The following is a 72,089-nucleotide window of genomic DNA, read 5'->3' as shown; positions in this document are numbered from 1 at the left end:
ACTGGGAAGAAGCTGTTGGAAATCTGTGGAAAATCTGTGGAAAATATGAAATAAGTTCCTCTCTTCACTTTGATCCCTTATATCAGTTTACGGGGATGCTGAGCTTGCCCTGCTGCCGGTCAGCCACCCTCTCAGACCAAGTCCTGTGCTTGGCATAGGGGACATGTTGTGGTGGGGCATCCAAGTTCATCAAGAAGTTGGCTCCATGATGCACAAAAGGCAACACTGAAACAAGAAAGTGCCCTGACACAGGTGGGTGGTGTGGCAGAGGCAAGATCTTCCCACATTTCCCCCTTCTCCCCTTTACACTCCAGTGCCTCACCAAAGTCTTTCTTGCATTTGTTTTTGCTGGGAAATAGCAAACACAAAAAACAAAACACAAAAGAGAAGATCTAAAGCAAAACATTTCATTTTCTATTTCATATTGTTATTTAATTTTCATCTTCTGACAAATAAAATTTTCTGTTGGCTTTCCTGATGGAGATTGGAAACAGGTGTTTTTAGTTTATTTAAGCATTTAGCATGGGGATTTCTCTTTAAAATCCACCCAGAAGAGGTCTGTGGAGATTGGATGATGCACAGCTGAAAAGCTGATGTGGATCCCCCATACACCTCCCTTGTACGAGGGAGGCTGGGTAAGTTATTGTCAGCTTTGAGGATTAAATATGTGACTAAAATGAGTAAAACTGTGAATTGTTAGGAAAAGCTTGGCGAAAAGTTGAGGAAGCTACTTAGAGCAGGATTTCCAAGTTGGGTCCAGCAACAGAAACTCTTGAGGGAGCTTTATGCACAGTGTTTTAGCACAGCGCCTTTTTTTTTTTTTTTTCCTTCTTCTTCTTCTTCTTCTTCTTCTTCTTCTTCTTCTTCTTCTCTACTCCTCTCAGCCAAAACTGAGCTTTAAAGAGGTGATGTGTTGGGTATTTGAAAGTATATGTATTTGTGAGTGATCCAAAAGGAAATTGTTTGTCTTATCCATTCCTACTTCTATAAGCTGCAAATACAATTACTGAAGTCTTTGTAAGCAGTACTCACCTGTGCCTTTGCTGTTCAAATTCAAGCAGTTTTCATCAGTGTAAGAGGCCAGCTCTGTTTTCTGTGCTGGAAATCAACTTCCTCTGGAATAGAGAAACAAAAATGTAGGTAAAACTACAAAATATTGACAACAGGTGTGGATGGAATTTTTGTAAAGGATTTTTATAGCTTTTCAGTGTTGTTGTTGCTGGTTTTCAGATTGTGATTATAGAAGGGGACGGGTGAATGTAGACACAAAACCCCCAAGATGTACATGTGTTGAAAAACAAAACTGAAAAAAGGCAGCACTTAGCTGTGCAATTTTTATACACTACTGGGAGGACTTTTTATTGTTGTTGTTGGCAAATGGCTGCTGAGAAGGTAGAGAACCACAAATGTGAGGAAAGAAACAGTTAAAAAAGCCTTGTTGGAGACTGACCTGGGTCTGTGTGGTTTTCCCAGGCCTGGGAGGCCACTGTCCTGTCCTGCTCTGTGCTGGTGTTTGTGGTTTAGTTCCTATTTTTTGTTGGCTTTTGGGACAGCTCTGTTTCTTCCAAGTTGCCCTGTCAGGAAGATTCTTCTTTCCTCCTGACTGAGGGAATAATTTAGTTTGTCTCTCATGGACGAGTCTGTCTGTGAGAGGCTGAGCTTAGAGTCTCGATTCGGGCCAGAAATGCCTCATGGTGAGAAATGTGCTATATCTTCTAGTGAAATAGCGGTCATTTACACCGAAGACCTTTTCAGTAAGAACTGCGACCGTTTCTTTCGATGGGAAATCCGCGTTTGAGGAAGGCCTTTATTTTTTTTCACCACACGGAGAGCCGTGTGGTAATGGTGGGCATTAGTGACCTGCTGCTGCGTGCCTGGGGCCCGCCAGGCCGAATGACCCCCCTCGCGCCTCCTTCCTGCAGTATTTACCACTGAAACAAATGCAGATTTGATTTTGCTTTGTGTGTTTTGGGTTGTTTTTGTGTTGTTTTGTTTGTTTCAACCCGAGGCGCAGAGGTCAGTCCCGCCGTCCCGCCCCGGCCTCGGGCGCCCCCTGGCGGCCCGCGCGGCGCAGGGCCCGGCGCTGCGGGGACCCCCGGCCCCGTGCGGGGTTTGCACTCCAGAGGGAGCAGGTGGCAGCCGGCGCGGGTGAAGATCACGTTGTGGGTAAGCCAGACCTCGCTCCTTTAAAATCATTCGTGAGTTGTGTGTGTGTGAGGAAATAACGTGGCGGGGGAGCCGTCGGTGGTGTTGCCCGCGGTGGCCCTGCAGCGGTGTGTGAATGAGGCTTTCCCAGGGCGCGGCTCCGTGGCCTGTGAGGTAAATTTGAAGCAATTTGAAGCTGGCCGATGCTCAGGCCTGTGTCTGCAGTGCAGCCTTCGAGGCCGGCTCATGGGGGTTTGTTTTCCCCTGGCTGAGCCCAAGGGCAGCAGGGGATGGCCGTTTGCAGCCAGCAGGGCCAGCCAGCCAGGGATCCCGGTCCGGGAGCAGCAGCAGGGCTGATGTGCTGTGTTAAACACCGTATTGCACACTGTGAGCAGGTAATCTCAGCCTGTGTGGCAGAAAACTGCCTCTCAACTGGAAATGGAGGGGAAGGGAAGACGCACCATTAAATATGCAGCCTTTGCGGGTATCTGATGCCCTTGGGCTTGCAAAAGCTAAGGATGCGCCCGGTTGATGCTGGAACCAGGCACAAGAGATCATCCCAAGGCCTGTGTGCCAGGTGGGTACTGGCTGCTGATGAAGCTGGCTCTGGCTCTGCTGCTGTCTGGGCAGTGAGCAGCTCTAATTTGGTGTTTGTAAGTTGCTTGTTGTTACTCCACTGGATAGCAAGCAGGAGCAGAGCAACAACAAGGCTAGCAAGGGTGCTGGAGATGTAAAACTACTCCACAAAAAAGAAACACTGTATCAAGCACTTATTTTGTCGTGTTGTGTTTTTTTGTTGCTGTTTTGTTTGTTTGTTTTGTTTTACATGCAAATGTTTGTGTATGTGAGGGGCAGCATTACTTTGTTTGCTGTTACAAAAGTGCAGCCATCACAAAGGTCAAGCCTGGAGTTCACCACGTCAGTGTCCTATCAATGAAGCCAGCCTTCATCAGAGCTCAGGTCTGCTTTGGAGTCCTGCAGTGAAATCCTGTCACACTGCTGTCAGCAGGAGTGATGCTATTGACTTTGGCAAGTCGAGGGCTCAGTTGCTGGTGTCAGTCTCCTGGCAGGCTTTGCTTACGCTTTTTCACTTTTTTTCCTATAATCTGTTGCTGGAGACTGAGGAAGGTCATACACAGGTAAAATTAGGGCTCAGGACTGCAAGCAAGCTTCTGCCTGCTGTCCTTGTGACCTTTCATGCTGAAATAATGTCAGTTGAGGCAGTGTCCTATAGAAGCAAAGATTTCTAAATACTAGTGTGTACTGTAACTCCTTTGCAGTGTATGACTGTGAAATAGGACTTCAGGTTTGTACCAAGATAGCAAAAGAAAAGCCCTGACTCTTCATTCTTAGAAATCTTAAAATTTTATTTTAGGGCTGTCTCAAATGTAGCTTTGAGTTCACTTTGTGGTTGGAAATAAAAGAGGTGCTTCTGCAGGTGCATCAGTTTAATGATAACAAACAGTGGTGTAGCACTAGATGTCAGTAGTGCTTCACCAGTTTCTGTGTTGGACCTTACAGGCTTTGCTGCTGGGTTTTGGCACATGGATAAGCTCTCCTTATTCTGTATTTTCCAGAATAAACACATACAAATATGCTGTCCTTCAAAAATAGATTTTTCTCTTACTTTGCTGTCCTTGGTGAATAACCATCTTTAGGTCACTGATTTCCAAAAATGGCATGTTTTCTGACATTTCAGTAGATGATGCATAGGCTTTTTTGTTCTTAGTGGTCAATCTATAAAAGCTGCACCTGGACTTATAGCTTGGTAAATATCACTCATGTTGCAGTTGCTCATTAAAATCCAGGTGTAAAAGTTTCAAAAGCACTCCTTATTTGTAAAAGGACAGCCTAGCTCTAAAAGCTCTGGTTTAGCTGCATGCCTTTATTAAACTCAAAGCATCTGGCTGATAGTGGTCTAGTTTAATGAAGTTTCCTTTATCACACTTCAGAAAAGCAGACATAGAATGGCCGTAGCATAATTGGCTGAAGGACTCTAATTTGTCTTCTTAACATGCTATAAAGCAGAAGACACACTTTCATGGTGATTCTAGGCTGTTTCCTGGTTCATAATACTTAATAAAAAATACTACAGCTAATGTTGTGATAGGAGACAGACAGTACAGCTACTTCTCACTTCTCCTTCCTGAGAAATATTAAATATGTTAGCATAATATTTCTGAGACCAAATCTGTGTTATTGGAAGAGTTTCTGGAGGTTGTAGTTATTTCTCAAGGGTACACTGTTGTAAAAATCCAGCCTGTATCAAATAATTATGCTATTTGGCTTCAGAACGAAGATAAAAATGTAAGTATGTCTGATGTTGACTCCTGTTTTCTTCCTTCAAAGTTACTGTAGCCTCTTGGGGCAGGTGCTGCCCTTGTATGATTAGACGCTGGGCAACATATGGGGCTCAGATCTCAGGTGTGTGTCTTGGTCACATCACTTACACAGTGTGGGGAGGAGAGATGTAAACTTAGGAAAAAAGGAAGCTGCTTATGGAGGGAATTTGCTAGGCCATCAAATATGCCGGAGGAATCTCAATCACAGAATGAAACTTTGAAAAGTGCTAATTTTCCCAAGATACCAAGAGCAGCAATCTTTCCAATAACCAGTGATCCTCATGCATGTGTGGGATTTAATGAGGTAGAAGGACATTCCTCCTAATACAAGATCTGGGAATATAACATGAAATAGCTGGCAGGTTTGGGGCAAACAAAGTATGTCTTTTACGCAAAGTTCAGTGAAACTGGAGAATGCTGAACGCTGATACAAAGTCAGTCTGTCTTCTTGGAGGTTAGACAAGGCAACTTTTGATATTGCTGGGTGCAATTCTTATGAACCTGGACAAGTAAGTATATTTAGGAGAGGGAGCTGTTACCCAGAGTCACTTTCCTGTCCTGATCTGAGAACAATTGTGACCACTAGTCTGCAAAAGGTGTGGGTTTACACTGGGGGAGCAATAGCTGGAGTGATGTGCTCTGTTAATACCCAGCAGCAAAGGTGGGCACTCTGAATCGTTGCATGAGGAGAAATGTGTTGTCACTTTGAAAGACAGCTGTGTTTGTTGGATGGGAACACTTGTGCAATCTCATTGTCCACTAGGCAGTGAACATCGCTGTCCAGCCCCTGCAAACTACTGCCAAAGACTAACCAAAACTAAAGAAAACAGTTGGAAAAGCCTGTCCAAATATGAACCCGTGAAAGGGAGTGTCCACTTTTTAATATAATCTGGTGTCGCACTATTTAAGGCACTCTCATGAAATTGTGTTCTGTGGCTCTGCTTGGTGGCATCAGCTGAACCGAGTTTTGCAACTAAAGGACAGGGGAAAAAAAAAAAACTTTAAAAACTCCATAGGTACTCTGTGTACACAGACTTTCTCTAAAACAAGTACTATTTGCTTTTGCTGTGTGGTTACTTCCAGTACTGGGCATTGGGGTCAGGTGTTACTGTTCAAACTAAGGCTTCCTAGCTTTGCTTTACTTCTAGGGAAATGAAGATAGGTAAAGGTGACTGGCTCTGTCTTTCACAAAAATAAATAGTAGCGCTTCTTTTTAAGAACAGTAGAAAGTGTTGTGAAATAATAATGTGGATGATATTGGTGTCAAAACCTTATGAAGACAGACAAGTGTTGCAGATATGAAGGTGTTATCATATACTTGAATTAATCTGTACAAGCAGTTTTGTAATTGAGTCTGCAAAATTATATTTTACAGTGAGATAGTGTTAGCTGTATGCATTGCTGACATAAGTATCTGGTTACTTGATGTTAACAAAATAGATTCTATGAATGTAGCTATGTAAATAAGGGTTTGATGTACTTGAAAGTGACTTCAGGGAAATTATTAACTTATTCTCATTTTTTTCCCCTAATCTCTTCCTGTATTAAACAGCAAACCTGAATTGAAGCAGCCAGAGAGCTGAATTTTTAAAATAGGAAATGAAGGTAGCAGTCCTGTGCAATTTCTTAAATTCTTCCCTGAAAGCTCAGCTTCATGTTGTCCTCCAAAACAGGATTATGAATCTTAAAGGATTAAATTATCTCATTTAAAATTTCTTAATGGTTTGTGATTAGTCCTACTGTACTTCTTTTTCAACTTTTGTATTTCAGAAAAATAAATAACTGCAAAGGTGTAAGAATCTTTTCAGATCCATGATCTGAACTTAACCTTGTGATGGGCAGGTCTGGCCACTGTGGACACATCAAGGTCTAGGCAGGTGCAGTAAGTACCAGTGAGGTCCTCCCGGTGTTGGCACGCCTTTGAGATACTGTCTCACTTGTTGCTCTGGTGGATCACTTATCACTGCTAAATGGTGCTTTTTTGCCATATTGGGGAAATAAGATGTGTTGTAGTGATAAATAGTTGTCAAGAGTGAAACAGGAGAAAGCTTGTCGAGAAACTCTTGTGTTGGTGCTGGAACCTGGAATGAGTCTGACTCCAGCTTTTTGTATGATTTCTAAGAACATAGGGCTGGTGAAATTAACTGTTAACTGTCTGTGTTTGAGCTTGGCTGATTTCCAAGGTCATTCTTAGGGTCCACTGGCATTTCTGGGAACAGCTCCCTTGTCTGTACCCCATTCCTTCTGCTTTGTTATATATCAGCTTGTCCTCTCCTTGCAGAGTTTCTGGTGGGTTTTCCCATAGCCGCACCAGAAATAAGAGCATGTCCTCAACTAATGGGACCTTCCTCTAGCACTGCTTGGGACTGTTCTCAAGAAGGGCTGCAGAAAAGCTCCATCATTTCTGCTCATACAAGAGGCTGCAGGATCAACATCCCTGGAATCAAAAGACTAAGCATAGTGTCAAAATGTGCCTCCTCAAACCAGGAGGAGTTTTGTTGGTAAGGGGCTGAGAATTTCAGGGACTTTCTCCTGTAACTGGTCTCAGGTAGGACTGTTCATAAATGCTGGTTCTCAAATCTATAGAAATTCATAAGGTATCTGAAGCCGTCTATTAGCCTTCAAACAGTATTTACAAATTTTATTGTGAATATCCATTCTGTTAGCTCTCTCATAAAGTATTCCAATTCTTAATATGGAATTAAATAAACTGTGGAGTTGAAGTAAAATTGCTGAAATAGAAACAAAATAGATGTAAATCCTCCTGAAGGAGAATCATCTAGCAGTAGTGACAGAGGCAAGAGGTCATTGTCCTCATAGGAAGAAATTGTGTGGTAGGGGAGGAGGAGATTTCTGTACCATGAGAATTGTGCTTGTTTTGAAGTGAAGGGCAGGAAAAGGTTAGTAATACACAAATTGTGGCAGAATGGAATGTAGAAACAAATAAGTAAATTCCCTGAGTAGGACACATGCAGTCCAGAGAGGCCTTTGATTCACGAGGCACAGGAGTGCTATGCTGACAAAGGCACTTGTGTGTGACTCGGGAGAGATGGCTTTGTCCCTGGTTTTGCTGTTGACCTCACACCTCTGTGGGGTTTTTATGTTGTTTGGTGGGTTTTTTTGTTTGGTTTGTTGTGTGTTTTGTTTTTTTTTTTTCCCCTCCTTTCATCCTCTACTTTGTGTACTTAGACTGTGTTTCTTTGTATCGGGGCCAGCTGTAGAATGTGTCTTCATTTGAAACCTTGGCTTGGCCCTGCAGACACCTTTGTCATAGAAATACTCTGTAAAATGTGTGGGGAAGCTGTAGAGGATGAGGTGGAGGCGACACTCTTTGGTGCCTTTTTTGATAAACTGATAGCAGTGTTCTGCATATAGAGAATTATTTTTTTGAAAAGCAACCTGCTATGCAGCAGGGAAATTGAGGACAGCAGCAGTAGAGATTTGGAAGAAGCTTGATGGTGTGATGTCCAGCAAGTGGTGTGAACCAGCCTGAGTGTTCCTGCAGTAAGGACTAACCAGGTATTAGCAAGGAGAGTTTTGGTGCTAGGCTAATAGAGAAGTTTAGTGTTATGGATATTAAACTCAGTTCTGCTGCAGCATCCTGCAGATGAATGTAGATGTAGAAAAACTCACTCACAAAAGCTGCTGTTTTTAAGAGTTTTAGATCTGTTAATTAACAGATATGAGTGAAGAAGATAGGAGTGTTTGTTATATTCAAGCCTACCTCTTCATAGTGATGTACTGACATAACTAAACCTGGAGACTTTTGTGTTATAGACAAGAGAAAACTAGCTACCTCATCAGAAGTGTTTTTGAAAAGACATGTTTTAAAAGCTGGTTTGTTGTAACTTAAAAAGCAGAAAATACCTATGGGTAGGGAGCAAAGCAAGTTCATATGCTGTTGTGAAAAGAAAATTGAAACCAGAATTCCTTGAAGCAGAGACTTTTAACTTGAAAATAATGCTGGTTTTGGAACAGGACTGGGAGAATGGGACCAGCAGTGTTGGCATCTCCTGAAGGCAGATGTGGTGAGGTGGTGTGATCCTGGTGGTGAAGTGGGCCAGATGGAGCTTCCTTACCTGGGGACTGCTACATGCAGAGAATGTGTCTTTAGCTAGGACTGTGTGACTTGGGCATGTCAGTGATTCCCCAGTCTCTGTGCAATTCAGATTATACTGAGGCCCAAGTGGTATGGCTTTGCCACCAGCTTGGAAGAGAGAAAACAGTCCCAGAAAAACTAAAGCAGCTTCTTGTACTAAACCAGAAGATGCTTACCCAGCAGCAAGCTGTTATCTGCTGTATGTTACCAGCCCTTTCCTGCTGTGGGAGCCTGAGATTTAAAAGCAATTTTACTGCTGGGGTCTTTCTGTTCAGCAGAAAAGGCTCTCTATAAAGCACAGAGCAACCTTTCTGACAGCTACTGTAGGAAATATCACTAGGAAATGTAGCCTGAGAGTTTGAGTACTCTGGGATTTTTTTGGTAACAGTGTTATTTCCAGAACAAAGCTACTAATTTTGGCTCTTGACTCTGCTCATATTCATTAGGCAGATTTTGTGCCTTGAAATGTGTGCCATTGAATAAGAGAAGGATAAGAGAGGTCAGTGGGGAAAACCTGAGAACACTGAAAAAAAGGTAAAACTGATAAAACAGAGCAGAGAGGTAGTGATGAGGTAAGGAAATCCCACTGTGAAGTCCCTTACAAAGGGTGTGAAGGGGGAGTTGGTGGGGGGAAATGTAACCCGGCCTGGGAGGAAGGAACAGAAGACATTTGGAGCTCTGTGAGCAGGAGAGAACACCAGCTTTGTCCCTCCACACCCCCGCCCCTGCACCTTCCACCCCCAACAATTTTTCTAATCACTTCTTGTGCAAATTTCCTCATTTCTAACAGATGTGAAAGGACTGTGCTGGAGCTGTCAGGGCACCTGGGGCTGATTAGCAGAAAAATGCAGCTCTGTGTCTGCCATTCCAGGCTTCACCTACTGATTTTGAGTCACTCTGTATGGCAGAGTGTGCCAAGGAAAGGCCATGCACAATATTCTTTTGTGGGGTTGCTTTTTTAACTTGTAGTCCTTTTGCTTTTTTTAATCTGCATGGAAATGTGGGCAGCAATCTGTAAGAAAATCATAACCCAAAGCACTCAAACCATTTTAAGACTTGTGTATCGAACTTCTCAACAAGGCTATGTCTTCACTGCCTGAATCAAGCTGGTTTTCATTTTAGTGCTGGGCGGTTGACTTTTAAGCCATTAGTGTGAACATGGAAGTCACTGGTATTGCTCTGCAGCCCCATGGAAAATTGTTGAAAGCTCTCTGAAAGGGTATTTTGGATACATTCAGAAGTGTTTGTGTCTTGATGTTTGTAACAAGTTAACTGTTTCTAAAGGATGTGCATGTTGGTCACCTAAATATACTATAATCCTGTTGAGTTGTTGGGTGAGTCATTGAGATCTTCTGAGGCTTGAAATTCAGTGAAGCGGTTTTGCAGTGGCAGAAGGATAGGATAGGTGCTTAATGCAAAAATGCTGCTCTTGAGCCTCTTCCTGTGGCCCTCTGGGTCTCTTTCTGGAGGAAACAGTGTTTGGGATGAGCTGGGCTATGGGTTTTTAGTGCAGACTATATTTGTATGTTACTGCTTTGAAACAAAGTGCTCACTGACAGCTTGTGTGAGGTTAAGGAGCTGCAGCCAAAGCCAAGTGTCTCTGGAAATGTCTCTACCTGGCACAGGAGAGTGTGGCCTTGCAATGGCCACTATAGCTCTACCTCATATTCATTCATTGCAGTACTGCTAACAGGAAATAATATTTCTCATAATTTTACCGATAACAAGTAAGCATTCAGTCTTTGAAAATAAAAATCTACAAGTCTTGAGGGACTCCCTAGAAGATTTTTTGGTCCAAAAAATATGAAATCCCCAACTGGCACATATTGCACATGGGATGTTGTGAAAGGGTAATGAGAGTTCAGTGGTGCAACCTGGGATCGCTCCGTTGTTCATGAATAGTGATCTCAAGGCATATTTACACCAGGTAGCTTCACAGCATTATCTAATTAAGTACAAACTGAAAGGTATTAGAGTGTGACTGTCTAGAAAATGTTTATCAGAAGCTTCTGCCTTCAGTAAAGCTTTTCCCAACCTATCATGCTGGTAGACTAGGTATCTATTTCCCTTGGTTAACAAAGCCAGTGAAATTGGTATTCTAACTCTTTCTGAGTGAGCCATTACACATATATACTGCAGCTCTTGGTAGTAACGTGGGATCCTCTTTGCACATAAAGTGCAGAGAGATGATTCACTCCAAAATTATGGAGTGGTCCTTTAGAGAGAAGCAATATTGGAGTTCACTCTAACCAGTGTTTATTATAAATCTGAGTCTCTCAACAGCAGTAATGAAGTACTGGAAGCGCTTTCTGAATAGTATTGTGTGAGCTGTATGTCTTGATGGAAGATGTTATATCACATCTGAATCCCAACACTTGGGATAGTTAGTCAGTTTGTGCAGTTGCCTGAATGAATATCTGCTTCCAAATCTATGAGCACAATGGAGTCTTCCCTTTGACACAGGCCCGTGCTCACTAGTGAAGATGATGGCAGTAAGTCGAAGGGTGGTTCTTTTTTTTTGTGGTGAGTTAAAGCTTGTCAAATATATAAATGTATCTCACTGGGACTATTTGCTATAAAAGTGCACGTGTACTTCAGATGCTTTCATTTTTCACCAAGATTTGTATTGCCATAGGAGCTGTTTCGGTACTGAAAATGCCGAAACCCCACAGGTAAATCCTAGTGATTTTCTGTGTTGCAGTTGCTGGATATATAAACTATCAGAATATCTGTTCCACAAACTGCCCCAGCAGAAGTCCTGGCGAAAACATGTTGGAATGAAATAAATACGGTGAATATGCATTTCAGAGGAATAGCATCTCAGGACTGCATCATCTACTACCCTTACCACGTAAAAAGGATGAGAAGGTGGCAGATTCACCCTGTGCCCTTATGTGTAAAGGAAGGATGTTATAGAGCAAGATTTTTCTTCTTTGAATACCACAGGGCAGATAAATTTCTTCTCAGGTACCTTTGTACTATGCATGAGCATACCCAGGAATCAAATTACTTTTGGGGGCATGGGACACCTCTGGGTGCATGGATCCCCTGAACTACTTGTGATCCTGTGAATAACAACTCCAGATTTCTCCTGATGCTGAGGAAAAAGTGATGATGGCAGCCTGGTGTGCTCAGCCTTTGTCTGCCTCTGGGGACTGTGACAACCTTGAAGTGCACCCCCCAGCCTTAGCAGAACAAAGGACCTTGTTATGCCTTGAACGTCTGTTTTTTGTTACTTTGGGAGGAAAAGGTAGATGACACCTCATCTTATCTTTCCCAAAGTTTTATGGCCATGGAGGTAGACACCTTGTAAGATAAGGGCAATTAACAGAGTTGCTGTAAAAGGTCTCATGGCCTAATTGGGATGATAGAAATGAACCATCTGTTGGACAGCCAACTACCAGAAGAAACCACGAACCAACAGCTACCCCTGATGGGTAAGACAACTCACTTCTGGTCGGTACCGTGAACTTTCCCCTAGTTTGAAGACCCCGGACCCATTTCCAGAAGAGTCTTCCTAATTAGCATGAAGAGCGAGCAGAGGGAGGAGACAAACCACCTTCTCCTATCTCACATGTAAATGAACTGGACTATAAAACAACTTCGTGTATGATACAGGTTGGCGGCGTGTAAATCTTCAACGCTTCCCCCCCTCCAGAGGTCGTCATGGGACCAATGTACCTGTGGAGTGGTGATCTCTCTGTGTCTGTGTGTCTCTCTCTCTCTGTGTCTGTGTGTCTCTCTCTCTCTGTGTCTGTGTGTCTCTCTCTCTCTGTGTCTGTGTGTCTCTCTCTCTCTGTGTCTGTGTGTCTCTCTCTCTCTGTCTCTGTGTGGCGTGGTCTCTGTGTGGTGTGGTCTCTCTCCCTTTCGTTTTCTGATATCTTAGTTTTCCTTATCTCCCTCTCTCTCTTTTTCTTGAACATATAAAAGTAATACCATTGTAAGTTCTGCTGCCAAAGTCTTGTTAAGTTTTGCATTACAGTTACTAATTGTTGCCAATCCACCGTTTTTAGAAGGGCTTTTGCTGTCAATGTATTGATAAGTTTTGTGTTACTATAACATACTTTTGCGAAGTCACTAATTGCTGTAATTTGTATACCACGATGTGCTTTTAGTAAATTCATAATTGGACCCCCGGAGTGATTGTCTGTCATTCACTTTGCATTGCCACGCAGAATTACCTGGAGTTAACTCACACCTGATCTCATCTGTTGAAGTCAGGGTGCGTGTCACGTTCAGAGTTAACTCATCTCTCATCCCATCTGTTGGGACAGGACAGGGACCTGTTGGGTTTGAAGGTTTCAGGTCCTGGGAGTTTTGCAGTGTGGGTCTTGTCTTTGGTGTCATTTGGTTCTTAAAGCAGATAGTAGTTGATGTGAAGTGGCTGCTGTTAAGGCTGCTGTGGCTTTACATGTTTAAAGGAAAGATTGCTTGTTGGGAGAAAAAGAATTACATGTCAGTACATTGCAGACAATCTTATATTGTTCCCTATATTGTTATGATATCAGAGAATTTGTTGTTGTATTTGTTGTTCTCACAGAACTTCTAGCTGAAAGAAGAATAACTATAATGAAGTATTTAATGGTAGGAATCAATCCAATATTTGGATATATACAAGAAGCTAGGTAACTTTTTAAGGAAAAATACTGCAGTAATATTGAATAATCTGGAGTACAGCTCCTCTAACAACTTGATAGAGAGTTCAAAGAACTACTCAAAAAAAAAAAAAAAAAAAGAAAAAAGGACTATGAGAACAGCAGTGGATAGGAATAATGTTATTCTGAAAGGTCAGCTTTTGATAAATGCAGCTCCATAAGCAACATGCCTGTGCCTGCTCTTATCCTGATCTTGAGTGGGTTTTATTCCCCATACCGTGGGCATATTTGAGCACTTTTCTTTGTGTTAGTGTTTCACTATTTACATATGTCCTAAAGTCACTGAGTTTGGGTGAAAGTTGGGGAGTCTCCCTCCAATGTGTTGAGGCCGGGAGTAGGTGAAGAAACTGTCACTGCATGCAGTAGGAGACATACTTTGTACTAGAAAGCATCATTTTTATACTAATAGAAGGATTTGTGGTTCTGTGCAAATGTAGGCAACCTCAGAATAACTTGTGTCAGCAGAATTTGGTTTGAATTGTTCTTTGCCTCGCGAAGAACTGCAAAAAAAAAAAAAAATCAAGATGATAAAAGAACTGTTGAAGACTTTTTCTGCTATGAGTGTTTTAAGTCATTTTGTTGCTAGGAAGCCATACCAGGGTAAGTGCAGTGCTTGAAATGTGCTACTGTAAATGGCTATCCCCCCAGACTGACCACAGGGATTTTAAAATTTTTTTTAAATTTCTTTGGAATTCAGCTAAATATCAATGGTAGGATTTTACGGACAAAGCAATTTGTTTATTTCCCTTTTTCTCCTCTGCCCTGTAATAACGAGCAGGCATTGATTATCCTGCTATAAAGATGAAGTGGACAGAGCATTTTATGCTTTCACCTTTTATGCTGCTAAAGCAAAAAAAAAGATGAAAGTCCAGGTTAGTTACTTAGAGATGCTGGTATTCATGCTGATAACACTTCGAGAGATAGCAGCCTTAATTGCTCATCTGTCAACTAAGCCTTGGCTCTGTGTGGAAACACCAAGGAAAATGAAATTAGCTTCATGAACCGCTCCTTGGACAGCACAGTGCACGCTCACAAGAGCCACGCGGCAGCTTTGCGTTTTTGCAGCTGAGGATAAGGCTGCAAGGAGCTGGTAGCCAACACGCTCCCACCACCTCCTCTCCTGGGCACTGGCACTCAGCTCTCCAAAAGGAAGCCATGGCCAACTCTGAAAGGAGGCTTGTGTTCACAGCTGTGCTGTGCAGCTGGGGACCCACCGCAGTGCCACTGGAGGAGCAGCTGAGATCCCAAAGCTGGCAAGTTATCTTATGTGAGGCATCTGTCTATGGAAAAGACCTCAAAGAAAATGCTTCTCACATCATGTTTTGGGAAAGATCTCTAATCTCTGAGCCAGGAATGACAGAAAAGTACTTCCTAGCTGGAGGCTCGGTATCGCTGTTTGTCAAGTAACCTGAATTTTGGGGTGTCCTCATGCATGCTCATCTGATTTTATTCGCTCTTTGCTTACACATACTTTCAGGATAGAGCACTGGTTATTTCTGCTTTAATATGTGTCTACTCTCAAAAAAATAGCAGGAAACTCTAGAATGCAAATGCTGCATGTTGTCACAGCACAACAAATTGTGATGATAAAATGTGTTTTGAAGCAGTCAGTGTGAATTGCCTGTTAACACTGCGATGGGGACCCATTATAAACCTGTTGGAAGTGCAGACTTCTGCTGCTATTTTTGGCACAATCACATTTGCAGATATTCTGGTGGGATTGTGCCTGGCCCTTGGTGTTTGTGCCAAAGACTGAATTTCAAAAGTATGTTCTCTTGAAATGCAAGATTTTACCCTCCTATCATTGTGCTGGTAGACTATAGCAGGTGCACAGTTATGTGCAAATACTCTGTTTTAATGCAAGGACATTGAAGTGCTCCTTATATTAAGTGTAACTGGAAAATGGACATAGGCTGTCTTCTGTACTTGCATTAGAAACTTTACCACATTGTTACAGATGCTTTGTCTGGGGGCTGGAATTTGTCTGTGTTGCTACAATTGTACTAACACCCAAACTTTTTATTTCCAGATTGCTGAAAATCCTTCAATGCTACTCATCCATTCCAGCCTGCAACAAAAAGCATCTGATTTCCTAAGGTTGCAAGGCTAGTAACTGTTGGCTGCTTCTTGTTTTCTAAAATTCATGTTTTGTTATTCACTTTCGGAGCTGCTGTTTCGGCTTGTTTCCCCCTCTGAAAACAGGAGATGTGGGTCCTGTGCAGCTGTGTGCCCCTGAAGTTTCAGACCTTCTTTAAAATGGGCCAAAGCAGAAATTAGATTGGAAGAATTTGTTAGAGCTCATTCAAGTGGGGGAGCAGCCTGAGTGAGCACCAAGTAGGCTATTCTGTGAGCTAACCCAGGGCTGCTGTTAGAAAGTGGTGGCCCTTGGACTGAAGCTACCGCACATCTCGGACAATTTGCTCTTTTCAAGTGGAATAGGCATCATACTGCATGCAGAGCTGCTGCAAGAAGGGAGCTGGGTGCTTCCACTCGCTTCAGAGGGGTTTTGGCACTCCTGCAGTTTGGGGCTTTGGTGCTTCTAAGTGTGTTTTGAGGGATTCACTCTTTCCTGATGTGTACTGTGGTCTTTGCCACGGGAGCACTTGTGCCCTTCTCCAGTGCAGTGGTTTGGTGCCGGCAGCTAACGGTGCACATTTTTATATTTGAAATACACCCTGAAAAGGCCGTTACCGAGCCACAGGGTTGTGTTGGCTTCATGCTGCTCAGAAGCCACAGATGTATGTGCCGTGCACACTTATGTCATTAGCATACACAGTCTAGTTATAAATGTCTTGAAACACTATTTCCTGCATATCTGCCTTAAAACAAGCAAAAAAACCCCACAAACCACCAAAAACTCTCCTGCCACACAGAGCAGGCTAATGAAAATGTCTTTCAAACTAAAAATGAGAATATATAAATACCAATCAGTATTGAGCTAGCCAGATTCAGATTTTGTATTCTTAGAGTGCTGTATGTAAACAGTGTGAAACTGTAAGAATATTAAAACAGCGGGCGATACCTGGCAACATTTATTGTCACAGAATAAAATGACATAAAGTCTCTTTGAGATCAGGTCTTTAAAGCAGAGATGACTCTACAGATGAGCCTTCAAAAAGGCCCTGAGCTGCCCAACAAACCACTCTTTTTTTTTTTTTTCTTTTTTTTTTTTTAATGCCTCTCTGCTCTGTATCATAGAAATCCCATTCTTTTCCTAAAATAGCCTGTACCTTTGCACTTCATTCATTTGAGTGCATGTCACTTAGCAATGTTATCACTGCAGTTTTCTGTAATCTTGGAGCAATGCTGCCGTTTGCTAGGCTTGTCTATAGTGCAGTGCCTATACCCAGTTGCACTTAATTTCACTGACCACTAACTTTTGCTTAACCTAACACTCAAACTCTATTCTTTGAGATTAAAAGAAGGATGGGGAGGGGAGGAGGGTGGTGGAAAAGGGATTCAAGAGCCAAATGACTTATGGAGGCTGGAATAGGAATAATTGATCATTTTCCTCTCGTTCTTGATGTTTAGCATCAAAGACTAAATATTTATGTGGTTCTGAGGTATTAGTAGTGAGAGCTTTCATTTGTAGGATAGTCTCTTGCAGGACTTGCTGACACCTGATCGCCTCATAAATTTAGAATCCTGTTCTTAGAGCTGACTTGGTGTTAGAAACTCTTTCTCTTGCTTGAGTGCCAAAGGACCAAATTTGGGGCTGGAACACTGTTACACACCTCAGCTCAGTGGATTTTTATCTTCAGTGACTATATTTTCATGCATGTTATTTAAAAGGATGCTTGTGTGACTGGCTTTTCAGGTGGGGGCAGCAGAGAGTCCCACTCCTATCTCCTTCCAGTGGTGACTGTAGGAGAAGGGCTCTCAGATTCAGTGTCAGGGGTTTTCCCCCACCCTGGGCTTTCTCTGCCCTGTTGGTATGTGGACAGGGATTCCCAGCCTCTCTCTTCCCTGATTTCCCTGTGTTTCCACTTGCACAGCCTATCACAGGCACACAGACAATCCAAAATGCTACGTGTATGACTATGATAATTTAATACTCTCATCCATACTGTTGCTTACCTCAGTATCTGCAAATTGTGGCTGAGTTGACCAAACAATTTCAGGTGGAAAATGGCTGTTGTGATGGGATTAAGTTGCCTTGGTTACAGCAGCTGAAGGTCTCTCTGTTCCTTAGTAAAAAAAAATCCCTGTTTGCAGACTTCTTACTCCCCTGACAGTCCCTTGGTGGATGAGCCCTAGAAGTCCATCCTTGAATTATGCTGATGCCTTTTGCATATGCAGCACACACCCTGTTCCACGTGGATGTGTGCACACATGCTCCTGTGTACATGCAAGGCTCTGTTGAACAAGAAGTACTTGTGGACCCAAATCTCCGGAAAACTGCTCCTCACTTGTCTGTGTGGTGTTTCATTTTATTGTCCTATGGTCAAATTAGATGTGTTGATGCAGCTCTGGCTTGCTGTGTTATGCTACTTGTAGGTTCCGCTCAGTACATTGGGGAGCTCTGCATACTGAGGAGCATGAGGCCATGTCTCCTAATTAAGGTAGTTAGGAGTAGTCAACATAGCTCCACCAAGGGGAAGTTGTGCTTGACCAACCTCATCGCCTTTTATGAAGACATAACAAGGTGAATGGATGATGGCAGAGTGGTGGATGTCGTCTACCTTGTCTTCAGTAAAGCGTTTGACACAGTCTCCCATAGCATCCTCACAGCTAAACTGAGGGAGTGTGGACCGGACGATCAGGTAGTGAGGTGGACTGCGAACTGGCTGAAGGGAAGAAGCCAGAGAGTTGTGGTCAATGGGGCAGAGTCCAGTCGGAGGCCTGTATTATTAGTTGGAGTGCCTACAGCACTGGGGCCTGTATTATTCAATATATTCATCAATGATTTGGATGAGGGAATAGAGTGACTGTCAGCAAGTTTGCTGGTGACACCAGACTGGGAGGAGTGGCTGACACTGGAAGCTGTGCTGCCATCCAGAGACCTGGACAGGCTGGAGAGTTGGGTGGTGAAAAATTTAATGAAATAGAACAAGGGAAAGTGTAGAGTCTTGCAACTGGGCAGGAACAACCCCAGGTTCCAGTATAAATTGGGGAATCACCTATTAGAGAGCAGCGTAGGGGAAAGGGACCTGGAGGTCCTGGGGACAGCAGGATGACCATGAGCCAGCGCTGGGCCCTTGTGGCCAGGAAGCCAATGGTACCTGGGGTGGATTAGAAGGGGGTGGTCAGTAGGTCAGAGAGGTTCTCCTGCCCCTCTACTCTGCCCTGGGGAGACCACACCTGGAATATTGTGTCCAGTTGTGGCCCCTCAGTTCCAGCAGGACAGGGAACTGCTGGAGAGAGTCCAGCGCAGCCACCAAGATGCTGAAGGGAGTGGAGCATCTCCCGTGTGAGGAAAGACTGAGGGAGCTGGGGCTCTGGAGCTTGGAGGAGACTGAGGGGTGACCTTATTAATGTTTACAAATATATAAAGGGTGAGTGTCAGGAGCCAGGCTCTCCTTGGTGACAACCAATGATAGGACAAGAGGTAATGGGTTCAAACTGGAACACAAGAGGTTCCACTTAAATTTGAGAAGAAACTTCTTCTCAGTAAGGGTGACAGAACACTGGACCAGGCTGCCCAGGGAGGTTGTGGAGTCTCCTTCTCTGGAGACATTCAAAATCCACCTGGACATGTTCCTGTGCAACCTCACCCAGGCGTTCCTGCTCCAGCAGGGGGATTGGACTAGATGATCTTTTGAGGTCCCTTCCAATCCCAAACATACTGTGATACTTTGAATTCAGCTTCGACTTCTGGATACTGGTTCTCAACCTTTCTTTGTTAGATTACGGTTTCGTGTAGAAACCAGTATCATCTTAAGCAAGTCCGTGTGCTGTAATCAGGTGACTTGTTTCTTGCTACCTTGTAACTTGTTTGTGACAGCTGAAGCTTTTCAGCCCTGTAGTTATCTCAGCTTTGATACGTTTGCAACTGCTGTTATATTGTTGCTGTTGTAGGAGAAGCTTTCACTAGAAGGTGTCTAATGTTATTCCCCCTTCTACCCTCATTTTGTCATGTTTCCTTTCTTTGGTGTTTGTAGTTGGTGTATTTGTGCGTGTCTGTGTAGGGAAGAAACAGAAAACTCATTTGAAATCTGTAGCTGTTTTCTGATTGGAGTCGATCAAAAATAGATTTCAGTGCAGCTCTCTGCAAAGCCAGCTAAATGAGTAACCTAGCAACTTTACCCTTGAATATATTTTCATTCACTGAGATACATCAGGGAAGACATTTGTTATGTGTTGGCCAAGTATCCCAAATGATCAGGTTCTTATCTGGCTCCCTGGCTTTTACCACAACAGAAATAAAGAACAGAAATATTGCTATGGAGGGGCCCAGGGATGGGAGATGGGGCATCTGTGTGGCACTAGGTGGTGCTCTGTATCTACATGGGCATCGCAGAGTGCTTATGAGCTCTTGCTCATTCCTTTGACAGTGTTGAAAGCTTTTTAGTCTGTATCAGATTTAGTCATGATCAGGTAGGACAGAGTTTGTTACTCTGGAAAATATTGGTAGAACTCCAGTTTTAATACCCAAATGAGACCACTCAAAGTATATCCTGTTATCTGTGAATCTTAAAGTACCTTTTTGAATATTAACTGATTTCACTGCGTGAGAGTAAAGTTAGGTGAGCAATACGTCCACTTTATAGCTTATTAAATTAAAGCACAGTTAGACTTATTGACTGCTGGAAGTCATGTAGTGAGGCAGTGACAGGGCTGGGAATAAAATCCAGGAGTGCTGGCTTGCAGTTCACTCTTCTGTTAGTGATTCATTAGACAACAGTTTTTGTAAATAAAACTGGGACTGGGAGGCTAAAAATAAAATTGAAGGAAAATAATTGTTTTATTATAAATGACAAAGGTGTTAGCCTGGATGTGAAAATGCAAATGTCACACATGCCTTAGTATAAAAGGCTTTAGTGGCTATAACTGTATAGTCTCTAGTATAGCCATTGTGATCTGCAGAGACCTATTGAGGCTGCTTGCAGCTGGCATCACCCGTAGATGGGAAATCCCTAAATTTCTTTCCCTCAAGGAGGAAATTTCTCTTCCTATTGCTTTTACTTTCCCTGTTTGACTGGCATGGAACAAAGCTTATCCTCAACTTATGTGCTCAAGTTACTCTCCCCACTCTCCTCTTGCCTTTTGGGGATTTCCCTGATTTCTGCCACTGAGGACTGGCGGTCACAGCCCTTTCCCTGGGCAGGTGAGATCCGGCTCAGATAGGAGCAGTGCTTTGTTGTGAATATATGGTGCCTAGGAAACAATGGTCTATCAGACAGCTAAATTAAGTGTTGGAGGTTGTTGCTTGCCCTGTGTTAAACAGAGCAAGCTGTGAGAGACAATGGAGGGTTTCCAGGTGTGCCCTGGTGCTATCAGTGTTGGATGGCTGTGCCACCTTCTGTGGTCTCTGAAGGAGCCAGAGCTCGCCCTTGTGCTGCAGAAGTGTTCCCAGATTTGATCTGTCAGAAGAATAAGGATGCCATATCTCTGGAAAAGCAGCTGGTGGTAGGTATCAAGTTAATCCCACTGGAAAAAATGGCCAATAGTTTGGAAATCTTGTGGGGAGGGTTGGTTTGATGGTGTCAGTCTTCCCAGGTACTTGTGGTTTGCTGGTTTTGGGACAAGATACAGGAGTTAGCAGATGCTATTGCAAGTGCACCTTTGGGAAGGAGGCTGGTTACCATCTGCATCTGTGCAGTGGAAACACAACCTTTCTTTGCTCTTGGTCTCTGTGCCAGTGACTGCGCTGGACACAATGAATAATTTGTATGTCATTCCCCAAGGTGAAACCTGAATTAGCAGTCTGTATTTGGCATAAACTACATATTTTTGAATTTTAACTATATGCTTTTGAATGTGAATGTGTGATGCTAACCAAATATTCTCTGTTTTGGGGCTAATGTGCATTGAAACAGTGTCACCAGTGCAGTTGCCTGAAGCCATTAGGAGCTGGAGCAAACCTTGCTGCTATTCTGCAGGGGTGTCTCAGAGTGGTTATTTTTGCCAAACCCTCTGAAATGTGGCTACATCCAGACCCGCTGCTTTCCAGCCGTCTGAGCACCCTGACTCTGGGACCCACCAAGCCCCAGCTGTAGCTGCATAACTGAAAATTTTGTGAGCAAATGAGCTTAACTTTTTCAGAAGTAAATTCTTGGCAGCTTTGGAGCAAAGATTTGTTTGGTCATGTTTGCTTAAATTATTGCCCTTAAGACTATTCCCATCTGCTAGTGACATTTTGGAAGCTGATGTACTTGTTCTTAGTACATTATTATTATGAAAAGCTGCAGGTTGGATATTTGCAACACAGTGGTCAGGCATTTGCAGCTGTTATGGCTTAGGATTTCTTTACTTATGTAATATTTTTAGATAAGTGAACAGTACAGGTTATTAAACTAACCCTATAATAATATTTCTCTAGCTTCTTGGTAGAAGTTGGCCCAAATAATATTGAAGATTTCTTCAAGGGGATAATAGGTGGTCAAAGAACTCAGTGGCATTGAATGACATATAAAAGCTGAAATTATAATGAGCAGGTGAGAAATATAGTGGCTTTGTTATGATTACTTTACAATGTATACTTCCTTGCCACTGGAATTGGAAACATCACTTCTGTCTTCAGCAATCTTATCCAGATTTCCACCTGGATTATGGTGAGGGGTTAAATATAGGTTTTAAAAAGGAATCCAGAAGGAAAAACAGTGTTATAAAGCCATGTGGTGTTGGAGTTCAATGGAAAAAATTTCTGTGTAAGTCTATAGAGACTTAGTGTAAATGGCTTGGTGAATGGTGATTATTATATCAGTCCAATTTCAATGCAAATGTATGGACAGCCTATTCCAATATCATTATAGTTCTGTTACAATTTGAAATTACACTGAAGTATTTGAGTGATTCTTTGGAGGCTATGCTAATGAAGCTATTACAATGCAAAATCACTATTGTAGGATAATGGTTTCAGTGCAAATCTGTAGATTGACTGTGACTTCAGATCACTAGACAGGCTATGCCATAATTTAAAATGAAAAACATCTGGCTGAGAAATTGTCTTAATATAACGTTGGGTTTAGGACACAAATTTGTGTGGTGAGAGAGGGATTGAAGGCTGGGAGGTGCTGTGATGTTTGGAGGACTGCATCAACCTTGTTACTTGTAGCAGCTATAAACTCGTCATGGAGAAGACAGGAGTGGGGGATGAGGCATGGAAGCTGGCTTTAAAAGAGGGGGAGAAAAATTATGGGTTTGAGCTACAGATGGAGCTGCCAAGGATAGGGGTTGGGAAAGTGTTCTGGAGGGTAAGGATAGTGGAACAGATGTGGTACAGCTTCAGCTGACCTCCAAGGAATATTTATTTGCACTTTATTCTATTCCTTGCCTGTCCTCTTTTACCGGCACATTCATCTGCGCTGTTTCTCCTTGGATACTTCTCAGTCGAATTAAGTTTAACACAGATGAGGCTGAACCTCCCTCCTGTGCACAGGTGCAGGTGACATTGTTTCTATCTTACCTGTCATCAGGCTGGCAAGCCATGGGTCACTTGTGTTCCTCCCCCTTGTCCTCTGTGGATACATGAGCTGCTTCTTAATCCTATTCCATCTTCTGCAATCTGCCCTTTTTCCGCCTGCCCATGCAGCTGCAAAGGTGGCGTTTGTGTAACTTCAGCAGCAGCAGGGAGCTTGCTTGAAACCTGTTGCCTCTCATCATCTGAGTCCTACCTACCTCCTCATCCTTCTCCACCTTATTTCTTATTCCCTTTGGCCAGTCTTTTTTGCCTTCTTGCAAAACCCTTCAGACAGCTTCTTTTAACACTGCTATGAACTTGTGACCAAAAAGCAGCTAAAAACAGTGCCCCAAATGTTCTTGTTTGGTACGTGTTGTCCAGGTTTCAGAGTGGGTTTGAGACCAGGTGCCGTAACTGCTACCTCTGGAAAGGAGGTTGTGGGTAAGAAAGCCATTTGCCTCAAGCAGAAACTCAGTTACCTTTTGCTTTTAGATTTTTTCATTTGTCTTTCTTTCAAGAAGCAGGCATGGACTGTCGTGACAGCAGATTCATTCCATCTCAATGTGTTTTTTTTCTTGCTTCAGAAAAGAAGACAGCTGCTGCTGTCTGTTACTGTCTTAAAGATTATTGGGTGAGTCTGTTGCCTGCTCCATAAAGGAAGAATAAAGGTATCTGCAAAACAACATCATTTGCTGCTAAAGGGAAAAAGAATGTTTGCATGGGAAATTATTTCACTTTTCCTGTGTGTTTTCATCTTCATTTTTTTTTTCGCCCAAGGCATCATCATGCAGTGGAATACAGATATTTTTATCCTTGAAAACTCAGACATTAGTTAACAACTTAAAGCTGTAAAATGTCAGGGTCATACTAAGATTTCTGACTTTCTAAGGCTGTTTATTTCATTAAACTTAAGGCAATAGTTTATATATTTTAGTGTGAACAATTTCCAAATGATATTATGGGATCAGCCAACCCCATGAGCAGGTAGCGCAGGTAACTACTGGGTCTCACTACACGTTAATCTTTGTGCTACCAGCTCTTCTAATATCTGCTTATGGTATTGAGTCAGTCGAGATTCTGATTTCTTTGGAAGTGTGGCTGTGTTTCTGTGGTGAGGTTTCTGTACAGCAATTAGCACAGTGTGACCCAATTTTCCTGAGAGATTTGGGAAAGGAAACTGACAGAACAACCTTATAACAGAAAATAGCTCGTGTTTTTGTCCCCTGGGGACCAATCTTTACTGCTCTTGGGCTGACTGGCACTCTTCTAGTGAACACCGTGGTGTTTTGTGGGGAATTTCAGCAACTTTCTGCCTGGATAAAGTTTCTGGACTCATCTAATCATATTGTATAGGCTTGCTGTAGCTGATGTTCTGTGCAGTACTGCTGAAACCAAAAGAAAATCAGTGTCCCTTAGCACGTGCCTTCTCCTTATGCTGCCAGTAACATTCTTGTCCAGCTCCTCACATGGAGGTTCTGGACACACAAGCCTGCAGTAAAACAAATGCAACAGCAGCTGCTCAGCAGGAAAAATCCAATTGCTTTGCACTGGGACGCTATAACTAGTGTCGTATTTTTGATCGCCACGGAGACTCTGATTTAATTTTCTGCAAGACAGCCCCAGTTGTTCTGATCCCTTTGCAGAATACTTCTTTCCTTCTGGCTTTAGATCTTTTTTTTTCTGAGTTGAGTCAGGTGTTGAGGAGAAGGCTAATGCATAATAAAGATGAAAATGTAGCAAAGCTGTAAATGTACTAAGACACTGCAAATACGAAATTATTTTAAGAAGAGTATGATCTGTTGGAAGTTAATAAAACATCAAGTGATAGCAAGAGTACTCAAAGGAAATTGGTAAGTTGTCTCTTCACTGCATGATAACAGAAGTGAGTTAATACAGTAAGGCAAGCATAGGAGGGAAAACTTACGCTCTTAACTTTTGTTTTCTTGAGGAAATGCTGAAGTATGATTCTTAAAAGTGAAAACTCATTTTTCTGAGGGAGCATGGTGGAAAAAAGAAGATTGCCAATAATGGCTTTTTTAATGGAAAAATGTTATTACCGGCCAGTCTAGAACCCTGGTTCAGGAAGTGGAAAGTGAGTTCATGTGTCTCCTTTGTATTATGTTTTTTCTCTATAGGACTTAAATAGAAAATGGCTAGATTGTGACTTTTACCTAACATAATTAAATTCAGAGTACTAAAAATCAGAAATGGCAATTTAAAATAGTGTCTTACTGAAGTGTGTCAGGATGAATACCTAGCAGTAGTATTTTCTGGAGTGCTCGCTACTTAAAGCTGTTTGGCATTGGCTCTCATTTCTTGCTGTTAAACATTCTATTATTAAAACTGTCTCTATAATTACCATCAGATATGAACAACAGCTTGATTGTGGGAGTTCCGTCTTCTGCCTGTTGACTAGGACGAGTTTTCTTGTAGCATTAGGGCCAGAACAGCTCAGATTGGCTAAAAATATGGGGAAATAAATACTGGTTTCCATCACTGATATAAAAATATTAAAGTTATTTGCCTGCTGGTTATGCAGAGGGCTCACCCAGGTGGCTTTTACAGTCTTTTGTGTAGAGGTGGCAATCAGTAGGGTCAGCTTGTCGTTTGATGTGGCTCTTTCGCGAGACCACAGCAGGGACTGGATGTCCGTGGTGATGTGAGCACCCAACCTCCTGCCTTTTCATTCTCTGCTGCATTGAGGATCCCTGCAACACTGTGCTGTGTTATCAGGGTTATTCTCTGTTTTCCCTTTCAAAATGATGTTCTGGCAAATCTTGTCTACCTCGGTAAAATGTCTCTCTTACCTGTGCAGAATTCGCTAGCTCAGGGGAGGTCCATTACCCTTCAGCATTGTATTCATGTACAAAAATGTTTCCTGTAAAGCCTCTATTAGCTGTTATTTAACGGTTATTCAACGCTGCTGTTTTAAAAGAACCTCCGCAGTGCGGGAAGTGATTTCTTCTCAGTTTGACACATGAAATAAAAAGAACTTCTTTGTGCTGAATGACGTGACTTTGCCATGTTAATGAATAGCTAATCCAGGTCTGAAAAGTAAAGCCTTGGAGCTGCTGCCTGGTAGAAATAGGAAAGAGTTGCGAAGTACTGGAAGAAGAGCTTGGCTGAGAAGGTGCATAGAGTCAGGCCAATTTGTACCCTTGTGCTCACAGGGGCTTCCTGCTGACTTCTGTGATACTTAATGCTTACCTGTTGTGGCCTTAAAAATGAGGATTAAAAGTTTAGCGTATGGCACTGCATGAAAGGCGAGTCAGCCACATGAGCAAAGAGCAAATAACAAACGTCGCGTGCTGTCAGACTTAGGTAGGTAAATAAACCCAGGCTAGGTGCATTGGAAGTAATTCAGCAAGCCTGGAATAATGAACGCCTGCGTGTGCTCCAAATGAGGTGAAAAATTGACAGGTGCGTGAAGCCCTGATAATGCAGGAAGGTGGCCAACAGAAATATGCACTAAACCAGTGCCCCCTTGGCAAGGCAACCTAGACAGAATGCACTATATTAGCAAATTTGTTACTAATGGTGCTGAAAGGGCAAATTGGAGATGGATGTGGTTTAAAAGATATAATAACACAAGTGTGGCTGTTATACAGGTTACTGTTGTGAACCGCCAGAGCAGAAAAATGGCATCCCCAAATGTCCCCTTGCGCTGGCAGCAGAGTTAAGGTGGCCATGGGGCATGAGGAGATGGCTGTGGGGCAACAAGAGGTGGCCGTGGGGTGCGAGGAGGTGGCTGTGGGGCAACAGGAGGGCTTCAGGCTGCTCTGCAGTACATCCGAAGCTGTGTACAATGATCCAACATCGTGCAGTTCTGAGTTGGCTATGCAGAGGCGAAATGGGGACAGCAATGTGTCTATCCCTTCAAAATGTGCAAGCTTGATGAAAGGAGAAGATTTGCTATTATCCAAACCTAGTCTTAAAAACTGCAGGAGATGAAATTTGATATTTCCCCCCACCCTGGCTATTAATTCTATGCAGGAAAGACACTTTGTCAATATTTTCTTTTCCGTCTTGAGCTATAAGCTCTTTTTCCAGAGAAGTACTTGAGGGAACACCAGTGAAGAGGATGCCATATGGTCTCCTTAGGCGTGTATTTCACATAAAGGATGCTTTAAGTTTAGTCCTCAAAATGTGCTGTGTGTACTGTTGGCACACAGGTGATCTTCCCCATGGTGGAAGGGGAAACCCACCCAACTCTTTCTTGCGGGGTGTTCAGGTGGCATGTGAGGGGCCAAAGAGGGACCTGTGGGCAGGACCTGGTTTCAAACATGGCCTGGTCTCAAGTTTGTTTTTCAGAAAACAAGTTATGCTGCAATTCGTGGGTGTTAACAGGTGAGAATTCACATTAGAAATTCCAAAATAAGTGTTTACTGCACTGCTGTGCGTTTGCTTCCACTTGTGTGAGTACTAGACTTGCGTAAAAAAAGGATGGAGCCAAGGTTTAAATGAGTGGAGATGAAGTGGTGTTTTTCTGAAAAAAAGCCTTCCAGATATTCAGGAACAAATGATTTTGAAACTTAGCAAAAATTGTTTGAGATGTTTTACCCCGATTAAGCAGAAGTGGCAAAATGTGCGTGTCCTTGGTATAGAGCCTGTTCATCTGCAGGATCTACTATATTCCAATTAAGGACTCAGTGAGGAACCTGACCCACGGTTCGGAGGTGCTTATTAAATTCCCTTGGTTTCAGCCACTTGCTGTGATAATACAGGATAAAAACTCTACTTGGAGGCTAATAAGAAACCATTCTTGTTGGAGACTTTGATGTGATATTTTCAGAGCAGATATGAAATTTCTAATTTAATTCATAATGAATAATCTAGTTTCCTGTTTCAAACATGAGGCTGTCCTTCAGTCCTGTTTCATTCACTAGCTACCTGTGATGCCTCTCTTGTGGCAAATAAAAAAAAAAAAGGTCTATCAGTAGCTGTGGAAAATGTAAGAAATGCCAAGGGGAAGATCAGGGGACTGCCAACATGGATAATGAATAAAATCAGGAAGGTGAGAGGGTAGACAGAATAGCAAATGTCTGACAGAGGGCTGAAGTGGAAATTGGGTTGTTGAACTGAGCTGGGTGAAGATCAGGTCCCCTGTGAGGAGGTTGGTGGAGGCTGGTACCTCCATGGGGGTGAGTGAAGGGAGCAAGTAGCTGTGGGGCAAGGAGGAACGTCCCTCCAGGCAGGGCTGTGTGTCAGCAAGGGGCTGTGCATAAACCCATCTGCTTGGCAAAACAGGAGGAAACAAGTCACAGGCTCAGCTGAGAACTAAGTGAAAAGGAATAAAACATATTTCTACTTTAAAAGTGCTAGCATTTATGATTTTGAGATGACACGCGGTTTGAAATTAGTGTTTTGTTTAAGTGAACATAGTGAATATTTTTAGAAATGAAAGAACATTTATTTTTTAATTCCATAGTTTTAAAAGCCACAATGTCATATCTTCTTTTCTCAAACAAGGAAATTAAAAGTAAAAGAAAATACAATTATTGCATATATACAAGATTTGTGTGTATATTATACACATACAATATTGTTCTGTGAATAATTTCAGTTGAGCTGATTCCTTCAGTAAGAATTTGATCAAAATGTTTTGCTCTTCTTTCTCAGTAAATCAGATCAAGTTGCATACCTTACTATTTCTAAATGTGGACTTAGGATGGTGTTTTGCTGCACAGTTATTGATGAAATTCTTTAAATGCTTGTTATCATGATATCACGTGCAACCCTGCTTCTCCCACCCCCAGGAAAGGAGAGCTCCTGACTATTATGAGTGAATTAATTAGTGCATCAGTGATGATTATTTCTACCACCTCTGGACAGTATGAAGTGCTTGTTATTTTTCACATGGATATGCAAAACAGAAGAAATTACTAGAAAATCATTTCTGAAATGAGCACTATAATGAATCATTAACAGCTCGAATAGCAGTGTAAGGGATACTTGTTTCAATGGGCGTGTAGTAAAATTAATTCTACATTTCAAAGAAGAATTAATGGCGTAAACTGTTGTTATAATGATGTTTTAATGGCAGAAACAAACTTAGTAGAAAACAGTTATTTTACCAAGCGTGTTCCAAAACCTACAGGAGATTGAATACAGCCCTTAAGACTAAATGCATTATGCAAAGTTGTGGTATTTAGCTCTTATCTTTGAACTAACATTTCAATTGAGTTATCATCAATTAATATTAGGAATAAATAGATTAAAGCTGCCTTGCAGAAAAGCATGTTATCACTTCAGGTTAGCTGAATTGTGAAATGATCCCTGTGTGCTTGCAGGTTTGCTAGCAGGAATGTAAAATTCTTGTTGAGGTTATTTTAGGACCAAGTAAAACTTTGCCCAGCAAGTGGTTCTCTCTGGGGTTTGTACGCTGCTTCTCACCCCTGCACGTTACAGAAGAACAATTTGCCTGCTGAGAACCCAAGAAGCAAAGCTGTTTAAACCAGATGAATGGCATAATAGATATGCTCAGCTCTTTTAGGTGCTTGCTGTAGTCTTCAGATTAACTGGTACAGATGCACAATTTATAAAGAAACTGCTGACCAAGTACAGGAACTACTTACTGTAAAGCTTCTTAATGCTACTATTGTTAATCTATAATGTGCAACCTAATGGTGCAGATCCACAGCAGCAAATGTACAGGTGAGCAATACATCATATCGAGTACACAGCACCACAGCAATTCTTTATAAGGAAACAGACTTGATATTTATGTAATTTCTGTCACCAAAGCATTGTATTTAATTGGAGGGAAAAAAGTATGAAGTAAGTGCTTAAATTGTCATTAATGGGTAAGTAAATCAAATAATCCCTGGAATTTCAGTTCAATAAACTACTTGACCTCTACGCCTCAAATTCACATGGAGAACAGTTGATAAAATGACTTTGATGAAGTGTATAGCCAGCTCGTGGCGTTGTGGGGAGCAGAACTGTGTTTTGGAGAGGTCCTGCCTCTCGCTCCAGCCATGGTGATATATAGTGTGAGTGCAAAATCATATCACGGTGTGCTATTGATCTGTGTCAGATAAAGGTGTCTAACTTCTGGTGGTGATGTTTCAGGCACTGGTGCTTTGTCTTGCACGAGATATTAAAGTAGAATAAAAATAAAGTCTGCTGTCCTTGTTTTTTAAGGACGAGGAATAGTGGTTTTAGGCAGCGCTATGAAGTGTGGTCTAATATAATCTTCATTGCAGCTACTAAAACTTGACGTGCTTTTTGAATACTAATGTGAAAATAAAAGGGACAAAAAAGGACTGAAGTTGTAGCCTGGCTCTTGTTTTTGTTTTTTAAATGATAGGAGGTGGTTTAGAATATACAAACAGTCAAATATGGGATCATCTTAAGCACTTCAGTGGCTTATAGTTAGGATTTTATTACCCTATATTTAGAAGTGAGAGGGGAAAAGGAGTTCAGTAACCCCTAAAGGCATTGGCACCACAAAATGGTTAAATACCACTGTGTCTGACCTTATGTAGAAGCCGGTAATGTGCCAAACACACCAGTCCTGTTCAGCTACCCGTGTGTTTGCTAATGCACGAATTGACACAGAGGATTACGTTTTAGCAAAGAGACTTTGGTGTGAAATGGGGGCAGAGCGCTGCCCTTGCTCTCCGGGCAGCCCAGCACTGCAGTGGCACCTGCTTTAGTGATAAAGCTTCTGGCTATGAGGAATACAATGCATGCTAGGATGTAAGGGATGTAATCCATCCAGTCTCTCTAGAGTTTTGCTCCAAAATCTACTGTGTGTGTGGACAAAATAAAAAGCTTTAAAAGCTTCAACCTGCAGCCCAAGGTATGAAAGGAGACTTGAGATATGAGATATGAGCCCCAAGGAAAACTTTGCAGAGAACTGGACTGGGAAAATGATGTGGGGGAGAGAAGTGTCTGATTCAACCCCAAATTAGGCTTTTTTATCTTATTTAACAGGTGTATCTTCTCTGAACAGTTATCATGACACTGTCTGGTTTGGATGTTGTGAGTAAAGCCTTTCTGTCCATGTGCAACTGTATGTTGGGCTGATTAAGGTTAAGGTGATTTGTTTTTAAGTGAACTCATTATCAAGAAGGCAGTCTTCACCCTGGGTTGTGATGAATTTGGAGCCAAGGTTTCTGTCTTCTCTCTCCCCATGCTGTAGGTCCTCTCGGCTGAGATGAGTGTGTCCCTGCACCATTCGTCACTCCCATGGTGTGACCAGCACACCCATGTCACCGCGGTTGAATATTAACAGTGAGCGTAACTTAACGACCTGCCATGGGCTTTGGCATATCCTGTGCCCAAAAGCTATTCGTCATTGAAAGGGAGAAAGATGGATTGTATTGTAGGGAATGATGTGACTCTTATTATCTTCTTGTTATGGAACAGTAAATAAAAGGCTTTGGGGAATCTGCTTTTGGCACTTTTTTGATATAAATTTATTACAGATTTACAACTTCTTTTGGTCCCAGAAAATCCAGTATTTGGAAAGCTGGTGCCAGAGGTGCTCTAAAGAGGTGTGTGTTGACATCGTTCTGCTTTTAAATGTGTCAGGAATGGAAATCTCAATTTCTTGTGCATATAGCATATCTCCTGAGGAGCAGATGGGCCCTTGCAAACTGACAGTGAGCATGCTGTCTCTGTGTCTTGCTCTTGTCTCCTTCCCATATGCCTTTTGAAAACAAGAAGGAGAAAAAAAGTCTATGCACGTTTGGGTTTCTTTTAATGGCACTAAGCCAATTTTCTGTCTCTGCTCTTGTGCAAGGTGCTGGAAGTACCTGCTCTGCTGGCGTTTTGTCTTGTGTTGCTGTGGAGTTCAGTGCACTTGTTGTGCTGTGACCTTTGCCAAAAATTATCTCAGTAAGAGGTTTTTCTTCTATCAGCTCTGGAACATTGCACAGAAGAACCCCTGTTCTTGGGCATCTGTCATCAGGAAGGCTGCCTGGGCTGGGGGGACATGTCTAGGTCAATACAAAAGGACTAAGTTGGGGTCCAGGTTAGTGTCTCTGTCACCCCTCGAGGTAGTAACCTTCTTCAATAGATAATGCAAAAAAGATTGCTCAAAGCAGTTATTTCAAATGTGGATGAAAGAAGAGGCTGATTAGTACATATAACCCAGGGGTCTCAGAGTCCTCAAATAAAAGGAAAACTTAATGGAATAGGTGAACCAGTCATTCTGTGAATAAGAAAAAAAGATAAGGGAACCCTTGGCTGATTTTTTTTTTTTTTTTTTTTTGTCCTTAACCCAGTATAAATACTCAAATTTATTAATACATAATCTGTATTTGGGAAAGAAAAAAAAAAAACAGTGGAATTATATTTGTGTACAAGTGATAGTCGGAGAGTTAGTAGCAATAAATCCCATTAATTTAATGAGTAACAGGAAATAAATTATTATTACTATTACCAGACAAAAGCTTCAGTGGCTTCAGTGAAAGCCTGTTGAAAAAGAAATAAACATGTAAATGATGCCAGAGAATCATTAGCTGGCGGTGACAAATATAATAAGAGGCATTAGTGCAGAAATAGCAACACTAGCAATTTGTATGCATTGAATATTCTATGTTGTAGTTTGGTGAAAGATGAAATGATGAGCTGGCACCAGAGGACAGGGCTGTTGCTCGGTGTGTGCAGGATCACTCCAGCATTTTATAACATCTTGGTTGGGCCTGAAGTTACAGTTTAGATGGAAATACTTCATACTTAACGCGTGAAGGCAGTGCTGTTAAAAATAAGCTTGGAAAATAAAATTGCGGAGAGGAATTGTAAGGGGGCTCTGCAGAAAAATAGAGAATAGTGAATGATGGAAAAACGTTACAGTAACAAAAAGATGTAACATGCATATGTTTAAGTCCCAATTTAAGCTACTTGTACTGTGAATGGATCTGGCAAAAATGAGCGTGTGTGCGAAACCAGGCATTTGCTCCACAGATTAAATAGGTGTGCACACAAAGAAGGGAATAGACTTGGAATCAAATAATGTAAAATTAGTTTCTCCATGCATAGACAAAGATATTGCTGTTAGCAGATGAGCTTTTGTCTTGTCTAGTTGCCTTTACTCTGAAATGTTCTTAGAAAATTTCTCATTAGGAACCCAGTTGGGGAAGGGGTTTTGCACACTGTTGCGATTAGATCTATTAAATAAAATAGCCCCTGTTTCTATTATTATTTGATACAACATTACATTTTATTAGCTATGTATTTTATGTTGCTTTTTTACTATAACGATGATACACCTTGTAACTCTGCATTGCTAAGCAATGGTGGTGAAATCTCCCTTGGAGTTCTCTTAGCTGGGACAGTGGACTTGGGGCTCTCATCTCTTTGTAAATGTCTTTCTTGCCCCTGAATACCAAGGAGGTAAGATTTACCTCAGGAAAGCAGAAGAATACAAAGGTAAATGTGAACCTGGGGAGGTCCTTGTGTTGCTGCCTCCCATGGAGACTTGAAGCTAATGGTGATTTTCACAGGCATGTGGAAATTGTTGCGAAGCTGCGGCCTGCAGCTGCTTTCTGGTGAGTTTTAGCACTTCAGATTTTCAGCAAGTGTCACCTTTGGGTTGTTCCTCAACCCTCCTGGATTAGCCACCAGTTTTAGGTGGAGTTTGAGCCTCCAAGTTTGGAGGCAACAGCAGGGACGCAACCTCTTGTTTATGCGTCTCAGATTCTTTTGTTATATAACAAAGTTATTCAAGTTAAATTACATAGTAATTCAGTACTTGAGTACTGCTAAATATGAATCTTGAAATTTCAGAAACAACATAAAGGTCTGATTTTTCTCCTTAGAAGCATCGTGACTGTCTTCAAGTTCAATGTCAGATGATATGTTTAATAAGATTCGCTGATGGAAGATAACATTCTCTTCTGTCTTGCTTCCTACTCTGAAAAATGTCCTTTATTTCTTTGGAGTTCAGCTTTCTTCTATAAATCAAGTATACATGAGTGAGTTTTCTGACAGAGAAATGCAACAAGGTTATAATCAGAATCACTCTCTAGTCTGCACTAGAAAGACAAGAGGATATTATTTTTTTACCATTATTTTACATTAACAAGGGTAACAAATGTAAGTTGTAGTATAAACTTACAGGGACAGTATATTTTAGGCAGCCTATTTTACACTTTTATTACAGTGATTTTAACATTCACATATTTTGAGACATTTGGAAAGAGCACAAGCTCTGCATTCCAGAATAAAAATTGCAAGCGACTTGCTGGATATATTCCTTAGACTTGAATTTTCTTCAGACTTGAATTTTATCCAATACTTGAGAGAAATTGTGTAAATCAAGAATATTTATGGTGTAAGATTGTAAGTCAAGATGCAGTTGAAGCATTTTGCTTACAGTGAGAAGAAAAACTCCATTCATATAAGGTGTGATTTAGTGTTCTGGACTTATTGAAGTCAGTGGAAGCAGAAGAGAGGAGGAAGTAGAAATTTTGTTTCAGACCATTATATTTAGATTTAAGAGATTTAAGATTTCAGGTTTTTAAAAATTCCAATCTGGAAATGAATCTGACTTTCAAAGTCTTTTCTAAGAAAGCAAGTTCTAAAGCACCAAATGTGAAAAGTAGTCTTTTGCGTCAGGTGAAATACTTTCTTCAAGTTTTAACTATAAACTACAAATGGTATGATACTGCACTAAAACTTGAACAGAAAACAAGAAGTATGGGATTGGCTGTTGTCAGCTCTGCCTTTAGGGGCCAAAATAGAAATGTGAATTGTGCCACTAATAAGGGACTCATGATAGATATGGTAAAAAGAAATGGTATCCGGACTTTCCCCTGTGAAATGTTTTATCGTAGAAGATTTTCACATCTCAAATGGAAGAGTGCGTAGCATTGAGTTGGTTGTCTCTAGATACGGTATCTGTAAGATGGAATTGCTGGAATCTGATTCAAGGTCTGTAGGACCTTGGGAAAATGCCCTTTTCTTCTTCCTTTACAATCAGCTGTGCTGAGGATGATGTTTCTCCTGTTCTGACTGGTGAGTCTGCTTGCCCTGTTGGTTTCTGCTTGTCACTTCTTGATTTTTTCGGCCCCTCTTTCTGGCTGCTGCTGGAGAAGGAAGAGAGCTTTCCATGAGCACAAGTCTTGGAGAGCCTGGGGTCTCTCTCCTTTTTTCTGTTCCCTGTCTACTGGAAGATGTTTGCAAGTGCTTCCTCAACTGCTTTTTAGTCTCTTGCTTCTCTAAAAAGTGTATGAAATGTGATAGGACAGGAGGAAATGGCCTCAAGTTGTGCCAGGGGAGATTTAGATTGGATATTAGGAAAAAATTCTTCCCCAAAGGGCTGTCGGGCATTGGAACAGGCTGCTCAGGGCAGTGGTGGAATCACCGTCCCTGGAGGGGTTTAAAAGGCATTTAGATGAGGTCCTCAGGGACATGGGGCAGTGCCAGGGGTGGGTTATGGTTGGACTCAGTGATCCTGAGGGTCTCTTCCAACTGAAATGATTCTATGATTAAGGGACTGTTTACCCAAATAGCCAGATCACATATTTCTTTCTGGAGCTGAACTGTGGGGTCCAGGATGTTGCCTATTTACATCCCATTGCTTAGTGCTTTTTTCTTTTAATGCCAGGGACGGTGCCCAGCAGCCCACTGCCTTTTGCATCCAACTTCAAGGTAATTAATATCCAATTTGCTCTGATGGATAATCCATTTCTCATGCCCTGCAGTGCTGATTGTGTGGTTCTCGGGCCTTGCTGTGCTGTGATTGTGCATGCTGGGGACAGAGCCTGAACACCTCTTTGCATAGTGTGGCCTGTTGCTTTTTTTTGTCTTTTTATCTGTTTCAGGCGGTGTGCTGATGGGGATGGACTGACATAGTATCAAAATCCAGCTGATGTTCTTGCTTAACTGGTTTTGACCTGTGCACGTTTTCCTGCCTCAGGTGTTTCTTTAAAAATCTTCATTTTTCAGCTGTGTCCCTTATTACTATGGTGCTGCACATCTTCTGTTGGAAGCCTCTAGTTGGAGGGACTTCCACTATTAGCCAAGCTCCAAATCCCTTGTCAGTGGCAATTTAAATGCTCTTTTGTACCATCTTTCATTTCATTTCAATTATTTTCTTTCCCTTCTCAGAGAAGAAAATATGTAAAGGATGTTCAGTTTGGGTTTGACTTTATATTTGTAATGGATATTTTTCATGTAATGCAAGATTTCAAAATACAGTCCTGCTGTTACTGATTTTTGTGTACTGTGGGAACCAAAAAAAATAAAATGGGCCTAGCTATCTATATTTAGCTCCTGGAGATATGGTTTTATCTGTAAAAGCTTTATTGGACAACAACAACAACAAAAAAATACAGCACCATCCCTCCTGTGAGTCTGCCTAGGCTTTTCCGTCCTTGCTCAAAGAACTACTTTGGCACTGTACTAAAAGACAGCAGTGGTGGACAGTGATTTAATTTCCTAATCTGAACACAAGTCTTTAATGTTGATTGTAAGTAGGCTGATGGCAGCCAGCAGTCCTACCTGCAATGTCTTGTGCTGTGAAGATGTCAAGTCCCCATGTTCCTCTTCAGCACCAAGGAGTACTTGGAGATGACAGGAAATGACGTATTTTTAAGTAGTGCACCAAAAAGCATCTGCAGCTAAAATGTCTTTAGGATATAGCTTCATATTTTTATTTTGAGAACCAAGTCAAAGAGAAAATGGCTTAGTTACATTCCAGAACAAATAGAAAGAAGATACAAGTTTTGTTATGCTGGAAAAAATTTTCATAGGAAAGTTGGAAGATTTGTTGCCACAGGAAGGGAAGGAGCGGGAAGGATTCCCACCACTGGTGGGGGCTCATCTGTTAACAGGGCTGATGAAGCAGCTGTGCCTTTTGTCTGCTCCTGTTCTCTTTTCTCTGCTCTCTGCCCCCCTTTTTCTATCCTGAAAGCATACTTTGAGATTTTGAAAAGCATGTGGGGGGATTTTGTGACTTGAAATCATGGGTCCCGCAGAAATAGCTGATGTGTGCACTTGAATAACTGTTTCTGTTAACCCTTTGGGTGTGGAGCAGCCCTGCTCTGCCCCCCTGCCTTGGCACCCCAGTATGTGCCAGCAGGGACATTTCTGGGTGACTTTTGCCCTGTGTGACTTCTGACTCCTCACACGGCCAAGTGCTGGAGCTATCAGAGCTGCCAAAAGGGACATTCCGGAGCTGGCACTCACTCGTCCAGCCTGGGGAATGCTGGCAGTGGGGGCTTTGCTGTCAAGTCAGGGAATTCTTGGGTTGTCAGCCTGTGCCTGTGCTGAAATTCACGTTTCTCTATTCAGGCTCAAGCAATACTGGGTAGATCTGCAGATGCTGCTAATCGTGCCTCTCAACTGCAGTGTCACCTTTCCTGCAATTATGTTTGGAGACCAGATAAGGTGTCAAACCCCTTGTCATGTGCCCCTTTAGTAGCTGCTACTTCTCAAGAGAGGTTTAAATGGATGATTTCCTCTAAATTGTTGTTTTGTTTGTATCATGTGCTGGGATTTTTCTTAGAGGGGTGACAGGAGATACTGAGAGATGGCTGCTTCATGGTATGACTGGTTATGAGGACGCTGTAGAAAACAGGTGGCAGCTTTAGTCTCCTTTGCAGACTCAGCTGCACCTGTGTCCCCTGTGAGGAGTGTTTGTCCTGCTGCTGCTTCAGGGTCTCCAGTAGGAGATTTCCAGGCTTGCTCAGGAAGCCTAACCCAGTATTACCCTGTCCTTACTTTTTAAAAGTTTCACTTCTTACCTGATTTAGAATTTTTCTTTGCCCCAGTTGAAGTGGGTTATCTCTGTCCCTATCCACAAGGACAGAGAACAGACTATTCCTTGTCTTTGTGCAACAGCCTTTTTTCTAGTCTGTCCTTTTGTTCTTCTTTCATTTCCTTTTCTTGGGGCTAAGCAATGCCAAATTATTCAATCTCTCCTATGCAATCTTTTAAGAACCTCCAAAGGGAAAAAGTACACTTTTGTTGAAATATTTTGAATAATATTTCATGTATAGCTTATTTAAAAAAAATGTTCTATATAAACTTATCTCTGCATAGTGGCATTTCATCAATTATACCTGCAGTGAAGATTTATCTACAGTATTTTTGTGTGTGTGTTTATTTAGCATCAAATTGGAAGGTGATTTGAAGCTTCATGGGCAGGATATACTTTGAAAATCCATTATGGAAACTTATAACTCAGGTGGCGTTATTAGATCCTCTTATCCACCAGGTAGCTCAAAGAACTGGGACAATCCTCAGCCTCTTCTGCAGTGCTTGCTTTATCCTGCATTCCAAAATGCTTTTTAAAAGCTAACTTACTAAAACAACCCAAACCCCTCCTAAGTGTTACAGGGTAATGATCTTCCTAAAAGTATTTTTGCCTTGTTGTCCTGCAGGAGCAGCAATGTACCATGAAGTTTGAAGCAGTTTGGTTTAAGGGTTTGGAAGGCTGGGGGGGTGGAGGGGGGAAATTTGAATTGCTTAGAGAAACAACCTAAATACACACAGGGAAAGTGTTTGAGGAGATGATCTTAGAACTCTCAGTCCCCACTGCCTTTGGTTCTCTGTCCCGGTGTCACGAGGGGCTCCCACACATTTCACTCTCCCTTCCCAAAAACAATTGTCTCTTGCGGTTTCAACATACAGCTTTATTCAAACGACTTGCAGTAAGTGGAAACACAGAAGCTAGTGTGTGTTTGTTTGTTTGTTTTTTCCTATCTAATTTTTCAAAACCTTTTATTATCAATGTCTTCATTTTCAGTCTACTCCAGTGCTGCTTATAAATGCATTTAGAAAGCTTAACGTTCAAAAATAATGAGACTTTGTTCATTTCTAACAGTGACCAGGATATTGTGTAGTAATAATGCCTCCTGCCACAATAAAGCATTATTTAGAATGTTTTGAGGGTCTTTGTAATTCAAGGTTAAAGATCCTGAGATAAGTCAAACTAGACTCAGTGTTTTTTTTAAATAGTATTAAGAAGAGGTCCTTGCAGTTTGGGAAAGTAGTTTTGAAGTGATGTCTCTTTTTTGCTAACTCATTAGCTTGTTAGATGAGGAATCAGTGAGAAAACATGAGAGCTTCTAGAGATTGCTGTTGTAAGATTTGATTGGCAGAAGTAATATCTACTCATCAGGGTCAAATAATCAACTTCTGTAGTCTGGTCCAAATTTGTCATTGTATTGATGTTGTCCTGGTTATAGGAAATATTGTGCCATTATACTCCCACGCATCATAGGAGTAACAGAGATTGAGATTCGTTTTTTTCTCCTTTGATCCCTTAAATATCTCAGCCTTCTTGAAGGATTTCAGCAGAATTTCCAGGGATAAAGGAAGAGTAATCCTGGTCCATTTGAGACTCTTAACCAGAAAGACAAAGGAAATTCTTCCGGGCTGTGCAAAATTTACCCTTCTGTCTTTATTAATTTGTCTACGGGAAGGTGCAGACACTAGCACGGTGTTTCTGAGGCACATGTCTGTATTCCCTATACGATTGTGAAACCATCTGCAGGATGGAAGGAGCTGTTACTGAAGGGCTGTCAATTCAGTATAGGATTTAAAGCCAAAGAGAGTTAAGGGGAGCGGGGATCCCCACCGCCCTTGTGCAGCCTGGCTCTGGGATGCTCGCACAGGCTCAGCTTGGATATCTAATGTAGTCTGTAGTGATCAGCGTCTGTGTTTTTAATAAATATCTAGCACTTGGATGCAATCAGCCAACTCTGTGTTGACCTGTGCCCGGTAGCCATGAGGAGTACAGTCTGACCAGCCAGGAACAGCTGTTAATATGTGATTTATTAGACTGCATTGAGTTTCTGTGCTAGTTTTTTCAGCTATTTGTTAAAATGTGAGTTCTGTCCTCACCGCAATTTTCCTTCTGTATTTGTGATAATGTTTCTGTGATATCTGCAGTGGATTAGAAAGTAATTTCAGAATATTAGTCAATTTCTGGTGTTTTTGAGTATCATAGCAAGGATAATTAAAGGAAAATCTTATGTAAGGAAGCAGCTGCCTGGAGAGTGTTAGCAAGAAGTCAGGCCACCACTGCAAATATTAAGGGATACACATGGCTCTGACTACTTGTCTATGAGATGTCCTGCATTAAAGTGTGTTTTGACATCCTCTGTAGAAGAATTTGGTGTGCAATCAGTGTGTCAATATAAAAGGAATAGAAGCAGGCAAAGGACTTTCCTCTAAATCCACTGAAATCCAGAAGGCAGATTTACTGGTTTAGGCCAAGTATTTGAGCTACACCCCAGAATTTCTTCCTTGACAAGTTTATCAGCAGACAGAAAATAGGAAGTTTCTCAATGTAGTACAAAAATCAGTCCAAAAGAGTCTTTTGTTTTCTTCAGCTACACTTAAAGCAGCCTTACTCTGCTGTATGTTTTTGTACATTGTAAAAAGGCCAATACTAGGATTTCTCTGGTCTCCTCTATCCTATTGCTGCTTTCTAGGAAAGCTGCGTTACGTCTGGCTTTCCACATGTCACCTGTGTGGGGTGATGTACTCATAGTTCAAGGTTCATGGCTTTAAGGAGCTACAGCGGCTGCTTTTAAATCTTCTGTGTTTCCCGGAGCTCTGAATTACATACACTTATGGCTTTATCTACTGAGATGAGTTATATTTCTGTATGTTATCTGACCGCAGCCTTCAAGTGCTAATTTACAACAAAAAATAAAAAGTCGAGTAGATAACAAAAGATTGATTAAAAAAACCCACAAAAACACACCCCACAAAAAAACCAAACCAAAGAAACAAAAGAAAACCAAAAAAGCAGAAATCAAGTATATTTTTAATAATGCCTCACCATGGTTCTGATTAAGAAATAATTACATCAAATAGTCTTACCATAAGAAGAATGTATTTTTTCCATAAGTCAAGTGGAGAGGGGAAATGAGGCACTGTAGTGAGCTTGTTGTTTTTCTTGCTCTAATTGGCTATAGCCACATGATTTAGGGCTATGACCAAGAGCACAGGAAGGTCTTTGAGGACATGCATATTCTAAATAAATAAGTGTATTAATATTTGCTGTCTATAGCAGTGTGGTTATCCTTGTGACCCTCACCCTCAGGAAAATCTGGTATATCCTTGGGTTTGGGAAGTTTTCCCCCCAGTAACTGAGATCACTCCCAGCCCTGCATGGGAACCGTGGCCTTCTCGCAGGGCAGAGAACCAGACTCCTCACAGCTGCACTGGCTGGAAACTTGAACCTGAAATTAAAGTCTGAAGTGGAAATATTCTCCCTTTCTATTGTGTGAATTAATGGCAGTATCCAAGTTGCAATGAAGTCGCAGGCAGTGTTTTGACCTGTGGTATGTGAAACTCCACTTATGCTACTTTTTAAACAGGTAAGAAAAAGACAAGTACCAAATAGCAAGCAGTCTTGTGAAAAAGCTAGTACTTGCCATTTTTGAATGACGCTTGTATTTATTTTGCATTTCTGCTTTGCTTCGTAGTAGCTAACCATTGATTGGAAGTATTAATTTTCTCCAAGTGTTGTATATGGTGTCAAACAGTAAAACACAGGCTCTGTCTGGCATTTGAATTGATGTTGGAACAGTGTTACTTGTATGTTGTTGGTCATTGATCTTGCTATGCAAAACTCTTTGTTGTAGTGAAGAAAAGGTGCGTGCTTTGCTGAAAGCGGAGCTGCGGCATGGAGCTCTTTGCTAATCTCAAAAACATGAGCCCTGGAACTGATGCTTTGAGATGAGAAAAATGATAGGCAAACTTGTGTGGATCCTGGTTCCTGGTGGAGGCTTGGCAGGTGTGTGGAAATATCTGTGAAGTGTGTAGGACTTGGGTTTTCTTTCCCACATGCAGCCTTGAAAAGCCTGATTTTTATATTGCATGATCAGAGGATTGGCTTAATGCTTACAAAATACACGTAATAAGGACAAGGCCCCTGTTTCCAGAAAAAAACATTTATTGTGCTTTTTAATACCAATTTTAACGTACATCATTTCAGTGTTAAAAGATACCTTGGCAGTACAATTTTCAAACTGGTATATTGGTGTATATGGCTTTGCATTCTGCTATTTAGCTATCCCTGTGTTACCAATGTTTTAGCTGTCTTTTGCTTTGTATGGGGCTTGTTACTGGATGCCCTTGTGGGTGAATCTTTAAGGTAATAAATTTTATGAAGTGCCAAATTGTCAGGTTTGTTTTGCAGTCATGGTTTAGATGTGGATTATGGACCTTCTGAAAAATTTTCCTCACTCTGCTTCAGCACTCCAGTTTTTCTCTAGAAATAACCAGGTTGGGCAATGGCATTTGTTCCTTCTATGAAGTATTCATTAAAAAGTAACACAAACCTATGAGTTCTGTTTGGAATGGAATCTCTGTTGCCTAACTTTAGCCTCCTTTAAACCTTCTCATTGTGTCTCTAAAATCCATCTCCTGTTTTGTCCCAGTGCCAAGGGTACATCCCCAAACAATCGCTTCAAGGCTCCAGCACAACCTCCCTGTCTCACTGTGTCTGTGGGTCAGTTCTCGGGGCTTTTTGAGCTTTTAGCTGCAGTTGGGCTGGTGCTGAGGCTTGGCAGCTGGCTGCCATCTGACGTGATTAAAACAGAGCTTCTGGTGCACAGTCAGCTAAAAAGCCTGTGCCTTTTACTAATGCTTGGACTTTGAAAAGACATCCCCTGTCCCCTTAGCTTAAACACAACAATTGGGTCAGCAAGCAGCCGAAAAGGAGAAGAAAAAATCCTTTGTCATCCAAAACCTGCCTCTTACATTTTCTTCTGCTGTGACCCTACTGGCTCCTCTGCTTCTTTAGCCAAATCCTTATTTCCAAGTAAGGTGTAGAGAAGAACAGTGCTTAAAAACCAAAACCAACCAACAAAACAACCAAGACCAATTAAAAAAGAAAAAAAAAAAACAAACAACAACCAAACAAAAACCAAACAAACAAAAAAACCACAACACCAGAAACAATCTGGTCTTGTGCAATAAGACAAACCAGCATAAATGCTTTGAAGAGGTTTATTGTGAAGGATGTCTTCAGGTATTAATTAGGGTACACAGGTAGGTTACTTCAGGCACTAGTGTGTAAATGAAGTGGGAAAGAAGGATTTTAGTGCAATTAACATTTTTAGTTGCTGTGAAGCTGATAAAAAGTTTCCCCCTGCTTGAATTACACTCTAAATCTGATCCACTTGATCTTCAAGCAGGGCAGATGGAGACAGATGAATTGTGTTCCTGAGAGACAGTTCAGCTCGTATCAGCCTCTCTACTCTGGTGCCCAACAGGAGTGTTGTCCCCACCACCTCAGAAAGAAGCTGGAACCCAGCATGAACGACTAGCCAACAGCCAGTTTAAGAAGGCAAAAACAACTTAAAAAACAACTAATTTTTTTCCTTTAAGAAAAAAAGTCCAGTGTGTGAAATGGCGCACTCGAAGAAATGCAGGAAGATTAGTGCTGCTTATCATGGTAGCAAATTAATGACTGTCTAAAGCGGGCTTTAGAAATTTGAGTAGCACATCCACTTGTGCATCAAGAAAGCCTAAGGAACTCACCTGGGGAGAGGTAGTACCTACATCGCAGTTCTGGGCTGACTTAAGACCTGTGATCTTGAAGCGAGTACTTAAATCTACTTCTAAAAATTGTTTCATTAATTTCAAGGTTTTTTTCCCCATGACAAAATTAGAATTGTAGAATCATCTTGTGTCCAATTGGAACGTACCCAGGAATAAATTGATAGAATCATAGAACACCATCAATAGCAGAGGGCAAAACATGAAACTGTAGAAATAATACCCTTGTGCCCCTGTACTTGTTCTCACATGTGGAAGCAAGAAAATAAACAACACAGGAAAAAAATCAAGGTAGATGCCAAGTTTCACCTGAAGCTGTAACTTCTTATAAAAGGGATCATTTACCCTCCCTCTCCAAAAATATAGATGGCTTGTAGACTTAAAAAGTTTTTTAAAATGTTGTTCTAGGTAACGAAAGTGGTACGGTTAACAGTCTCCTGAAATTTTACTGCTGTGAGGTGTGTTGTGGTTTTTTGTTTCTTTTGTTTTTTTTTGTTTTAGCTAGTCTCTGTTTCAGTTTCGTTCAGAAGTATTTTGTGCTGTCAAAATTGTTTGGCTGTTACAATATCTTTATCTTGCAATTGAAATTTTGAAGAGGATTGGTCCATCTGGAGGAAAGCTCTGCAGGACTGGGCCCTAAGTCTCTACTGCTGTAAACAGGATCTGAATTCTGTATGGTAGGTTTGCTGTACTATGAGGAAACAAATTCAGTCTGTTCCAATATGGCTTATGTACAGACACTAAAGTAAATTTTACTCTTCTGCTGAACAATATGCTAGTTTTCTTCCTGATGAAAATGGATATCCCCTTACAACGCCAATAATGAAGTTCAGTGCAAAATAAATGAATGCTCTGAATCTATTACTAGCAACACACTGGCAGCTTAATGCAATAAGAAATCATGAAGTCTGATTTCCATATGCGTTATTAATTCATACGGGTAGAATGTTTTAACACAAATAAGGTAAAGAAGAAATAACTTAATTTTCTCCCCTTCCCTCATCCTTTTCTTAAATGAAAGCACTCTTCCTCCCCAGACTCACATAGCAGTGTGGTGTACAAGCAATCTAATTTTTATTGTGCTTTCCAATTAACGTGGTGGGAAAACTCTGTGAGCAAGATGGGCTTTGTCCTCCTGCTCCACATCCAGCCCGGCGGCTGGTGAGGGTGGCTCGGCAAACGGAGCACGTCCCCCTGCTCCTGCTAGACGTTCAGCTCCCCAGGAACTGACCTGTCGGCTTGTGGCAGCTACTGATGGTGCTCAGACTTCTCAGATCTGCCTATCTGCCTTTAATCCTTTCATTCCCTGAGATGGGGGTGTCTGCAATTCTCTGCTGGCTTGGAGTGCATCAGAGAATGGGAGGATAGAAATTAAACTTCAGCGGCTGGGTTGATTTTGTTTGTTTGTTTTTTTTTTTTTTTTTTTTTTAAATCTGCATGTCCCTATATGTTTTATGCAGTGGCATCTGCTGTCAGTGCCTAAAGACAGCTTTTGGGTTTTGTTTTAGAAAAAACAAACAGCTGTACATGTTACTAATTTTGACTTATTTTGTTTGCTATCTCTGTCGTCTTTGCTAAAACAATTTCTCTTTTATTGTAGTCTCAGTGACATCAGAGATGTGCCTGTGTCTCTTCACGTCTAGTTCATCTTCCTCCTTTGGTCCTCTGCAATACTGCAATAAAGAAATAACAGTGTAGTTCTTTATATGCTGTAAATCCTTTTTTCTTTCTTCCATCTCTGTTTTCCTTTCTCAGCTATAGACTGCCACTTTTACCAGAGCCCTTTAACTTATTTTCAGCCTATATATCTTCAGATCTGAGACAAGATTGGTGTTGTATTTCCACATTGTTACTGCCTATAGTTTATCTCTCTTTCTAGGCCTTGTTAGTTTTTTATTCTCCCAAATCTGTATGTTGAAGAGAAACAAGGTCACCTGGATACATTAGTAAATTTTTAGTTTATATATGAATGCAGAAAGTGAAGGTGGGCAGATTTACACATCAAAGGTTCGCTTAGCCAGGATTTCAGCTGTACTTTTTTTCTTTCCTGTCACTGAGATCCTGGGGCTGCCCTTTATTTTTGTGTTAAGGTGTGAGTGCCTTGGACAGGTCTTCTGGAAGTGAGTGAAATTGAACTTCCTTGAGGAAGAAGTCAGCGTTTTCCAGTCTTTCAGTTCGCACAGGCCCTGTTGGACAGTAAATCTCTCTGAGCAGAGCTGGAAAGCTTCCAGCAGCATTTGGGGAGATTTATAGTCCTCCTCTGATATGAGAAAGGGAAGTGGCTGGGGGTCCCTTGTCTCCCTGCAGGGTTGGTGGAAGCACCTTGAGGCATTTGTCCACCACTTATTTAGATCAAATTCTGCATTTTTCTGGTCCAGTTTCCCCACTCTCTGGTGACACCCTCATGTTCACTGCTTTGCTCTCAGTGTGGTTTGTGCATGAATAACCATTTGGTTCCCCAGGCTGCCCCATGTCTTGGCTTGGGGCAGATCCCATGGCAAAATGCTGGCCACCCCTTACCATTTTTTGTCTTCTAATTCAACGTTCATTATCAGAGTTAATTTTTTTGCTTTTCTAAGCAAATGTAGGTCAAGAATAAAACATAAAACTACTTGGAAAGTGTGCTTAGCAGAAACACTTCAGTTACCTTTCCCCAGCTGTATTGTGGCTTAATGGCGAAGATCTGAAGCTAAATGCTAATGAGGATGCAGCTTCCTACAGGACACCTCAGCTATTTAGGATCCCTTTGCGGTGAATTACACACAGAACCGTGTTCAGTCTTTTAGCTCTAAAAAAATCTTCTGTATTTGGAAAAGGTCAGATCAATTTTGAAACTTGGACTGACGTTTCACGCAAATATTACTTTTATGAAAGATCAGTCGTAAGTTCAAAAGAAAATAATTTGGTCACAAATAGATGATGAAGCAGGGTGCTCAGTACAGGGGTTACTTTGTGGGAGTCTGGAAAGTATCTAAGGGAAGATGGCTCTGGGTGAATCTTCCATTTCTCCTTGGTTGACCTCAAATAAAAATGAGATGTTGAGTCTAATTCTGGCGAAGTTGTGTCTGGACTGTAAGTATGTGAAATGTTCCTTATGCAGCTCAAAAGCTACATGAATTTATGAAGCTGGTGATTTTCCTTTTGTTCTTGAGGATAGTTACCTGAGGAGCTGCTCTGATGTGGAAGATGTGTTATGAACAAAATTAGTTGAGATACAAGAGGGTTTGGAGAGAAGGAAACTTGTAATTATCTGCATGTCAGTGCTTTGAACCTGGAAAAATAGGCAAGAGCGTCTAGAACAGCTCCCCTCTGAGCACAGCTGTGACTGTGCTGCCTTGCTGAAACCTGAGGGCAAAGTCTGTACAGTTCGGGTATTAAACCCCCCGGGTCTGAGCTGCTTGCTCTGCAAAGCTGGAATGACGGGAGGAGTGCGAGTGGCGCTGTTGGGAAAGGCTCCGCTGTCAGGAAAGCATTGTCACGCTGGGGCTGGGAGCAGAGCTGCATTATTGACTTGCCCAGCTCCAGGGGCCCTTTGGGGAGTGGGCTGGAGACTTTTCTTTTCCCCTTGTGCCAGGACCCCAGACGAAGGCAGGACACTGTTGTTCGAGGAGGGGCCGAGCTGCTCCAGGGACTGATCCAGGGCTGACTGGGCAGGGGCTGCACTACCCACCTTGTTCAAAGCCCCTGCTGATATTTTTCTTTGTGCAAGGCAGGAGTCTTCTTAAAATAAATAACTTAGTGTGTTTTAAGCTGCAAAATTTTCTCCTATGCCCTACAAGGACAAAACCTACATTAGACCTTGCTCTGGCAGGTTAAAAATGAAACATGGAATTGAAAATTGAGGCTAGGTTAGATACAATGATCATAACTTGATTGTATGTGTGACGTGCATAGAATAAAATCCAACCAATTGCATTTTTAGTGCTTTAAAAGGCCCATTCTAAAAGCTGCAAAGATTATTAGCCAAGCAGGTAGGATGATGATATCTAAATGGAAAAAATAAATGACGTTTTGGAACTGCCAGGAGCATCTCACTCTGAAGCCCACAGCCAAGAGCAAAAGGATCTGCTTGTAAAAATAAATGCATTGCTATCTCTGCATCTAATATAAAGTGTACGGTGTCCATAAAATTCCCAAATATCAAAAATAGCAAGGGGAAATGGATAGAAAAGGTTGTTTATTAGATAACAGGGGCAGAAGCCGATCAGGAAAGAAACAGGATATAAGAAGTGTAACTATAGTTGTCAGCATTGAATATAATAATCTTTTGAATTTAAGTCTAGAGACAACGACCACTACCAAAACTAATTGTATTATTAGGTAGAAAAGTGTCTGCTTAATTAATTCTTCTGAACTGAATCTGAGAAATGACCAGGTGATTTGGGCATAGCAAATGAAGGTGGTGACTAAATTCTTTCCAGTCTGGCTGTACCAATATTAAGGCCTGAGGCTGAGTTACTGCGGGCTGCCCTTGGGTTCGGCTGGATGCCCTGAGCCGCTTAGTGCCCATTTTCTTCATTTAATTAGTGTTTTGTTTGGGGTGAAGCACCTCCCGTATGTCAGGAAGGGGTTAGAAAGTGCAACTAATTACCTAAACTTCATACAGTAGCTTATTTCAGTCATTCATTGTATGTCCAGCCAGATATCAGAAGAATGCTAAATAACATGTAGTCATCTGTAACCTGGTGACTTGCATTATGTGAGAGTGGGCAAAGACACTTTGGGCTTGAATTGACTATTTTTGTTCGTTTAGTGTACATTGAAACATGGGGGAAATACAAAAAGCTGAATGTTAGTGTTGTGAATGTAGCTTAACAGACAGAGACGATGATCTGAGTTGCTGTAGGTGTGATTTACCCTGATCTTGGTTATGACTGTGAAATACTGATATGAGTTTTGAGTGACGAGTACAAGATCAGAAAATAATTGATCTCATATAACCAAAGGTGTGGAGAATACATCTTGTAAAACTGATCACAGATGATATAACTAATAATGTTGGTACTTGTATATATTTTTCTGTGGGTTGCAAGCTCAGTTGTCATCATGTTTTGATTAGGAAACGTAACCATCCAAAACCAAATGCACTAAAAGGCAGGTAACTGCTGGGACTGCAAAGGTCATGATCAAATACAATCATCATCCACCTCTAGGCTTGGAGAGGATTTCCTGGCAGGGTTTCCACAACTTGTGCTTTGTCTCCATGCTATTTTGTGGTTAAATCAGTGATCTGAGGAGGAAAAAAATGCAGGTAGGATCACTAGCAATAGAAATTTTCAGATGGCACAAATAACTGCTGTCAGTAAACTTCTAGTCTGAGGGGAAGCTGGAGTGGTAAATAATGAGGAGATAAGATCATTGGTTCAGTGCAGTCTGGGTGGTTGGGTAAATTTGGTATAATACACCTTGTGAACAGGAGTAAAAGGGCAATGAACTGGTGAGATCCATTCCTGTGTCTGCAGCGTGTGGGGTGGGAATGGGAGAGTTTGCTGCCCTGCATGTGCCCCAGTGCAGTGATTTGTGACCCCGCACTGTGTCCTGCGCTTTGGGGACGCTGGGAGCTTTGAGTGGTCCCACATGTTGCCTGAGAACTGGCAGGGATTGCTGTAAGGCTCAAGCAGCAAAATCTTGGTTTAAGAGGAATTTGAAGGGTGACTTGAAGATAGTCTCTAAGGGAACAGATATTTGGCAGTTCAGCGGATAAGACTTGGCTTTTTTCCTACTGGTGAGTAAGATTTGGGACAACTTGCTCTTCACTGTAGAGAGTTTTCTGTTACTGGTTATTTTAGAGACCAATTGCCCTGTTTTTCTATAAGATATGATTCTAATGCAAACAAGATTTAACTCTGGGAAATCCAATGTGCAGCATGTCAGATGGTGCTATTTCCTTACAGCTTTATAACTTGAAGATACTTATTAGACTGGGAAGCTCATCTGGATAAAAGTCTCAGCCAAGAAATGTGTTCTGTTATAATAACTCTCACAGGAGCTCGTGTTTCTGTAGGTGTGTTTTTTTCTTTTTTCTGGCTAAAACTTTGCCTTGGGAGAGGCACATATGGATGCTGGGGTGCATTTATTTGTTTGATTCATCAATGAATTCTTTGGCACAAAAATCTGGAGATGAATACTGTCCTGCAGACTTTTTCTGTGTGACTGGAAACCCACCCATCTCATACAGACTTTAAGGAGACCCGAGCAATTAAACTTGTAATGGTAAAGAACACTTAATTCTCTTTCTATTTGTAGGCAGCATAACTTCCTGTTAAAATGAGTTAGGTTTTATAAATGCCTGTGAAATTTGGCTGCATGTTTGTATACAAGTTCCTTTATTCTGAGGTGCTCAAGACAGGGAGAAAAGGACTTGCTATTGGTATCACTGCAGTCGTCAAAAATGCGACGCTATGGACTTTCCCTGTTTCTGTAAGGTCTTATCTGCAAGTCTGAACATGGTACTATAAATTAGAAACTCTATTTATCCCCCAGAAAAACAGATCTGCCTTGTGACATTGAGTTTATTTAAGTCTCCTTTCTGTCCCCTGGCTTTCATCTTGTGGATTCAGACAAACTGCTGAGAGCATCATAAATTCTCAAGGTAACTCTCAGAAATGCTTCAAAAACATGATTGTTCGTGCAGAAAAGGCCTGTAAATTTTAAGCACCAAGCAACACATAATTCAGTTGTGCCGTGAAAGGCAGTGGCGTAGGATAGATGGAGATCTGACTTGAAACAAGTCTTTCCATTTTCTTCCTTTCTTTTTTCCCTTGAATTTAGTTGGTTCTTTCCTATTCTTGCTCCCCCACGCCCTTCCTTGCCGTGGTGTTTCCCAGCTGTCTTCTCCCTGTGTTTCATTCTGCCTCTTCTTGAAGAATTGTTCAAATTAAAGATGTAGAAGGACACGGGAGTACACTTATGCCAACAAGCCTCTAAGAAAAATGATGATATATTGTCCTTTCTTGCAGCATTTGAAATGATTGGGACAGAAAATGTAAGTTTTGGGACTTCAACAATTTCTTCTCATGAGGCTTTCCTGGTACCCGAGAACTTATATAATCACAAAGCTTCCTCTGGAGTCCCAAACGTTTCCTGTGTTGTCTTCATTTGATGGCCCATAAAATGATATTAGTACCCCAAGAAGTAACACAATCCTTAGAGCGCTGGTGGATGCTGTGGGCTCTGCGTGCTCAGCGCCTGGCAGAGCAGTGACCGACCACAGTGAGCGCTGGAAATGTTTCCTACAACGAGCTCTGCTGGGTTGCTTATCTCGCAGCTCTTTGTACGCTGCTGTTGTGATGCTGGAAATAGTGCTGAGAGCTACAAAATAGTCTTGGTTCGGCTGCGCCGGGCCAGCGTGGCAGCTTGTTTTCTATTTCCAGCATTCTTCAATGCCTGTGCAGGTGCAGCCTGAATTTGATTAGCTTGTTTTCATATCTAAAGTAAGCAACACGGCTAAGTTGCAACAAATTATTGTCTACTCTGTACTGACATAATCTTGATTGTGGTAAAGTTCATGTTGATTTCAGAGAAACAGCATTTCTGCATCTTCCCAGTCATGGCTTTATTTTATTTCAGGCAATGTTTCTATCACTAGGTTTCCTTTTCCCTTCTTTGAGTAACCTTGCAATGCCTAGTAATTTTGTATTAAGTTCCATTACTTCGCTTTTGGGTGATTCATTAGGATTGCAAAAACCTAACTTTAACATTTACCATTTACTGTAATACTTTATCTGTAGTTTTCCATGTAGCTTTTAAACTATAATGCCTGTTTTTCTCTCTCATCAACTGGAATTAATTTCCAAGCATGACTTCTTGAGAAGTGTGCAAGACTTTAATCTCAGATTCATGTTAAACTGTGTATAGCCCTGTTAACTTTGACACTGAAGTCCCATGCTGGCTTTGGTTTGATTTTACTTTGGCTTTTGTTAATATGAAACCACTTATGAGGTGGTTTGAGAATATGAGGTGAGGGCCAAAACAGCCTTGAAAAGCCAGGTTAATTGGAGATGGGAAGGGGGGCAGAGACATTCTGGCCATTGTTGGTAGTTAATGGGGAGAAGAGCATTAATGATGTAAGAGGTGACCAGGCAGGGCTGAGGCCTTCAAAGGGGACCAAGAGGAGACGACAAATCTTCACATTTTCATGACTTTTTGTTTAGCTTCTTGGGGAAGAGGTGGAGAATACAGGGCTCTCGTAACAGAACTAAGAAGGTTAAGGTATTCACTTAATGTGCTTCAGTTTTATCATTTGGTGTCTTACCTTCATTATTCTGCGTTGGGGAAAATAGCATCTTTTTGTCTTGAACGCATGCTGATGCCAAGCAAACTGACATGCCCTTCTGTGGATGTGGCTGCCACAGAGTTTGCCAATTAATTTCCTAAATTATTATTGCAATCTGCAAAATAATTAAACCACTAAAATAACTTGTAGTGCTTGAATATTATTTCCTCCTAGTGTAAGTAGGAGTTTACACAGTGTGCAGATTAATAACAATATGCACTATATAGGAATAAATATGTTCTGGGCTATGTAAAGAAGCTCATGGTTGAATGGTTTAGTTCAGATGGATATAAAATAAACAAGAAGCTTTATCAAAGCAAAACACATGACATTAATCCTGTATGCTCTGCATGTTACATGCCTGTCCTGATTTTGTTAAAAACAAGACTGGTTCTCTTTTAGCGATTTTTCTTTCAGCTCAGTTCTTCTAGTTCTTCTAGTTGGCTGTACTTTTCTGAGTTTTAGCCTGCATATTTTTCCTAGGATGTTGTACTCAGTGCTGATAAGAGACCAACGGAATGCTGAAGAAGCTCATGTTTAGATTTATTACTATGGTAGCTAAGAAAGACTGATAAGTTTTCTCATGTTCCATTGTGAGAGGGGCGTGTTTGAGGAGAGGTGGATGGAACAGGTGACTAGAACTGACCAACGGAAGTATTCCATCCCACAATTGTCACACCCCCTATATAAGAGGGTGATCACAGGGTCACGCTCTCTTCGACCATGGCCGGCATCTAGAGGGGACCCTGTCTGTCTGTCTGTCTGTGATCTGCAGGCCTCAGGCCCTGCATCCTGCACCCAGGTTCTGGTTTGCTGTGCAGTCCCGCCCGTGACTTCCGGGGCCTGAGCTGCCGCTGCTGGAGCCGCCAGCCCCGCACACCCAGCTCTGCTGCTGAGTGACGCCAGCGCCACATCCAGCACTGCAGGCTGGTTTTGTATTTTTTGTATATGTATTCTCTATTTATCAGTAGCATTAGTAGAAGCCTTTAAAACCTTCCAACTTGAAGTCTAAGTCTCTCTTCCTTTCCCCTTATCTTTCCAATCATCTTTCCGATCTAAAGGAAAGGGGTGGTGGCAAGTGAGGGGATAACACGGAGCGTCTGCCACGGTTTATTGCCGCCTTGCCTTAAACCTTGACAATGCCTTGCGTATTGAACGGATGTGTACTCCCAAACTATTAATATATGGTGTGGATTTTTTTTTTTAATTGAGAATGCTGTATTGGGTGGCAGGTCTGTATGTTGAAGTAGTTGTACCTGGTTAAGGGCATCAACTGTAGACTTGCATTTGTAGATATGATTTACTGATGTATTGCTAATGAAAGCCTTCTGTAAGCTTGTGTAAAGGTGTGTATTGTCCAGTTATTAAAAAGTAACGACAGTGACTGACAGCACAGGACTTGTCAATCTGTGCAGGGACTCTGCCAATACAAGGTATACTTTGGCGATTGGATATTGTATGGTATCTGGCTTCTCTTTCTATTATTCTTTACTGTTATAAGAGCTGTTAGAAGCAACTTGAAATGTGGATGAAATAAGGAGAGTGTGACCTGATTTGATTAACTTCAGTGGGGAAAAATTGCATTTAAGTGTAGTATTAGCTACAGCATGTGTGTGCTATGCAGCGATATGGCTGCCTTGGGCGAAGGTGCAGGGCTCTGAATCTACTGGGTGCAGAGACTGGCGGATCAGCAATACATCTGCAGTTTAACTGAGGAGTGTATTAAACTTGGTAAATAAGGCAGGAGTTTTAGAAACAAATAAATGAATAAAAAACACTAAACCCCAGAAATCTGAATCTGATTAGGTCTTTTAGAAACCGGTAAGTAAACGTGGATAAATAATGGAATTGCATGCATATACGGAGACCAAAGAAAATTTGAAATGCCTCTTAGAATTAATAAAAACACCATAAACTTTTTTCCTCATTATGACATCCCTAATTTGTTGGTTTTAGATATCTACATGGAAGGGAGAGGGGTGTGACTTCTAGTGCATTTTAATGGCTGTTTTCTGTGCAAGTACTGTAGTTAAAATGTGACGTGTTTTGATTGTCACAAAACCTGTTAAATTGCAATTAGACCTTTATTATTTTTGATTACATGGCAAAAGGTTCAAATGCATTTTCATCCCAATCACCACCTTGTTTGTAGTTGCATTCATTGCTCTGAGGCTGAAAAAAGAAAATATTATGCAAGTGAAACACTTTATACACCCCAAACAGTATTAAATCTATCTGAAAGCATCCGGTATTAATCTTGTTTGTTTGCACATCACTGATCTCACTAGAGCTGCTGTGGATTTTGACCAGTGTAGAAGCAGGCAATGGCCTAAGATGTAAAGCTTGCTTAATTATTTTCCTTTTCTTCTTTTCGCAGTGACCAAATGCCATTGGGAAATCAAGGGAACACCAAGTAAACATACAATGGTAGGTTTGTATATAATTATTTGTTTTTGTGGTTATTAAGCAGTCAATTTGCTTATTAAAAAATCCCTTTTGAGTCTAATCTGGAACAAGTGGCTTTTGAAATGATTCCTGCAGACAAGTCTCTCAGAACCATCCCTGCCTTTTTGCAATTAATATGCCAATAATGCTAAACAAGCTTCTCCAAAGCCCATGGCTTCTTAGGAACTCTCTGACAAAGAATATTAAGCCTTTTAAGTTGTGTAATTTTACTTTGTTTGGCTCAATTGCTTCTGGTTTTGTATGATAAGGACCTGGCATAAGCTGCATAAAACAGTACGTGAAGTCGTCACAGCACTGGTAGTTTATTGACGACTTTCTGCACTGAAGAAAAACTCTGTCTTATCCTTGGAGAAGCTATTAATAAAATGCCTTGTGTGGTTAAATCCTGTTATTCTTTATTCACCTTGAAATCTGATGAAAGAAGAAAAAGCGTGTAGTGGTACGATGAATATCAGTTCATGTTTTGAGTTAGTAATCATTGCTGCTACTTGATAACAGCTGTAGAGACAGAGGATCCAGGAAAAATGAGCTCGCTTTGAAAACTCTGGCACCTAATACATGATAACATTACTACTTACTAGGAAGTTTGTGTCTGAAAAAACTGATATAGCAAGTAACAGAGGTCTAGGTGCCTCCTAGTTTCAATTCCCTGTCGTTGTAGGTGAATGCATATATTTCATTCATAAAGAGCCCTTGATGTCTGACATGGAATAGAACTGCCTGGTTTTATTCTAGGAATCTGTGGTTTTATTTTCCTGCCAACTTACAAACACTCTTACTGATCTTTATTCTCAAACCTTTCTGGAGTCACCAGCTTGCATGTTGGGAACGGTGTAATTGTTCAGATTCTTCTGAAGTATTCTGTTTGCAATCTACTTAACTGTCAATCTTTGGATATTCCAGCTGAATTGTTACAAAAGTCTTGACAAATGTCAAAATATAGGTCTGAGGGGAGTGATGTGTCCTTTGAGCACTTCAGAAATAAGGGATTATTTTCTGCATACTGCAAACGGACAGCGCAGGCCATCATTTTTTTGTTTTCAGAGGCAGGACAATTATATTCAACGAACAGCCTCACAGAAGGTATTGCTGATAAACAATATTTGCTGGTCCACCTTCTAGGTCTTCATAATATTATCCAGTTTGTTAAAAATGTTTTTATCTTTTAGTGTCTTCCAACAACCCTTAGATATGTTGGGGATTTTTGCCATTGAATGTAGTTTCAAATGCTTTATGCACTTGCGTGTCAGTCTGGGGGCTCAGCTGCCCTCCTGCTGCAGCACTCCCTAAAATAGTGTTAGCCGTACATGGAAGGTGAAAGATGTTATTGCATTCATCTAATCTCATTTGTTCTAGAACCACTGGGACATGAGCTGAAAGGTCACAGAATCCGTAATAACCCTCCATCCAGCAGCAGGTAGGATATGAACTTGGTTATACATACAGAATTAGTTAATGGTAGCTGTGGTCTTCTCTTTTATGCATGATGTAAATTCCTCCTCATAGGAAACGGAAGTGAATTTACTTCAACAGGTAGTTAAAAGTAAATGAGATAGCCTGAAGTGCCTGTGAGTGAAAACTGACATGCATTTTACCTAACACATGTTGTCTTTGGGAATATATGAAATATAGATTTCACAAGTAGTTTCTGAAACTAATTATTAGACTGACTTCTGTGTTAAGATCTGAAATTTTAAATGCTTCTAAACTTCTAAAAAGGCTACATTCCCTTCAAGGATGGTTTAAAATTTAGAAAGAAGCTTCAGCAAAATTTATTTCTTAGTGAAAATTCTTGCTTTTTATGTTTATTGTTTTTCCTCCTGGTTCTGTATAGCTTTTCTGAATGGAATGACTTTATGTTCCTTGTCAAGTTTATAATACCAGGGAACAAGCAACTTGCAGACATTTACAAAAACTTGTATTTCTGATTGCAGTAACTCGCTCACTGGGATTGTAATTGAAATTCTCTGAACTGAGGTGTCATTAGTGTTTGAGTGTTGTTACTATCTGATGACTGCTTGGATGCCTGTGTAGAAATGAGCTTTGTTGTTATTTTTGTGTGACCAGATGGATCACAGAAAACAACGCCTGGAAGTGTGGGTGACTTTCCACCGTTTCCCAGCTGTTGTGCATGGCTGGGCCATAGTGAGGAGGAGCAAACCCCTGTCATTTAAGAATGCCTGGGATCTCTGCATGTACCTAATACATACCTGCTATCAGTTTAGTGTCTGTCAAGCATACAAATATAAAGTTATTTTTCCAATATTTTAATCAGCATTTTTATACCTGAACAAATCAGCATATCCTTGGTGCTAGCACAGAGTATCAACCACTTCTACTCGAAGTCTCACTGTCACTTGATTTATTGAGGAAACAAATGGGGAAGATGAAATAACTTTTAAGGAGATTTTTGCAGGGAAATAATTTTATTAATGGGTCCATGGTATGAATTAGAAACAAATAACAAACACTGGAATCAATGTCATTTTTTTTTTTTTAATTCACAATTTACATGCATAAAGCTTTTTGAAATGCAAGGTAGGAGCTTGGGAAAGATTACTTGCCCTCCATTCTTTCGGCTTCTAAATGTACATTTTCTGATTATCCTGTGTCTCATTGTGCCGCAATGAATAGCCTGTGGTTATTTTATTTTTTTTCAATTGCAGAGGCTGACTTTTCTTCTAGCTTGTTTATTTGTGATGATTACTCTTCAGAGATGTGAAGCTAGGTACAACATTATCAACAATTTTCTGTTTCCCATTGTTGATTTAGGCAAATATTTGCCACTGTAGAGGGTACACAGTACTGATATTTTACCCTCCTAATGTGCTTTCCCCCAAATACTGCCTGAAGATTGTATTTTTCTGTCATATTGATGCAACTTGAAGGAAAGGAAAACAGCGAACAAAATGTTAGCTGTGCTTGGGCAAGTGCTCTTACCCAATTAAAAAATCAAAACAAAACAAACCTATACATTTGCAGGTCTGAGATTGAGATGGGAGTGACTTTGAGAGGTAATGGGGGGGCTATTGGATGCAGACAGGTATCTACCTGAGCCGAAGATGGGCTTAACCCTTGTTTCTGCAGGGTTCTCCCTGGGATCCAGGTTTGTACATCAGGGTGCATATGCATCTTTCCTGTTGCCTTCCTCTTGTCCCCACGCGTGCTCGGTGATCCCCAGGATAAGAGATGTGGCTTTGGCAGGTGTTGGTGCTCCTGCATATGCTCTGGGTGTAGTGCTGACCACTGCTTTTGACTTGAATTTCCAGCCGTTTTCTCTGGGAGTGTGTCTTATGGCCCACATTAGAAATAATGAGTGTTGACCTTCCTGTATTACTGATGTTTGCTAATGTTGTATTATTTGTTTTTCAAACTTCAGTATAATTTTTAAACATTTAAGCTATATCAGCCTCTTGAGATGCAAGAGCCCCATGTCAGCACAGGTGGCAGTAGCTTTCAGCTTCTTTCTTACAACTCACGTGTGCTGAATCTTCCTCCTTTTCCTCTTCCAAAACGTGGGGGGCATTTGGGCTCCTCCCCGCTGCCCTGTGAATTGCACACAGTGAATGCCTGCAGTACAGACACCTCCCAAGTGAATGGATCCAATTTGTTTCAGTCTTGTCTTTGATTAGTGAGGCTGTGGCAAGGCTGGTGCACAGGGATTTTGGAGACATTTATTTTCATGGGTGTTCAGAAACACAGGAGAAATCTCATGCTTCTCTTTGCTAATGTATATAATGCATGCTTTCGCAAGCAGTCAGGAGGGGAAGATAAATAAGCATTAAATACACAAGTCAGTCAAATAAGGGTGGTCCAGAGTGGCAGCGTGTTTGAGTTTGGTTGTCGCAGTGCTGTGTAGATTGAATAGGTCCTTTTTATGAAGCTGCCTGGCCACTTTTCAGTAGTGAGGTCTGCACATCTAACCCACACAGATCTTCCAGAGGTTATGGGTAGCATCTTCTAATGGGTCTAAGTGCCCAGGTTTACAAAGTGCTTTTGAACGTCGCATCAGGCAAGCGTTTGACCTCTGACTCAGTGGCAGTGATCTCTTTGAAAGGTGGTGATGGAGAACTGGGCAATGAAACGGCTTTATCTGAGTGTGCATCTGTATATAGTATGTATGTGAGAGATTCTTGGCAGAGGAATTTCAAGAGAACAAATTTCTGTTCATGTATTTGAACCAGGCTTTTTTACCTTTGCAACACTGCTCTCTGTAGCAAGAGTGCAACAAAGTCACTTCCTCCATTAAGTGAGGTAAATCTACTTAGTTCTCTGAAAATGTGTTTGAACTTTGATTTCCTGGACTGTGGTTCTCTTTTTTTCTTCTGTGTACAACCCCAGGTAACAGCTGCACCTGGGTCTTGATGTTTCCTTGGTGTTATGGGACATTGATTGCACACATCAGGGAGAAGATGGAAAAATAGATCTTTTTCTCCCCCCTCTTTCCTGTCTCCGCCACCTTCCCCACATATCCAAACACAACAGCATCACCCCTGCCAGCCTGCCTCTTAATTCCCACCCACAGACTCTCAATTCGCTCCTCATCTGTGCCTGGACAATACTCAATACATTGTAGTTGCTCTCTCATGTAAAGAGCAACTCCACCACCTCGCCTGGCTGGCCTGTCTTTCCTGACAAGGACATAGCCATCTGTGTCACCAGTCACGTGAGCTGTCCCACCGTGTCTCTGTAATTGCCACCAGGTCATAATCTCCTGCCCGAACACAGGTTTCTAACTCCTCCTACTTATTCTCCAGGCCGCGTGCATTGGTGTGCAGGCATTTCAGAGAGCGAGCTGAGCACACTGATTTCACCCTAGGGGGATGGGAGGCCTCCCAGCCTTCATCAACCCTAGAGTGATGCCCCACTGGTGCAAGCCCAGCTACAGCCCCATCCCCCTTCAAATCTAGTTTAAAGCTCTCCAAATGAGCCCTGCTAACTCCTGTCCCAGCAACCTTTTGCCCCTGCAAGATAAACCTTTCCCACATATCACTATTTGGACTGGTGTCTTGTAAAACCAGCCGTTATCAAAGAACCCAAAGCCCTACCTGTAGCACCAGTCTTGTAGCCAATCATTTATGGACTGAATTCTTCTGTTCCATCCCACATTGTCACCTGAAAATGGAGTGAGGGAAGAGAAAATCTGTTGAGGCACAGACTCTTTCACCATCCGTCCCAAGGCCTTGAAATCTTTCTTCATTCCCATCAGACTACGGGATGAAGCTTCCTCCCCATCTGTCTGGAAGATCAGCAGTGTGTCTGTTGGGTGCACCAGGCTGAGGAGTGCCCTGGTGATATCCCTGATCCGGGCTCTTGGTAGACTAGAGTGTTTTTGTGCTTTGTTACATCCTATTAAGTATTAGTTACATCCTGTTAAGTATTAGTAGTTGACTTCAGGGTCTGTCACTTCGTTTTCCATCACTTCTACTATGTGATTAACCAGTTCTTCCTTGGCCAGGTTTTCATTCCGAGTGGCTGGATGTGATGCAATCAGCCCTTCCCCTTAACCACATGGTGGTGTAAATCTGATTCAGGTGGTAAGCACTGATTTCATATGGAAAGCTGTGGTTAAACTCAAAAAAGATTAAAATCTGTGCACAAGCTTCTGTATTTATTTTCTCTTTGCTCTATTTTCTCTTTTACCAGGATATTTTTTTCCTCTCCTTGTCTGGTTAACTAACTTTGTACTTCAGTAACTGGGCATTGTATGGGCAAACTGCAATTTTTCTCTCTGAACTTCATTGAACGTTACAAATGGAATGGATTTTTCTCAGTTTTTATTGCCAGCCAGAGAAACTTTGCAAAAACCAAAACCACCCCAGCAATACAGTGCAGGCATAGGCAAGAGTCTGATCTGGGTGGATTCCCAGCTATCCATGTGGATTTAAATAAGCTGTTTTAAAAGAGTAGCTGCTGATATCCCAGGTGTCTGGCAGTATCATTTTTCCTGGTGTAGTGAGCTGAGGTTACCAGTGATGAGAAGAATTGTGCTGTGGAATTCCCTGATGAAGTAAAAAAAACCCTGATGTGAGGGTGTTTTTGAGTGAACATCTAAGAAATTTTTTTTTCATTCAGGAGAAGTCCCTGCTCTCCCCTTTTTAATGCATTGATTGCTGCTTTGCAAATACCCAAGAAAATTGAGCTGGGAATTATAGAAGATTTTAGAATAAAAGGACTTTACTGTTTCTGCTGAGTCTCTGTAAATGTTACATACTTTTAAACACACTAATCTATAGGCTGCATGCTGCTTCTGCTAAAGAAAACATGAGTTGGGAACCCAGAAACTTCAGGGAACTATCTGTCCGTGAGGTACCAGGCTCTTACGCTGCGGGCTTAGAACTTTATTTAAAAATTTAGGAATGGCACAGTGAGAAGATGAAGAGAAATGCAGTATAGGTAAGCAAAGAGTAGCCTGTAAGGAAGAGATTTTGTTCTTTTTCTTGCTGAGATTTGGACCCTAACTTCAAAGGAGGTCTTGGGTGATGCGTAGGTGGGAATGTCAGTGTGTCAAGGGGAGTCCTGCATCAGAACAGTTTTATCTTGAATCTATATTGGGCGAGTGTGTCTTGTTTTTGCTGACCTCTTCTAGTAAAAGGCCTCGTTTACGTGTCTCAGTCTGGAACTACTCATGTTTGCAGTTTTCACTTCTGCTGCTTTCTGTTTGTTCCATTTCGTGTTAGTCTTACTTAGCATGTCTGAAATCAAGTTGGACATATGCTGTTTGTAACTCTTTAAGTCAGGCGCTTCTAAGCCTTCCTCCGCATTGATTTAAATAATTAAAAATGTTATCTTTCTCACAGGTCTCTAGCCCTGAGCAACTGAGCCGCCTCGTGTTTAGACCCACATACAAATGACCTGTTAGCTGAGCTGGGTTTTCGATAACCTGAAAAATGACACAGTGTTCCTAGAGCCTGCGCTGCAGAGCCTCCGCTCTGTAGCCACGGGCTGTGACAATTCGCAGCGCAAGGGGATTGGCACAGCGCGGAATTTGCAACATGCTCACTCACAAGTGAGTTATATTGGCATTAGGTTTTTGCCTTGAGCGATGCTGTCTTTTGTGTACTTGCAGTCAAGTCCTACATATGTCAATGTCCTCTGCTTGGAATACAAAAATAACTCAAGGATGACTGAGCTGGCTCAGACAAAAAGTCTGTCTGACTTCATGTCCTGCCTCTGGTGGGCAGGAGCAACTGGGAGCTTCTGGACTTTCAGGGTGATGGAACTGTTGTGTTTCTGCTGGCCAGGTGCCTCTTCCTTTGGCATCAGCAGAGTCTTTCATTTTTGAAGGGACTGAGTTATTCTGTATATTTACTTTTAGCTCTAAAAGGAGTTGAAAAGTGTGCAAAATCAGGAGAGCAGAGGGTTGCTTTTGTGTACAAAATCAATTTCAACTTTCTCATGAGACTACTTCCTTTAATCCCACGAATCTTGTCTTTGTATATATGACTTGCTCTGTTTCACCGTCTGATGTCTTGGACTTCAAATTGTTATAAGAATTAAGTTATACTGGATATAAGAAGGAATAAAAACCATGATGCAATCTCCTATACCCCATGGGATAAAAATAAAGGCTGTGCCCCCCTTTCCCAAAGAATTCCCCATCCAAATTTGCGCCTTTCTCAGCAGGATGACCCTTGTCACAAACTGGACTCTGATGGTAGGAAGGGCACTGGTATGTAGGAGTTTGGTGTTACTGCTGGTTTACAACTTTGAGCAGTGTTCTCTGAGTGCTTTCATGCTGATAGCACTCTGCCCCTATTGAATATTTAATCTGAAAGAGTGAGCACCAATAGCAGCCTGTTTATATTCACTTCACACCCCAGTTTGGAGAGAATCTAATTTCCATTATTTCAGTTGCCTTTGTGCTAAGGAGCTGTGTTACTCTTGAATATTATACACATTAGTGCATCTGATCCATGGTAGGCTCTCTACATATGTGACTTCATCTTGTTTAAATTTTAACTTTTCTAGGCATTGTAGGCATCATAAATAAGTCTGCTTGGGCCGAAGTTGAATCTGTGGCTGCAGTTTAGTAGTGGAACTGTGATGGCGTGAATAGATCTCGCACTCTTTTTGCTCTTGGGGTGTTTTAGAAGTTTGTGATTGAATTATGACTTTTGTAGTGGCCGTCTATCAAAATATTGTTTTGAATACTAATACAACTGAGAGTGGCACCGCAAGTGTAACAAGAATGGTCACCATTGTGCTTCTTGTGGTTAAACAGAGTGTATTACAAACATACCTCAGCCAGAACTTACCAACACAGTGATGTCCTTTCACTCATCTTTCTCAGGAGACTGCAGTTTGGTCTTTCTGGTCTCTTTCCTTTGAAATGACAATTATTTCTTGGTATCCATTTCTTCAGGATTTTTGTTGAATTTGGCATAGAAGACCTGACTCTCAGACAATGGTTTTTCCTGTTGCTTGGGGAACACAGAAGCCCCGAGTACCTTCTCACCCCTCAGTAATAAATGTGGGAGGACTCTTTGGGAGCTGAAATTTTGTCAAGTTGATCCCAATAGGAGGCTTGCTTTGGGGCCAGATAAGAGGAATTGTGTGGTTTCATTTCAGTCCAATGCTTTGGTGAAGACAGCCTTTCACATTCTGCTGGGAAGGATGAACGAGTCCATAGACAAATGTTAGATTATGTATCGCTGCTCTTTCGCAGCTCATAAAATTCCTTTTGCGAACTTTCTTATGCCGAGGTCTGTGTTCCTGTGTGCTGGGTTACAGGGTGCATGTGCTTCTATATATAAAAGTTGAATAATTCTGTAAACTACTCTTTCTAAAAAGAATTTTGACAGATTTTGACCTCTGATATCACCTTTTGGACTTCTCAAGATGGATCATTTTGGTTGAACACTATATTACACTTGTAATGAAGATGGTATCTGTTGTTTTAAAAAGAAAGCTGCATGAAAGACTTCATAGGACAATCTGTGGCAAAAAAACCCTACCGGGTTATTATTATTATTTTTTTTTTAAAGGTGTTTTAGTATGAGTAATGTAAAAATATCTGTATTTGATATTTTTGTCTCCTACTTTATCTTGTAACCTTAATGGATTGTAATGAAAAATGTTGTCTGTTGTTTATTCCTCCCCTCCTCTTAATGTTGCTGCTGTTAGTCATCGAAAGAGAGAAACATTTCTCAGCCGTGCCTCCTGGTGCCCTGTGCATCCTTTTCACAGAAGTTATCGGGGGTTTTAAACAATAGTTTTAAACAATAGTTCATGTTGAAATGGGTCCTTGTGTGGGAAAAACAATCTTTTTTATGCGATTCTTGATGTGAACTCACAACAAAATTCCATCATCTCACATGTGGGCTTGTGATGCCAAAATCTTGAGTCTGTTTTGATTTACAATGTGCCAAATACTAAAGCAGTTCAACTCCTCTCTTGGGAGGTAAAACTAGGAATGTATTAAAATACATATAAATTAACTTCATGTCTTGAAAAAGCATTTGCCATCTTCAGCTTTTAGATTTTTTTTTTTTCAAGTCCTCATCTGTGTGTCAACACTTGCCGCTGGTTGGTCCTTGTTGTGTTTTTTTTTTGTTGTTGTTTTCCGATTATTTGAATTTTTCCGTTTTCTATTTTTCCTTCAGGGCTAGTAATAAAGCCAAGTTAATGTCACAGTTTAAGGTTTGCTTCTTATCCTGGTTTCATATAATGTAACTCTAATCCACCCTCTTGATAAAAGTAACTACCTTTAGCCGCTGCAAACTGCAGTATCGCTTTGGAGGAGGTCAGCTATTGAAGTGATAATCCCATGGCAGAAAAGGATGTATGAGGCAATAAATTTCTCCCTGTTTCATAAACATGGAGACCTATAACCCATCTGTTTGTGCCTCGAGGAGACATTTACTCGTCTGTGGTACAGCAGCTTCTTTGGGGATACTCTTATTCTATGACGAATAAAGGAAATAATTTGCAATGCATTTTTCAGGCTTCCTTTTTATTTGATTCTGACACAGCGAGCAAACAGCAGGCAGCACAGTGCAGCAAAAAGGCTTGAACTGCATATGCCCTCCACAAATCTGGCTGCAGGATTGGAAAAGTTCTTTGGGGGAGAGGGAGGGCAGCCTGGCAGAGCGCTCACATCCCTCCCGGTGGAGAAACCCACTCCGAGTTCTGGATACATCTGGCAGGTACTGCTCTGTTTGGGCTGGATTGTAAAGAAGTAAGCAATTTGTACAGAAAACAAACAGTAAAATGGCAGCATGGAGTAATTTTTATTCCTAAATAATTTATATTTAGGTGTGTTATCTCTTTCTTGCAACTTTTTTTTTTTTTGGTGTGTGTGTGTGTTGTTTTTTTTTTTTTTTTCTTTTGAAGAGCAGCCAGTTGAAATATAGACTTTCTTTGGAGTTTAAGAAGATCAACGTTTTTGTTGCAGCTGCAAACTCCTTGTGGCTCAGCCCCAAGTCTGCTGGGGTTTGGTGTTCTCCAAATCAATAAGAGATGTGTAATAACTTGCAGCTTTTGATGCTATTTTTAGCATTTAGGTTTGGAACCTTTCTCCTTTATCTGCAGCTTCCTCAGGTGTTAAGTAGGGATTTATAATTGTGTCAAAGTGCCTGTGTCGAAGTGTCCTAATTCATTCCTAGCAATCTGATTTCTGAAGTCAGCAGATGTACTGATAGCACTCCCTGTAGCAGTTTTATAGCAGCTAAAAACTTTGAAGCTTTTAAAAAATTTCTAAATGTTGAACATATTTGTAGAAATTGGTTCACTGATAGCAGAAATTAAGTCCCATTATGCAGAACTGATGATTTCAGAGGGTAAGGTCCCGTTATTAGTGGAAGCTTCAGCTGATGGTCCACCAGATCCCCCTGTGTGGATATCTGCCCTTTGCACAGAGGGCTAAATGTACCTGTTAATGAGATCCAGTTATTCTGTGCTCTCGTCAGGCTGTGAATAATGTAATTATGCAATTGGATTTCCTGTGGATCATGCAAAGAGATAAATGGTGTACAAGCCACATCATTATTGATTCATGCACCATTTGCCTCTCAGCTCACTCAGAGAAACACAATTACTGTTGTTACACTTCATTTAAAAGAATTGCAACTTTTCAGCAGTGCAAACAGCTATTGTGTCTGAATTGATATTCTTTCTGGGCCAAACCTTAATGTGTTGTTTTATGTTTTCCTGATTGCAACCAAACAAAACTTAAAAGGGTTATAAAGCTATATCTTTGCCATTACTGTTCTCCCTGTGCTGCCCTACGAAACTACAGAGTGTTTTCAGAACTCCAAGTGTTGCTTATGCATTTCCATCTTTTCTAATATACATTTGTAGTTGTATAAATGATTGTATCAAATGCAGTGTTATGCTGATTTAAGGCTAAAGCTGGGTTTAGGCTCTGTGCAGACATTCGCAATTTCCATTTATTTGGAACAGCACAGTAAGCAGGTGATAATCTCTAGATTCCAACATGTTTGCGTGTAAGTACACATTTTAGCCTCTCGAACTTTGAGGCAGAAGAATTCAATTGAATATAATGGCCAGCTTACATTTCAGTGAACTGAAGCAAGCGTTTGAAGTGGGAAAGCAGAGACAAAAGCACGTGGTAGCAGTGTTGTGTGTTCATGCGAGGAGCAGGGGCAGCAGCATGGCTGGGAACTGCTGGAACTGGGAGCGAACAGCGTACACTGGGCTGCTGAGCGCCCTTGGCTGGCTCTTTGCCCTGATTTTCACAGTATCACAGTATGTTCAGGATTGGAAGGGACCTCAAAAGATCATCTAGTCCAATCCCCCTGCTGGAGCAGGAATGCCCAGGTGAGGTCGCACAGGAACATGTCCAGGCGGGTTTTGAATGTCTGCAGAGAAGGAGACTCCACAACCCCCCTGGGCAGCCTGTTCCAGTGCTCTGTCACCCTTACTGAGAAGAACTTTTTTCTCAAATTTAAGTGGAACCTCTTGTGTTCCAGCTTGATCCCATTACCCCTTGTCCTATCATTGTTTGCCACCGAGAAGAGCCTGGCTCCGTCCTCGTGGCACTCACCCTTTATATATTTATAAGCATGAATAAGGTCACCCCTCAGTCTCCTCTTCTCCAAACTAAAGAGCCCCAGCTCCCTCAGCTTTTCTTCATAAGGGAGGTGCTCCACTCCCTTAATCATCTTTGTTGCCCTACGCTGGACCCTCTCCAGCAGTTCCCTGTCCTTCTGGAACTGAGGGGCCCAGAACTGGACACAATATTCCAGATGTGGTCTCACCAGGGCGGAGTAGAGGGGAAGGAGGACCTCTCTCGATCTACTAACCACCCCCTTTCTAATACACCCCAGGATGCCATTGGCCTTCCTGGCCACAAGGGCCCAGTGCTGGCTCATGGTCATCCTGTTGTCCACCAGGACCCCCAGGTCCCTTTCCCCCTATACTGCTCTCTAATATGTAATTTCGCAACCTATATTGGAACCTGGGATTGTTCCTGCCCAGATGCAGGACTTTTGCTGGAGCTGACAACATTTACAGTGTTGCCTTAAATGGGAGGAAAAGAGATGCTAGTGAAAATCCTGCTTGTTTGCTGTTTCTTGAGTTGAATAAGTAATCTTCTTCTCTGGAGTAATTTAGATGATGTCTGAAGTGCCATGGCATTATTTTTTGTAATAAAAATGTAATGATAATAGGCGTCACCTAAAGTCTACTTTTTTTCTGATCGTTTTCACTGGTGAAGAAATAATCTAATTCAAGGATTATTTATACCCTATGTTGGTTGTGGAAGAGCTGGTGGCACTGGGAAACGTGCCCATCTCTTGGAGCAAGATGGGTCTGAGCAGCAGGAGCTGCAGGTGCTCTGTCTTGCTGCTCTCTGTAGTTCCTGGGTTTCCCAAGGTTTCTGCACTGGGCGGGGGGGAGGGTTAAGCAGTCTCTTCTGTGCTGACTCCTTTTGGAAGAAGGAATTCCAAACTGCACTAAAGAAATGGAATAAAGCAGCACTTGGGGGCCAGCCAACAGCTCTGCCTCAGGCTCTGCTGCACCCTTAACAGAGACCATTTAGTTCTCATCGATTCCACACTTAATCCTTGAGGGAGCGTCAGGCCGTGGATAACGCACTCGCTTTTTGAGAACAAGTTTTCCTCCCTGAATATGAGTCAGGCTTGGAAATATATTTTGTAATCACAGAGAGAAACAATTTTGTTCGGAAACGGTGCTCCTCTCAAATAGAAGACACCAGGGGGAATTTTGCGCTACAGTAATTTCTCTGCTGTATTTCGTTTTGTTTCCTTTACCCTCTTCAAAGGAACTTTTAAAATGACTCATCATATTAATAATGATTATACAAGCAGGAGCTTTTCCTTCCTTGCAGCTTGGCAAATTTGTCATTTGTAGTGGGGTTTCTCTGATAAAGATGAGGGAAGAAACTGGCTCACAGCTGGGTGGTGCTGGGGAGCACTGGTGCTGCTGGAGGAGCCAGAACAGGGCTTGCATCACTGGGGGTTTTTGTTTCCTGAAGCTGTTTGGTCCTAGTGTCATTGACAGGAAAAAGTGTTTGGATAGCTTGTCAGTGGTTTATTTATTTTATTTTAAATAAATGAAGCAGGTAAAATGCTAAAACAAACTCAGCAAACAGTTTCTGTTTTGGCCTGGATTCCTTCTCAATAAACTTCACGTTGAAGGCAGGACATACAGAGACGCTCCGCATTGGCAGAGGGCAGTGGGACCGCACCAGTGACTTGGAAAGCAGCACAGCTGGGGTTAGGGCTAAGTGTCTGCCTCCATTCTGACCTACCTAGATGCCTCATTTTTATTATTTATGTTCAAGGAAAAAGCTATGTACCGAGCTGTTTGCTCACAATATTTGTACTTGACAAGACAGTATTTTATGAGAAGAATACTCTGTAAAACTTGTGAAAGTTTTACAGTCGGTCAAACTTGCAGCCTCATTTTTGGCTTTTCTTTACCCTTGCTGATATTTTAAGACATTGAACACAGTTACAAATCTGTATAGTTTTATAGATTTGAAAAGAAGGTAAGTCCAGACTGAATTAACTTGAGCTGCTTTGCCACAGCCATCTCCCTGTGCTTGTCCTCTTAGGTTAATCTTCTTCAGCTGCCCTTTTCCTAGAGAGATACATAACTTATAAATCCAAACAGTGCTTTAGTGAGGGAGTTGCCAAAGGACTTCACCCCAGAGTATCTTGGAATACAACTAATATATAGAGTCTAGCTATTTCCAGAGTATGATTTCATGTAAGTTAAGAAATCTGTTAATATTTTGAGTGGTTCCATTAAAATCCACAACATGCGATTCAGTTTTTGAGTGAACTACACAGTTCTTACCAGTGAAAGGATAGCAAATGTTTTATGAGCCCAGTCTCCACAGAAAGGGTACCGAGACTTATGGAAATAACTGTGCAGGCTCTGGGTAAAACTACTGCAGCTGTAGAAGATGCAGGAAGGGTAGGTTAGCTCCTGGGGCTGGCTTTAGCAGAGAAGTGAGTGCAAGGACACTGAAAGCTTGTGGTTGTATTCTCTGGATTTTGGGTACGGGGCTAATTCCTCTGAAGCAGAGTGAAGCTTCCTGCAATCACTGCCAAAAAAGAGTTGTCCTACAATTTAGCCGTAAAAGAGAAAATAAAGCCTTTGCGCTGGACTCTCTCCAGGCTCTGGCACCCTCACTGAGAAGAAGTTTCTTCTCAAATTTAAGTGGAACCTCTTGTGTTCCAGTTTGAACCCATTACCCCCTGTTCTACCATTGGTTATCACCGAGAAGAGCCTGGCTCCATCCTCCTGACACTCACCCTTTATATATTTGTAAACATTAATAATGTCACCCCCTCAGTCTTCTCCAAGCTCCAGAAGCCCCAGCTCCCTCAGCCTTTCCTCACACGGGAGATGCTCCACTCCCTTCAGCATCTTTGTTGCCGTGCACTGAACTCTCTCCAGCAGTTCCCTGTCCTGCTGGAACTGAGGGGCCACAACTGGACACAATATTCCAGGTGTGGTCTCCCCAGGGCAGAGCAGAGGGGCAGGAGAACCTCTCTGACCTACTGACCACCCCCTTCTAATCCACCCCAGGTACCATTGGCCTTCCTGGCCACAAGGGCCCAGTGCTGGCTCATGGTCATCCTGCTGTCCCTAGGACCCCCAGGTCCCTTTCCCTTACACTGTGTACACATCAGCCATAGAAGGGCTTGAGGCTTGGCAGAGCCAGGTGTGACACCCCAGTCCTGGCCCTCTTCTCTTACCAATTTTAATTGAGCAGCTTCTCTATGGCTGGGAGTTTGGTTCTGTACCAGTGTTTTCCCTGCCTGCTGGGTCTTGCTCTCCTCCCATTGCCTGTGGGCAGCAGCTGCTGACACTTGGCACCCTGATGTCTGTTCTTCTTGCTGCCTGTGTGTGGCCATAGTGAACAAGTCTGTTGGTGAGCAATAAGTGGAGTTGCTGCAGACACTTCTGTCAAAGTGGCTTCTGCTTTCACTGCTGAGCTGTGAAACCCTGTCTTGCTCACAGTTATTTCTGTGTTTTCTGCTTGTGCGAGGGATCATGACTACCCACATATGTCATGCTTTCAGTGTCCAAACAGGCCCTCATGTAAAACTGCAGATAGTTGCCAGGGGAGCCAAGCAGATCAGTGCATGATATTTATGCTTTATTTCCAAGCACCAGTGCATGTTAGTAAAGAGCTTTCAATTGTTCTGGAGTATCGATGCTCCTGGTAATTGACAGCATTTGTTCTTCCTTCTGTTTTGTTCCTTTCTGTTCATAAGCGAGTTCTGTTCCTGCGTGTCTGAAGAAGTTTGAGAGGAGCAGGATGTGCAGAGCAGGAGACGGCAGCTGGACAGAAGGATGGAAGCACAGACCTTCTACAGGGATTCAGTGGTCAAGGGTTGCACCTACACCTTGTTTCTGTTTTGTCTTTGCTGGTTGTTTTGAGTTTTGCCTGTTTAAAAAAAAGTAATTTTTTGTTCATTCAAAATAAATCATGGTAGGGAGCTCACTGGAAGGAGATACTTCAGGGAAATCCATCTCAATGCTGGGAACAAATCAGTATCCTGCCATGCTATTTTTTTCCTCTTGTATTTGCAGTGATGCACTAATTTCAAAACCATCTCAGCCTCCTGGGTAACCCTTTTATTAGCTTAGGGAGAGAATGATGATCTGTATGCAACTGGGAGCATGGTATTACAAACTCCAGTAATTGCACCCACGTGTTATCTTAGAATGATATAAAAAGGATGTGAAAGTGCCAGCCTGGTGTAACATTGCAGCATGGCTGGAAGCAGATGTTTAATTAGATATGTGTACTCTGAGGGCTAAAAGTTGCTTAGAGCATTTAAAAAATATACTCTCTTGGTCATTCGTGTTATGCAAAATTATGTTTCCCATATCATCTTGAATAATTGATCAGGAAAAATAACAACAAAGGTTCTGTTTTATAGTTGTAGAGATGAGACCATTTTATTTGTTGAGAGGTGGCAAAATATCTGTTAACTTAATGTCTGTTAACGTGCAAAGTTAACAAATAACATTAAGTTGCCTTCCCATGGGGTTGGTGTTAACACAAAAGACTGATATCGACCCTGGCCTGGCTGTAAGTGATTTACCATTTAGATCAGGATGATGGACTAGATGAGCTTTTCTGATCTCTTCCAGTTCCATCAGCGGTTCTGTGATACGCATCCTCCTCTTGGGGTTGAGGTTGGATCTCAGCACTGCCTGCGTTATCGGTGGGGTCACATTTCAGAGTAAAAGCTCATGGTCTGAGTTACTTTCTGCAAAAGAAAACTTTCCTCGCATTGCACAAGCAGTGGGAATGAGGGATGCTGCTGATCTTTAAGCTTGCACCTGAATTTTGTCCTTGGCAGCAAATGAGAATGCAAATCTTCTTCTGCCAAGAAATGGCCTTTAGCTGTTTATTGCTGTAGCTGGTTCTAGTTTTGTATCCTGTAGATAAGTGAACCAGAATGAGTAAATAGCAGATAAATGCTTATTTTCTACCCCTTGAGTTTATGCAAGTTCTTACTTGCTGAAATCAACACAAATTAACATGGGATATATAGTTAATTTAAAACTGCTGTCCAGTCCAAAAAATATTTGCAGGTGACCCACAAATAACAAGTGTTTGGTTCATGTGCCCAACAGCCTGGGTTTTCTTCTGAAGCATGAGGCGCTTGCCAGGCGTGTGCATCATGGTTCACGTTATTTATTTCATTTGCCTGACCGATTGAATTCATTGCATTCGATGCTTTTCATTTAAATGCACATAGGCACAGTACATTTGCATAATGTATATGTTATATAGACACATGCCCAGCCTGAAAATGCAAATGAGACACTAGTTGTGGTCAATACCACTGGTCCTGGGCGCCGGGTGCCTTGCATCAGCGGGGTCTGATGGGTGCAAAGGGCGAAACTTCTACAGAATTCCCAGAGTGCTAAATGCAAACTCAGAGCTGTCCCTCCAGATTTGTGAGCCTGGTGGTCCCTTTTTCTCCTGCCTCCTCTCTGGTGTAGATTTTGCTGTTGTGAGCAGCTCATGCTGGCTCAGAGATCTGTGCACTGAGGGCTGTTCCCAGACACAGCTTGTACTGCCTTTGCCAAGCATGCACACCGTTAAGCAAAAGGTATGTGTAAATGCATACAGCACTTATGAGCCTCGATTTACTGTATATGCTTGGTATATACACTATTTTTTCTGTCTTGGAATGGCTGCAGTATCTGTTTGGGAATTGCCTGTCCCTCTTAGACTACCTTGGGACAGTCCCTGGAGTATTTTTGTGTGAGGAAGAGCCAGTTCCTCTCTGGGAAGCGCTGGTGCTGTGGCTGTGCCAGCTCCATCTGGCCGGCATCAGTGCCACGCTCTTTGTGGGGAGAGCTTCACAAAAGAGCCGCTATCAGTTCCAGTGCTTTGCAGCTGTTGAATCTTGCTGTTATAAGATGTGTGTTATAAGAGGCAGCTTGCTCTTGTGTGTGGGCTTTGGCAGCTTTTTTCTAGAGGCCTAATACTGTGAGCCTTCTCTCCTGATCATGAGAGTCTCTAACTTGCAGTATTGCAGCTTCCAGTACATTGTCACGGTACCAACATCTTGCATCTACAACACATATCATGCATGTCAGT

Source organism: Streptopelia decaocto (genome assembly GCF_964273445.1).
Source record: "Streptopelia decaocto genome assembly, chromosome: 5".
NCBI classification, from domain to species: domain Eukaryota; kingdom Metazoa; phylum Chordata; class Aves; order Columbiformes; family Columbidae; genus Streptopelia; species Streptopelia decaocto.
The sequence above is the reverse complement of the archived record's forward strand: the minus strand, read 5'-3'. Positions refer to the sequence as shown.